The 72,089-nt window shown below is 35.2% G+C and overlaps 1 protein-coding gene and 1 long non-coding RNA gene across 12 annotated transcripts in view; one reads left to right on the top strand and one right to left on the bottom strand.

Moving 5' to 3' along the window:
* Positions 1–12,045: 12,045 nt before the first annotated feature.
* Positions 12,046–54,932, bottom strand: LOC103490460 (uncharacterized). Of its 9 annotated transcripts, none has more exons than XM_051079147.1 (40): positions 54,749–54,932; positions 54,244–54,317; positions 53,916–54,015; positions 53,732–53,839; positions 47,251–47,367; positions 46,798–46,948; positions 44,537–44,784; positions 44,129–44,320; positions 43,602–43,678; positions 43,409–43,526; positions 42,745–42,828; positions 42,001–42,096; positions 41,785–41,886; positions 40,580–40,648; positions 40,336–40,431; positions 40,149–40,256; positions 34,590–34,703; positions 34,351–34,434; positions 32,519–32,647; positions 28,672–28,870; positions 28,412–28,555; positions 28,234–28,277; positions 27,994–28,077; positions 27,705–27,773; positions 27,524–27,600; positions 23,591–23,660; positions 20,105–20,254; positions 19,784–19,852; positions 18,427–18,571; positions 18,227–18,291; positions 18,064–18,129; positions 14,345–14,438; positions 13,988–14,024; positions 13,784–13,841; positions 13,461–13,601; positions 13,127–13,194; positions 12,634–12,700; positions 12,474–12,542; positions 12,269–12,372; positions 12,046–12,167 (listed from the first exon to the last, which is right to left on the bottom strand). In XM_051079147.1, the coding sequence occupies exons 1-39, from the start codon at positions 54,815–54,817 to the stop codon at positions 12,289–12,291; spliced, it is 3,936 nt and encodes a 1,311-aa protein (XP_050935104.1). In that variant the 5' UTR covers positions 54,818–54,932; the 3' UTR covers positions 12,046–12,167; positions 12,269–12,288. The 9 variants fall into 9 exon arrangements, 6 of the variants coding, with proteins under 6 accessions (XP_050935104.1, XP_050935105.1, XP_008448193.2 ...); XM_051079148.1 differs by having other exon boundaries at positions 13,491–13,601; positions 54,749–54,931; XM_008449971.3 differs by having other exon boundaries at positions 12,046–12,372; positions 54,749–54,931.
* A 13,833-nt stretch (positions 54,933–68,765) lies between these two features.
* Positions 68,766–72,089, top strand: part of LOC127143885 (uncharacterized) — a 3,541-nt gene continuing 217 nt past the window's right edge. Inside the window, exons 1-4 of one of the 3 annotated variants that reach the window (XR_007815452.1) lie at positions 68,786–69,070; positions 69,683–69,743; positions 70,548–71,828; positions 71,980–72,089. The exon at positions 71,980–72,089 is cut by the window's right edge and continues 217 nt beyond it. This is a non-coding gene — a long non-coding RNA (uncharacterized LOC127143885). The other 2 variants (XR_007815451.1, XR_007815450.1) reach the window with 2 other exon arrangements.

Raw genomic sequence — 72,089 nt, 5'->3', positions numbered from 1 at the left:
ATACAACGTCAAGTAAAATGTCCTTTATACTTGACGTGAAAAAAATGTCAAGTAAAGGTTAGCGTAAAATTATCTAAAAAACTCCGTGAAAACTCCACTTTTTTTAGACTATACTTGACGTTTTTCCTTTAAAATTGTCAATACTTGACGTTTTTTTAACAAAAGCGTCAAGTATGTAAAAGTGCCTAGTGTCAAGTAAAGTAGATTTTGTAGCAGTGTTCATTCAATATTCAACAACGTACTAACCAAGTTGTCACAAACCTTTTTTTCAATATGCATTACATCAAGTTTGTGACATAATAGTAGTCTCAACCAGTAAAGAAGTTCGAAGAAAATACTTCTCTTAGTCCAATTAAGAGCTCTCTTTCTTTTCTTATCTTTTAATGAAGGATGTTTACTCATAACTGGAAACTCCAACGAATCTAGTTGTTCCAAAATTTCATGCCCATCCATTACCACTAAAGGAGTCCTATGCTCTATCTTTCCATCGTGTAGCTTACTTCTACACCAAACGTGGTTCTCTGGAAGATAGCGTCGATGTCCCATGAAAGATACTTTTCCTCTTATTCCGAATGATGATTTATCTCCCATGCATATGGGACATGCCTGATACCCTTCGTACTCCACTCGAATAAGTCACGATACGACGGAAAGTCATTAATCGTTCACAACAAAACTGCATACAACTGAAAGAACTGACTGGTAAGAAAATCATACGTACGCGCACAAAATTCTATAACTCTTTTAGTTCCTCAATCAATGGTTGGAGGTAAAAATTAGTTTCCCTACCATGAGATCTTAGGAGGGTATGAGCAATGACATGAAGAAGTTTGTCTCATTCATGCATTTTCAAGGTGGCAAATTGTAAGAAGTTAACACTACAAGCCACATAAAGTTCAAGTTTACTCAAAATAGCCTCAGGACCTTAGTTTATTGGATTTAAGATTATAGTATTCGGTTTTTCAATAACGACTTTATTGAATAGAATTTGATTACAAACTACGAGTTTTAGGATATAAATTCCAACACTAATGATGCCAACTGCTGTACGATTACTCCATGATAATTAACTAACTATATCAATTGTTATCTAATATTGATTCGTAATGTTATCGAATACTACTTGTTAATGATTGGTAATTATCTAATTGCTATTTGATATTAATAGCTAATTTGATGTAAGTGATATAGATTACTATCGAATCAGTGTTGAATAATTACGTAGTCGTTAGTTTGAATAAACATTTAAAGAAAAAAAAAGATTTGGAATATGAAACTAAAGAAAGAAAAAGGGAAGAAAAGAAAATCTAGGTTTAGATTATTATTATTTATTATTATATCATGGAGTAATTAAAAAAATTAAAAGAATTCGGCCACCAGAAGTTTTGTCATTATTTTTTTAAAAAAAGGAAGAACAAAAGGAAAAAACAATACAATTTTAATAAAGAGGTGTTATGGAGTTTATATACATATATATTGTTGCTTTTTTTAAGAGAATCTAAAACCACTGCTACTTGGAAAAAAAAAGGGTTTTTTTTAAAAAAAAATAATAACAAACCGGTAAAATTATCACACCCTACCCCACATACACCCTTGCTTAGTATGCGAGACTCGATGCGACTTGAGCATCCTTGAGGCGCCTAAACGCCAACGATACTCAGTCTTGAGTTCCTAAAGCTTTGCTTAATCGCCTCATGACCTTTCTTAACCTTAACTTATACCTTAACAAAAACCTTTAGGCGATATGCAAATATAGCACAGAGAAGTAACCAAACTAAGACTTTATTAAACTTCATTAATCATTTTACAATGACTTTACAACAAATACATACACACAACACTTAAATCTTTAAAGGTTAAAATGTCTTGGCAGCTTCTTGCCCAGCAACCCCTCCAAACTCCTCTTACTTGGCCTTAACGCCTGACTCCTAGAAGATGAGTTTTAAAAACGTAAGTCTAAAAGGCTCAGTGAGGTTTTAAGGAAAATCTTTTCACAATACCTTTGTGAATGTCCTTTCATCAAACATCAAAACATTTTACGTAAACAACTTTTCCATAATAACATATCAAATACATTTTACGCATAAACATATATTTTCATAGTAATAAATCATTTCACATAATCAACTCTCATAAACACAACATCTTGTATAAACACACATTAGTTATCAACATTCGTTTTGCCAAGGATCACGAATCATTCTCTACACTAGGTCATGTAACTTCGCGTTTAGACTGTTGTAACCATAGCATTCGATAATATACAGATCTATCCTTGTTGCTCATGTCGCTAAGCTTAATATGTTCCTTTCAACGTATCAGCCATCTTCTCATCACATGTAGCCCTTTTCACCCCCTGGTTGCCTTGACTCATTATCTGCACATAATAGTTAGCACATTGACATAAAGTAACTAATGGTTTGAACACAATTTATGAACAATTTATGCTTTGAAATACATAAATCATGCTTTAAACATATAAGTTTTTCATGTAAATCTCTTTTAGAAACATTTAGATTGAAATCATTATTTCAAACTATAACAAGTTTATAAGTTGCTTAAAATCATTTAAATACTTTAAAGGAAACACTCTTTCTACTTAGCTACTTAAACTTCAAAGGCTTCTCTTTTTCTCCTTCACGCGTAGTTCTTTCACGTTGGCACTTTACAGCACTTCAACACTTAAACTTTTCTCTTCAAATTCTCAAAATAACCATGACTAATAATTTGGCTGAAGACCCTTATTTATGCTCATCTTTAAACAAGCTTAGCCACCCTTAAGCTCTTGATAAGTCGTCACCTCCTGCTTCTTATCCACATCCTACTTGACTTTAAAGATGCATGTGATTAGCTTAAGACACTTGGATTAACTTTTAACCGATTGCCACACAGCTTGTCCAAAACACCTAACCTTGTTAAAATGTCCAAATAACCTCTATGGTTCTTCTCGCATAACCTTTCTCACAAACTAACCAACCTCTTCTCGCGTAATCATTTTGTGGATTAACCAATCTCTTCTCGCATAAGACCTAAAATGCCTATTTTAGGACACTTAGTCAAAAAAATTTACTTCTTCTTTTCTATGGGTCTTAACTACTTGTCTTAACTACGAGTCTTATCTACGGGTCTTAACTACAGGTCTTAACTACTTGTCTTAGTTATGAATCTTAAATACGAGTCTTACAGAAAAAGCATAAAACAATTTCGAAAACGAAAAAAGCCCACAGGCACAAAACGAGGAATACCAACAATACCTCAGTCAACACGAGATTAATCAGTCACACGTATGCATAAGTAATATTCGTCTAAATGTTCATGTACCATAGTCTAAATGAATGATCTACGATTGTTTAGGTCATGATATACAATCGTGTAGTTCTTTTTAACGATGGAGAAAAATGCTTCAAATTTAAATGATCATGTTGACTATGCTAAATCATTTGATGACCATACAAACTATTATATTGATCATGAAAATCGATCGTGTTGATTATGATAAGCGGTTGTGTAGTCTAATGTAAATTATCATTAAAAACATCAAATCAAACAATTGTGTTGACCATTCTAAACGATCATGTTAACCATGCTAAACGATTGTGTTAACCATGTTAAACAATGTGTTGACTATGGTGCGTAGGCGATCATTTAGATCATGTCAACACGATTGTGTAGTACGTTTTAAACGATGGGAAAAAGACTTCAAATTTAATCAATCATGTTGACCATGGTAAACAATCATGTTGATAATAGTAAGTGATCGTGTTGATCACTTAAAATGATATTTGAATAATCTTGATATACTCGAATATAAGGAAGATGAAGAAGAATATAGAAACAATTGTGAAATAGCTTTAAAGAATCTTGCCAAAAACGATGAAGAAGAAATGGGAGATTTGAAGAGAAGAATAAATCGTTTAAAAATATAAAAAAGAAAATCTCAAAGAGAAAATGAAAAATATGAAAGAGAAGAAATCACAAAGAAGAAAGAAGAAAAAGGAAAAATGATAATCGTCTACAATATTCAAGACCAAATCTGAAAATTATGAAAATATTTGATCGGCTTCATGGGCTTTTATTTTTTGTTAAACAACCGTAAATATTTTTGGGTTTTGTTACATTTATGTAAATTATCCTAAAAAATGGTTAGTTTACATATATAGAAAAAAATTGTACATGATCGTTTAATTTGGTTACACGATCGTTTAAATTTAGTTACACGATCGTTTAGATTTAGTATACGATCATTTAGATTTGGGTGTAAACGATCATTTAGATTTGGGTAGTCAAATCTCTAAACGATTCTTTTTCAAAATTCTTTGGTACACAATCGTTTAGATTTGACTAAACGATTTTTTTCAATATTCTTTTGGTACACAATCGTTTAGATTTGGCTACCCAAATCTAAATGATTTTTTTAAACATTCTTTGGTACATGATCATTTAGATTTGACTATGTTTTTTCAAGTTCTTTTATATTTTGTATATGATCTTGAACAACAAAAAATAACAATTTGAAAAATATAAAAAAATAGATCTTTTATATTTGACACATAATTTTGAACCAAATAACAGTTTGAAAAAAAAAATTAGTTAAAAAAAGAAAAAGAAAAGAAGAAGAGGAAGAGAAGAAAGATGATGAAAAGAAAAAAATCGCAGAAGAGGAAGAGAAAAAGACGATGAAAATGAAGGACAAACCTGGAATATTTAAAAAAAATGGCCACCTTTATAGGCTTGTAAATATTTTACCAGCTTGTTATATTTATTAAAATTTCCCATAAAATATCTCTAAAGCAACTCTTTTGGGCACAGTTTGGTAACTATTTTTTTTTCAATCAAGCCTATTTCCTTCTCATCCCGATTTGCAAATTTGGCGATGGAAATAGTGTCAGTAAACTTAATTTTCAAAAACAAAAGGATTATCAAACAGTACCTCAGTTTTCAAAATTTGGGCTACCTTTTTAAATCAATTGTAAAAAAGTAGATAACAAATAAATAAATTTAGAAGCAAAAAAGTGTGTAAACTTAACTTAGATGGTTGCCAAATACGAACTCAATTTTTTTTTAGTATATCTATAGTATATATAAAAGCTTCTATATGGAGAAATTTTTTTAGTCCATTTTACCCTTTTGATTATAAGTATTCTTAATGTTCATTTGATGACAATTTTGTTATTCAACTTCAAGGATGGATAGTGGGTGAATCTTAACCATTTCTCTCAATTTCTTTAACCATTTCAATATTTAATTGAAAGATATTTATGATCCTAATTAACTTCATGGTAGTGGAAGAATTTGTATAAGCATGATAATAAATTCAAAGAAGCCTTTTAGAATTCTCTAACCCGCACTTTCACCAATTTATTCAATATAAATATATCGTACCCCTTGCTTCCTTATAGCAACAAAAATGGAGAGGGAAGTGCAATGAGATAAGAAATATGAGAAGATAAGATAAATAATGAACCTAGAAAATTACAGCTTCAATTAGGAGGAAAGAAAAATGCAAAAACACAATTTTTATTTCTTTGATATTGGAGATCTATATAAATATTTTCTTTCATTTCTTTGTAAATATTATCTTCTTCTTTCTTTCTTTTTTTTTTTTTTTTGTTATCTTTTAGTTATATAGATGAGTAAATGAAAAAATTTCTTCCACGTTATTTTCTATTTTATTTTTTCTTTTATTTTTCCAGCTAAAATGGGAAAGTAAAATGACATACGTTTTCTAGATCAACATTCTAAAATTTCTCATTTTTTTTGGAGAATGTGTTCTTAAATTTAAAAATTAGTATTATTTGTTATGAATATTCAATATTAAAGTCAAACATTATTAGATGTCCATAACCTCCTTAGGTTAAAAATTCATCCAATAACCTCTCCATCAATATCCATAACTTTCTTCTCCCTATTTATGTTTGGTTTTGTAACCATTATTCTCACAACCCTATAAATAGAGGTTGTAGAGATCATTTGTATACACACCACAATTCTCAATTGTCTTCTCTTCTCCCTGTATTCTTTTTTTGTATTCTTATCTAGTTTTTGGTTCTTTATTTCATAAAATTATTATATTATTTAACTCTCTTTTCTTTTTAAATATATATCTTCTACTTCTTTCAATAATCTTCAATAATATTAATTCAAAATTATTCTATAATTTAGAGATATAATATTAATTTTTTAAAAATGTAAATTAGATATTATCATATTTTAATTCATAACTAAACTTGAAATAAAGGGACTAAAAAAAAAGTTTGCATTCACTATTTAATATAAATTAATTTTGAAACATCTCTATCATTAATTATAATTATCAATAAAATGTTAATTTTAAATAGAAGTAAAAAATGATGAGATGTAACTCAAAATTAGGTAATTTTTTTTATAAAAATATGAAAATATAATTATTAATCAAATACTATTATAACTTATATTATTAATTTTATATTTTAAAAGATACATACATCCATGTGCAATGTACGTGCAAAAAACTAGTATATAATATAAGGGTGATGGCTATCTTGTGTTTTTTTCCTTTTCAATTCTTCCTGTCTGAGATAGTTAAGATTATATTTTGATTGTAATCTGATTACTTTATTTTGTCATAGTAATTTTTAATATGTTTGATTGCCTTTTAATTTCCATTTGATTAGCTTTTATTCTTTGACCTGTCTAATTGTTACTTGACATTGAATCTTTCGTTACTGTTTGATATAGATCATATATATAGTTATTTGTTTCCTTTAACTTCACGTGACTTCAATTTATTTCTTTTTCCAAAGGAAGAATTACATATTAATCAAATGACAATAATACATGAATAAGATAATAATCAAATAGCAATTAAATGTCAATCATATATCAGTAAGATATCAATCACATATCAGTAAGATATCAATCAACGACAATCAAATAAAAATCACAAAGTATACTTAATATGTAACAAAAATCACGTACCAATCATAAACTACTAAATATCTAATAAACAATGCATGACAATTAGATAACAATAAGATATTAATTAGATAAGAATCATGTAATAATCACAAAGTACTTAAGATCTAATGAAAATTTCACATGACAATTACATCATGGTAATATATCAATCAAATAGCGATCACATGACAATCAAATAAAAATTATGAAGTACTTAATATCTAATGAAAATTATATGATTATCAAATATTAATCATATAACAATTACATAAAAAATCGATAAAAATCATGGCGTACTTAAGATCTTATGAAAACTCACATGACGATCACAAACTACGACTTATCTCATAGAAATAAGATAGTTACTAAATGAAAATAAGGAGAAAACTAAACTCTCTTTGATGAATTCCACCTCTCAAAACCATATATATCTTTGAATGTAACTTAATAAATAAGTCCATCAACTATTCCACCTATAACACCCTACCCCACACGCGTCCCTTAAACATGGAATGCGATACGAGATGCGACTAGAATCATTGAACTAAAACAATTATGCGATTCCAAACCTAACATAAGTAGCGGAACCACAACAACTTTAATAACACAAACCACTTCTTAATACTTGAATCAAGTGTTTGATAACACAAACCACTTCTTAATATTATGGTCTTTTAGGTAGAACAATGGAGCCAAAACGCATGATAAATGTGTCAAAACGCGTAACTTCTATTGCAAATTCATAACTATAAGAGAATGCAACTTACGTAAGTCTCTACGCCTGTTTTACTTTGGTTTTAAGTGTTCTATAGCAGGATTTTAGATGAAAGAAGACATAGTGAATCACAGAGGAGCGCGTGCAAAGGCTACATGATAGGAACTTTATCTGGCAAAATATCTCTAGGCGAGGAACGACAACATCATGCGAGGAATGTTCACTTGAAGACAAAATGGTAGTAAGAGTTGATGTGACTTGACAAAGGCTGCAATCAGCATTGACATGATCAGAAGAATAGAAATTTCCCACCGAAAGTTGCGTATAAAAGGACTTTATCTCTACCAAGTAAAGTATGCCTTAATGGACCAAACCCTATAGAGTGGGATAACAGGACTAGCCTTTTCGTCGTCTGTAAAAATATATTCTTCTTCTTCTCCAATCAATCTGTAAGTGAGAGCTTAGAGAAAGAGTAGAGAAGCTTTCACAATTTTTCCTTCCTCTAACTTGTGATGTTCATTATTTTACCTTCCACTTCTATATTTTGTTGTAATGTATATTGCTCATATTGTAAAGTGACCTAAGGCCTACATCCTTTCATACATTGCACATTTATTGATTTTCAATCCAACATTCATTTACTATTTATCTGTCAATGTGTTATGAGTAGGTTAGATTTGTGATAAGTTCTTGATAAGTAGTTTAACTTATAAGATATATCGTGTTAGTTGAACTATAATCATTGAGCTATAATCATCGAATGGCCAATGCTTATCGCCAACTACTCAAGAGAGTAAGTAGCAAGGACATAACTACCATGCGCAAGATGGAGTTTGAACAAACTCCTTCATCATTTGTGTCCCAAAAGGAGAACATGTGTTGGTATTTGGCGCCAAGAGGTTGTCACCCTTAAAAAGTACTATAAATTTTATATGCAACAAGTCCTAGATATATTTCGGTTAATGAAGCTTAGTCATTGGCATCCCTAGAGACAAGCAAGTGTGGCGTTAAAGGCACTGAGAGGTACTCGTCTTAATCAAAAGCTAATTAATTGATCTCTATCGCATCATGGCTTATCGAGTAATTTAATCACTTGCAATGCAAATATTTTCCTTCACTCGTTCTTAATACTAGCTAGTTCACATTCTCATCTCGCCACCATCTTACCACCTTTTACAGAATCTCTAGTGTACATAATAGATTTAGCTTAGATACACATTTACTTTATACTGTATAGTTAATTTATACTGCCTAAATAAAAGAGTAAACCATAGAACTAAGGTTTGATCAATTCCCTATGTTCGACCCGATTACCCAGGAAACCTATTGTTTCGCTTACACTTGGACAAGCAATAGGAAAAATTGTACTCAACGAGGATTTAGTAGTTATGCGAGGAACATAGACAAAGTGAGCATCTCGCATGCAATAACCATAAGTGTTCTACAAAATACACTTTATATACATCCTTAACACAAGAATTATAAGAATTAAACTTAAACGTCTTGCTTAGTTTCCTCGCATCGCAACCTGTCTCACTTTTCTTTACTAAGCCTTAACGCATGATCACTTGGGGAGGGAAAACATAAAACGTAAGTCAAATACTTAGTGAGTAACAATTTTGAAAACCTTTTTTAGCATACAATAAGTAAAACCATTTTCATAAACACATGCTTCAATGCCTCAATTTAAGAAATCATAAACACACATTAGTCTTCCAGTATTCCTTTCACCAAGAACATGAATCATTTCTACGTATAGATTATTGTGATGACCGCATCATCATCAGCATCTCCTAAGATTTCACTAATTCATTTCTTGTTGCTCAGGCCATTAACACAATTACATTGGTTAGCCTTTTACCGGCATGTGGTCCGCTCACCTCATGGTTTCCTTGTCATTATATGCACATAATAGTGAGCTCATTCATAGGAATAAGACTAATGATTTATTCTCAAGCAAGCCATACAATACAATACATTCATCACATAAAACATACTTTGGAGCTCATAACTTCACCTTGATAAAACATGCCTTACAAAATCAATGCTTAATATAAACATGCATAATACTACAACATGCTTTCTACTATAACATGATTCAATTCTAAAGAAAAAGCTTTAGAAAACTTTTCTTTTTCTCTGAAAAAACACTCACAATACTAAATTTCCTCTTTGTCTAGAACGCCTAACAACCCAGAGATCTCTTCTCGCCTAACTTCTTCCTTTTAAAACAAAGTATCACTAATAAACTTTGATTTTTCTTTCTTTTCTCGTCCATTCTCCTTTATTTGTACTAATTTCCAGAATAGAATAGTCATCTCTTAAGTTCCAAAAAATTCGTCAGCTCTTACTTAGCCGCAAAATGATTGAAACCTGCTTAAAACCCCTGGATTCTTGGTCGAGATCGGCTTAAGATCCTCTAAGATCTTCACCCTTCTCGACCAGACACGACCTCGAGATTGTCCGAGAACCTTAAAATTTTCCTTTTCTACTTCTGTCCCGGTCAAACAAGAACCGAGATGGCCCCGAGATCCATCTCTAAAACCTTTTTGTCCTTCATCTCAATCAAGCACCGAGACTACTCGAGATCTCACTTTGCTGCTCGAGATTCCACATGAGTGTCCGAGATCCTTACATAAAAAGCATTCTATCTTTCATCTCGGTCAAGCAAGCATCAAGTTTTGCCCCAAGATCAACCTTCTGCCTCAAATCTCGATCGAGATCACACAAGGATGCCTTGGGATTCCCTTTCCAAGACACTTAGCTTCTTATTTCCCAAAATAACCTTTCTTTTTTAGGCACGAGTCTCACACTATCAAAATGCATTCAATCTGGTTGACATCTTTTTACCATGTAATTGCTATTTGAATGAGTTTTTAAACATTAAAAGCATTTAAATACATCATGATTCACATAATAAGAGAAGGAAATCGGTGCTGTTGCTGCAGAAGAAAAACACACAATTAGAAAAAGGAAATGATTTTTTTTTTTTTTTGCTAACACTAAATGTTATTTTTGACAAATTAGAAATACTACTTCCAATTCCAATTGAAATTGATTTACACACACAAACTACAAAAAAAAAAAAAAAAAAAAAAAAAAAAAAAACCACAAATTGAAACAAGCAACCAAATAGTTAAAAACCACAGATAGATGGCAATAATGCTCTTAAAGGGGCAATAATCTAATTTCTTTGAAAAAAGCAAGCAATGAGCTAAGATTTATCTTCTCTAATCAATAATGACAATGTTTTTCCCACCCACCTCCTTCCTCTCCTACTCCTTCAATCCTTTTTCTTGATAATTATTTCCTCAACTAAACACCATTGGAACCTAGAATTTTAGAAATCACAATCAAAAAATAAAAAAAGGAATGGAAAGATGAAAGCGCGATTCCTTAAAATGAAAAAGATAAATAGAATCAGAATGAAAGGAAGCAAAAATTGAATTGAGATATTTTAACATAAGAAAATGTCAGCAAATTAGAAAAGATAAAGGGTTGAGAGAGATGCGAATGTGAAAAAGAAAGGAGGGTGATTTTGGTATTAATAAAAATAAATTAATGTGCACTTGATTTGGTCAGTTTTTGATACATTTGTAATATATAAAAGAGAGGTAACAAGGACTTAATTTTATTAAAAATATTTGCACCTGATTCAAATCCCCTTCTATTTATAACAAAATCACCGCAACAGTTTCGTATGGATGATCTATTTTGGAAGTCGAATAAAAAATGCTACATCTTCTTGAGACAAGATTTTTGACCTGCTTACATCATCTTCAAACAATTTTACCAACTTACCCTTATTTTATCTCTCTTCCTGCTCTTTTTCTTTTTCTTCTCTCTTGTTCTACTTCTGTGTTTTATTCTTTTTTTTCTTTTTTTTGGTATTCTTTTTTGTTTGTATTTTTTATTCTTACATTTCCTATCTTTTCTATTTGCAGCTTCTTTTGTACTTCGTCTTTTGCTCCTCCACCAGCAAGTTAAATTATGCCCAGACTCGACAATGTTGCAGAACGAGATGGGATAGCGAGAGAGAGGAGAGCGAGACAATGAGAAAGTGAAGAGTAAAACAGCCAGACAACAAGCGAAATAACGAGACAAAGGAGAGCGATATCTATGAGAGAAAGAAAGTGAGTGAGAGGGAGATTAGCCATTTTCCTGCTTTGTGAAGGTTTTGAAGAAGAAAAGAAGATAAATCAATAATTTCACGTATGCATAACGTCAGCATAAGGTCAATTAGAAATGGTTTTTAAAAAGGACATTTTTCATTTTGGGTCTCCAAAATAGGTCAAAGTGTCGTTTTCCTAACAATTTTCTTAGTCAATTACTAAAATACTCTTAATACTCTAATTCTATTCCCAATTCTACACAATATAGAAAACGTCATGAAGTAACATGAAATAATCTGATCACATTCTTGTAAGAAGTGTGAAACACATATATTAATTCTGTAGGTAAACATATACATTCTCCTGTGCATCTGGCAACTTCAGCTATGTTGAAAGACCAACTTCTGAATTTCATTAGAAAAATTAGAGATGATATACCTAACTGTGCTTATGTGCGTCTAAATAAAGTGTAAAAGGTTGTCCAAGAGAGAGGGACCGGACATACTTCATATTTCATCATATGCCTTATGAAACAAGAAGCTCAGTTTCCACAGGAGCATCATCTTTAATCAAATATCTTGATGGTGGTCCAATCATACTCAAAATTACCTGTGAAGGATGAACAGATGTGTAATAAACGGCTCAATCAGTCCTCCATAGCAAACGAAACAACGCCATTTTTTATAAGAATGAATAGTTTTTGAACTTACAGGTAGAAACACGAGGCCATGGAGGAAACCGATGATGACCAATGCAAGGTACATTTGGAAGTAATAAACCTGCAGAATCCACCGCCAATATTTGGTTCTTTAGGTTCTCAAGAGAGCAGCGTGAATTTGTGAAAAGGAATTAGAGCTAGAAATCAAATACCACAAATATCTCTGATTTGGCGAAGCAAAGAACGACCACTCCAACCAGCTTTGTGAGAGTGATCCCACTGCAACCAAGAGTAAATTATTAAATTCTGCAAAACTCCATCATATGGATGCCGAGAATAGAGCAAGATAGAAACTTCACGAACGTTCAAAGAGAACTCATAGATCATATGGAGTATGAGAAATATTCACTTTATTATTCAAAATTAAACTGGAAAATCATTTAACTGATTTTAAGAGTAACTAGAATTGCGAGAAGTGGAACACCTGTTTTAAAAAACGTTGAGTAACCAGCACAAGGAAAACCTGAGTCAAGAGTAACAGTTCCACAAAATAGAGAGCATCATGGGAAATCGTTTCTTCTTACAATCAAATCTTCCAACAACGGAAGTCATCCATCTTTTATTGAATATGATCCCCAAATGCTTATACCGATTATCAGAGATGTTTAAATAACAACATAAAAGAAAAACAAACACAATATCTACCTGAATACAGAGGCTCCGATTGTACTCAAAGCCTCCTGTGCTCGCTGATTTCTGTCGCCACAGCTAACCTACGAGAGAGCATTTGGCCAAATATGTTATTAAATCATAAAATCAATAATAATAAAAAGGCAAGACACAAGATGCATTATCCTATAATAAGCCAGCTATTTGACTAAATCGCACTTCCCATAAAATAGCATGTCAATCAATGGTCAAGTTATAAAAATGACATGTGCCGTTACTCCACCAGAAACCACACCATGGGTTCACGATCAAGTATTGCATGAAATCTTCCAATAAGTCAAATTATAAATTAAACCATGAGTTTACAGACCGTGATGAAGTGTGTAGGGTTGGTACTAACTGAAAATGCATGAACTAAATGGACGCAAAACTCAACAGCAATTCCTATCGACATCAATATGTTAACAACAGAGACTGCATTTAGTTGAATTTTCAGAATTGCCATTACTCCCTGCAAAAAACGGAGAAAGAGAAATCAACCCCTTATGAAAAGAACTGAAACTTCGCAAAGTCCAAACATATATAAAAGGAAACAGAAAGCCAAAAATTACATAAAAGAATAAAATAAAAATGTCGTAGACTTCTCAAAAAGGGAACATTAGTAAAGTAGTAAATGTAGTAAGAGAAAAATACCAAGAGATCAATAACAATCATAGCCAAAACAAGTATAATCATTCCCGAACACCACAAACTGCATTTCAAAACCAATATATCAAAGTACGATCAAATAAAGAAGTGGCATTTCACGCTACAAAAAAAGGTTCTATTTGTTTTTTACTTTTTTTAAATAAATAAGGTCCACTTAAATTTCAGCCAAACACAAAAGGATATTCATACCTAGAGGTGATGACCAGAGAGACAATAAATATGGCACCTGGAATTGAATCATAGAAAATTCTCAGGGAGATACTGAGAAATCTAGTTAAGACATTAATAAAGCCAATAAAATAACACGGGGACCTATATTATCAAGAATATAACCAACAATAGTTAGTTTAAGAAAGATGTACAAAGTATTTAACTAGGTGCCAAGCCCATGAAACGTAACTAAAGTTACCAAACAAAATGGTTTAAAAAAGTCCCCTAGCAAACTTTGCAAAAAATAAATAAATAAATTAATTAAATTAAATTAAAAACAAAAATACAAAAAACAAAAACCTATGTTTTGGTTTCTATGTTCCCTGAAGTACTAACCAAGCGCTATGGCGATGTTCATCAAAGCTGTATTCCATATATCAAGATACTGCTCAAAGAAAATATAGAAGACAGAGTATGGAAAGATATCCATCTGCAATAGAGCAACTGTCAGTCAAATATGGGGACTTAAATCATAAAAATGCAAGTCTACTGCTATTCAACTGAAATAAAGATTAAGTAAAATCCAATGAATTTTAACCATTTTGGGTGCAGGTGTGTTAGGTGCTAGATATTTAGTGTGATGTTAGTTCGGGGTATAAGAGAAAATTAGATAGATAGAAAGTTACGGGTAGTTATTGTATAAAGGTGGTTACTAGTAGTTATTGTTGGAAGTGTGGCTACTAGGGTGGTTAACACTTCTTATAAATAGATGGAGGGTAAAGACAATAAGGAGGGTTGTTTTATGGAGTGATTTAGGACTTGGGTGAAAGTACTCAAGAAGAAGGTTCCAAGTGCCTTATACTTGGTTTATCTTGTATTTTCTTATAGTTACATTATAATAAATTCAGATCTTGTTCTTCATAGGAAGTATCTGTAATGACCTAGACAGGGAAATGGTGGATTATTAGTAGGAAATGAAGATGGTTATTAGTGGAGGCATATTAGTAAATAGTTAGTGAGTTAGTTAGGACTTTTCGTTATAAATAGTAAGAGAGGGATTAGGGAGAGGGGTGAAGAATTTTGTAAAGGGATTTCCTTGTAAGGGAACCTTGGAGAGTCTAGCCCTCTCGAAAGGCTAGAGTTACTTTGTTACTTGTTCTTATTCTAATTTAGAATATATTTCATACATTTTCATATATGATTGCCTTTAATTATTCTTGAGTTCAACCTTTGTCTTGAGATATCCTTGTTAGGTGGGATCCTAACAAATTGGTATCAGAGCAAGTTCAGTCCTGGGCAATAAGAGCTATCACACAGGAACAACTCGAAGAACAGAAGAGGTACGACGAGAAGGAAGTTTCGGAGTTGAAGGAAATGATGTTGGATCTCTGCAAAAGTATTAGAAAATTATGGAGGAAGTGCGAGACAGTACTCCGAGTCATCGGATTGAAGAATCAAGAACTTCAGATGGGACTCAAATGAAACATAAAGAGAAAATGGAAGAAGAAGCAGGTTGGTCATGGGAGCAAGCACGAAAGTAGATTGCAAAGAACAATTGCAAAATGGCGGAAGAAGGAAGTGCAAGAAAATCCAAAATATGAGCAAAAATTGGTTGCAACTGTCAAGTTTGAAACGAAAAAAAAAAATAACTATTAGTGGGTTAAAGATTAATAATGCCCTAGAAATGAAGAAGTTGTTCGTACAATGCATTGAAGGCAACGGTGTCTTGATCGAAGTTGGAAATCGAACAAAAAAGATGAAGAACAATCCGAGGAGAAAAAGAATGAAGAACCACCGGTGAATTCACGATCAACAGAACGAAAAAGAGAGAAGACTCGTAACCGAAAAGACTATCTGTGGAGAAAAAAAGTGAAGAGCAAAGGTCAAGACAGTGGCTCAATCAAAGGGGGATATCAAATAGGAAAGATAAAAAATTAAAAAAAAAAAGTCGAAGAAGCTTAAGTTCACGGACCAACGAATGAAGAAAGGTTTGTGGCTTAAAGCTAAGGAGAACGGTAGGCCTCGATAGAAGGAGGAGATATCACATTGCAGCAGATGGAAGAAGAAATGGCAGAGAAAAGAAAGTACACCAGCATGGTGGAATAATCAAGGAGGAGACGAACAGAATCCGCAACGGAGGAGAGGAACTGAAGCGGTCACCAATAGCCTGAAGACACAAACCTTGATAAACGCTAAGGACAGTAGCTTGCGAGGGAAAAAGAAGCTCTGAATCATGGTTGATTTCGTCGAGAAAAGATGAAGGAAGAACAATGAGGTTGGAAGCACTAAATATGCCGGACGAAGTTTAGCTAAGATGGTCGGAGAAGGAGGTTGGGAGAAGGGACAAATTGCATGAAGAGGTGGAAAAAGAAGTTGTTGCCCACATGAAATGTCAGAGGGCAAGACCCTTGACGCCAGAAACCAAAAGGAATGAAGGTAAGGGCCAAAGAAACAAACCCTAAAATTTTGGGTTTTACCAAGTCGAATGGGCTTAAGCTTATTCTAAGAAAAACAATGGAGACCCAGTGTTTTGCAAATGGAGAGGCTGGAGAATTCCGAAGACGCGAGGGAAATGAAAATGCTAAGCCTATTGTCATCCACGGTTCAATTTTCACTCAACGGTCGAATCATCTATACCTTGGTGGGCCAATTTTAAATATGGAGGATAAGGCCCACTCGCAATCAGGAGAGGAAAAATGGGGATTACGCCATGGACGCTGCAGGATTCTGAATTTTAATGTGATGTTAAAACCCAACCTATGTCATGAGAAGTCAAAGAAATCTGGAGAAGGAAGGCGTCTAGGGCTTATTGGGGTGTCCCTCTATCAGTATACCTTTCTCTTCAACTAGGGCTTGATGTATGAAGTTATGAGTAGCCTCGCTATCTATCAGTACAATCTTTTCTTCTACTCCCTCTATAACTTCTTCTTCTTATGCTCCCTCTTCTTCATTAAGAATGAACAACATTAACCCTCTTTTCTCTTTAGCCTTCCACTGTGCCCATGGGAGTACTTCTCGTTGCATCTAAAACAAAGACCCTTATCAGTCTTGCTCTAAACTCAGCATCGATAATCTCTTCACAGGTGGCTCACCCTTTTGGGAGTTCCCTTTGATAGAAATCATGATTTGTTTCATTTCAAACTGTCTTTCTTGGGTTCCCTTTTTCATTCCCTCCAACACCCTTGATTGATGAAGTCTCCCCCCTTTTGGTTCCGGTATCCCCAGTTTCGCTCTTGCCAATTTTGAGACTAAATTTCTATCATAAACCAAATGTGCCTCCTTCATAGGAATCGTGATTTGTTAGGAATCCTGATTTGTTTCATTTCAAACTCTGTTTTTCTTGGGTTCCCTTTTTCAACACCCTTGATTGATGAAGTCTCCCCCCTTTTGGTTCCAGTATCCCCAGTTCTGCTCTTGCCAATTTTAAGGCTAAATTTCTATCATAAACCAACTGTGCCTCCTTCATACAAGCTTCAAGCGTTTGGGGGTGTCTACTAACTACCTCAGCTTGAAGAGCTGGTTCTAAACCAATCACAAAAGCATCTGTGAGGACACACTTTGCCATGTTCGGTAATGGGGCTGAGTAATTCACAACTTCTTCACGTAGTTGTTGTAGGAGCCATCTTGCTGACTACGGATTAACCTTGCTCCCCAACCTAAGTTCTTTATCTTTTGTCCTCAAATAAATCATATTTTTCTATATCATAATGTATGTATTAGTGAACTGCAGGTAAAATGTCTGAAACTTAATTTTGCATGATACTTTGACATAAATAGCTTCAGATTTTCTATTCAAACTTCTCGAAATCACTTTGACTTTTTTTTTTTTCATTTTCAATCGATATATTTGAGTCCAAGCTTCTTATATTCTTCATCTTCTGGATCTCCCATATTTCTGCATTATGGTTTTAGAGTTTCAATAGCATGCAGCTTTCTTTGACAGAAACCTTTAACTATAGTCTATAACTCATAAAAAAGGGGGTATACTTTTAAAAATCTAGTATTTCTTGTAGTTTGGTATAGATAAAAACTATTTCATATTTTAACCAGCAGCTGTCAGCTCTAATGCAGAAAAGCATTCAGAAAATCGGTTGGCTTTACAAAACAACTCAAACCTTCAAAGAATCAGAAATCTTTGAGCAAAACTCCTTTGCAGCTCGCAGTGCATTTACATAGTCACCCTGCAAAAGACAACGGTTTGCAAAGATCTTTACCAAGTAAATGCAAACAGTAAACACTGAGTTCAAAATCATGAATAATAATATTTTACTGGTATACTTGTTTGTTAAGTGGTGTGTGATAACTCCGAAACTCAGAAGCTTTTATGATACCAATTTCATAACCTGAAATAAAGAAAAAGAATTAAACAGAGTTAACCAGGTTTTAATGCATTCAGTAGCCAAGAAAAAAGTTCACACAAAAAAACTATCAAAGGAAAAAAAGAAGTTCGAAAAAGAATGGAAATGTTAAGTTAATACCCTTCAAATTTACACTATTGGTATAAGCTCCATGACCACCCTTTGCACAGTCGGCAGATGGAAGAGAATTGAGGAACCATGGAAGCTTCTCCTTGAATTGCCCTGTAGTTGGACGGTCACCAACCAAATCTGAGTGGCGAAAGCACTGACAACAAACAGATATTAGCACATGTCCCTTTCTTTGGGCATCAAACTACCCTCATCTCACTATATTAATGCACGGGGTATCTAATAACACTAGTCTAACTTCAACAATAGGCAAGCCATCTTAGGGGAATTTGGTATTTGGTAATGGGGTTTCAGAAACCCACACAATTTGGCATCACTCATCAGCATCCACAATTCCAAATCCACCAAAAATATCATAAAAAGCAGTTACATTAAAGGATAAAATGCACTTTGATCGCTAAGGTTTGAGGTTGGTGTCTATTTAGTCCCTGAAGTTTCGAAACAAATACTTTAGTCTCTAAGGTTTTATAAATGATTCCACTACTTGAGTCGACTAACGATAAAATGATGTGGCGGTTAAATGATAAGCTAGCCCGCTGATTTGACAAATTTTATTTATTTAGAATTATTAATTTTAATTATGTGGCCTCCATCTTCATCATTATTTTTTTTAACCCTCCCAACCTTTCGCCTCCATTGCTGTGCATGTTTTGCTTATAGCCGCCAAGCTTCTCCAGGTTAAAGAACAAGTCGCTGATGTTCTCACCAAAAGGGTTACTTAGGTCAAGTTTTGACTTGTGTTGGCAAGTTGGGTTTGATTGACATTTACGCCCCAATTTGAGGGAAATGTTGAAAATAAGGGGCTTTGTTGATAGTTTCTAAGCTCGAGGGTATTTTAGTGTTTTACTTTACCCTAAGTTTATATCCTTTTTTGTATTAGGACTTGCTAAAACTTATAAAGTTATCTTCTTTTGTAACTTTTAGTGTGTGTGAAAATAATAAAAAGTGACTCTTTATCGTGGTTTTGTTTTAGGGTTTTTCACATAAACCTAGTGTTTTCTTTTTTATCGTTTAACAAGAACCATTTATAAACCTCAGGGGATAAAGTGCATTTTACCTTAATTAAATTACTTGTTATTAACTTAAAATAGTTATTTTAAATTAGTATGAATCAACTTATTAAACTATATATTACCAACAAATCTAAGCAAACTTTTCTTAATAATTATTATATTAAAAAAAAAAGTAGATTACTATAGACCATAAAAAGAAATCTAAACACTTAGAATTGATCCCACGTACCAAACACAGCTGTCTATCCAATTCTCAAGCTTCTTACCCTACCATACCACATACCAAATACTGCCTTAGAGTATTGAAAGCTATGTAATAGAAATTAGAACTTTACAGTTGTACAATCTCTGCACACTCCTTCGCTTGAGTCACAGAAACCTTCATCTGGAAAACAGCAAGGAGGCTGGACAAAGAAATTGCCATACTTCATTAATCATGAAGTGGTGTCAGGTTGGACGATTGTATAAAAGACAACCAATGTTAGAGGGACATAGAATCATGGAGAAGAATTATGGTCATTTAAGAACTATATTCAGTATTAGATGAAAATATACAGTCGGAGCTTGCAGAAAATCTGAAGTTTACGACTAGGTGCGACCATCAGTAGTAAAATAAAGCATAGGCAAGGAAAGAAAATAGACCTATGGAGTCAAACCTGGTCATCAGGAGGACAATAAGAACCATTTGTAAATTTCCGGCAGCAACCAAATGCCTCTGGAGACAACCAGACAAGAAAATCATCGAGCCATGATGCTGCTGGTTTAGCAATGTAGTTCAACTCTGGTGTCAATGATGCTCTTGATATCTAAAAGAACGTAATAAGATGAATACATGTGTAACTTACAAGGGAAAAAGAAGCACGTCATACCATCAAGCAAGGTAATAAACACAAAAGTTTAGTAAGATCTAAATGTAGATAAAGGTATCCAAATAAGTTCTCTCTCCTCTCTCCTCCCCCTCCCCCTCATCTTCAATCCTCCCTCCGCCTCCCACCTTGGCTCTTCCCCTTTTTTCGGTTGTTACTGATATATAATTAAATTTGCCTTCAATCACCAACTTAAGTTTTTGGGTGAATTGTTTGATAGCATGGGGTTTCATCTCAAAACCAATTAGCAATGCGAGGAGTAGTCCATCTCTCTTATAAAGAGTATAAGTCTCCTTGGTTTTTCCAATGTGGGACTCTTAACATCTCAACATGCCCCCTCAAGATGGTGCCTCTTTGGGTTCACCTATCTTAGACCGAATACCGTTTGAGTTTAATGGGCTCTTATACCATGTTTGATAGTATGGGGTTCCATCTTAAAACCAATTGGCAATGAGACGAGTAGTCCATCTATCCTATAAAGAGTGTGAGTCTCCTTGATTTTCCAATGTGGGACTCTTAACATCTCAACACCGGTAGCTACACGATGACTGCAATTTTACCTCAATCAGACTTCACTTTGGACTTTTCTGCATTAGAAACAAAGACAGAGATTGAAGTTAAAAGCTGCAGGATAAACAACTCGCATTTATGCATTTGGCACAATAATGGAGTTTTTCAAGTAGAAGACATTGACCCAAGTGTAATCCTACCCATCTCAAAATCACAGCTTATTTGGTTCATTGAAGCCATCTCAGATTTGAATCGAAAATCAGAGGACTCCTACTTTTACAAGAAAGAGAAACTGGAAAGGTGGAAGTTTCCAAGTTCAGAAATAAAAACGGTTGGGTTATGAGGTGCAACATTTAGCATGGTAAAGGCGGAAGATCATTCATTCATATTCCAATTGGTGAATACAAACAGGTTGGAGAACCTTGGTAAAATGCTTGGCAGTTTGAAAGCAAGTTTTGAGTATAAAATTTGTTAAATCGGTTAATTGGTGGTTAAACATTTATCCTTAGCTTCCCCCATCGGAAAGCATTTCGATTAGTTTATTTGGAAAAGCAAAACTCCAAGAAGAGTTAATATCACAATATGGATAATGCTAAATGGGCTACTAAATTGCGCTTTGATTATGTAGTCAAAACTTCCATCTCATATTTTATCCCCAAACCTTTGTACTTTGCGTTTGCAGGATTCTGAAGATTTACAGCAATTGTTTATAAGTGTCCCTTTGCAGAGAAATGTTGGCTTAAACTACTCAGATCTTTCAACATCAATTGGATCTTTGATTCTGACTTTAAGAAGAATGTTTTCCAGCTCCAAATCAGCCCCAATCTAAAACAGAAACCAAAATTGCTATGGACAAATCGCCCTACTTTCAAAAACTTTTCAGAAAATTTGGTTTGAGCAAAATCAAAGAATATGAAAACAAAAATTCCAATTGAATGACTCTTTTGGACATTGCTAGAATCAATGCCTCCTCATGGTGCTCGTTAGCAAAGGGTTTGAAGCATTTGCCGTTCAAGACATTAGTCTTAATTGGCAGGTGCTCTTATATGATTAGATGTTTTTATCAAGTTAACTGGTCAATCTGTCTAAGATTTTCGGATAGTGTTCGTGAACCTAGAAAGCTCCTTTCTGACTTTGCCCTCAATCGACCAATGGAGCAAGTCAAGACATGTCTTCTTTCTTTGAAGGCAAGACCAAACAAGTTAACCAAGGAACGACCCACAATCTCAGACAGAACACGACTAAATGCCTCTTGAAGAAGCTGGCATCAAGAAGTCAGCAGCATTGTGAGGAAACCGAACCAATGAAAATTGATCTTTTTGCACAAAAAAATGAAGAAACAATTCTCAACGATGAATTTTGGGCTACACTAATCGCAATTTACACAAGAATCAATGAAGAGAAAAGAAGTTACAATACGAAGTGGATGTTTTCACGATTCTTTCACAAATTTTCCCTTTTTTGAATTAACCTTAAATTTCCAAACCCTCCTAAATTGATATTATTGATGTTGGATGTTCCAAGATGCCTCCGTTCAACCGGCTTACTCTTTTATCTCTACCTTCATTTTCGTTTTAAAACTCAAGGACGAGTTTTTTTTTTTTTTTTTGGGAGGGATAGAAATATTGTAGTAGGAATAGGTATTATGTTCAAATCTTTAATTTATTAGGATTAGGATTAATTTCTTTGGTTATTAGGATTAGAAATAGCTTCATTTGTTATTTAGGATTAGGATTAAGTTTCTTTTATTAATTAGGATTACGATTAGTTTACTTTTAGAGTAGTTGTTTTCTTGTATTCACAACTTCTAAACATTAATAAAATTCTCAAATTTGGTATACATCACTGGCCCTCATACTGGGTAGAGGTATTGGGCATACTTCTATGACTCTTTTTCTGGTTTCTATGTTTAATGGGTCGAGAGAGATGGGGGCATTAACTGCTATATGCTAAGACCATGATCGAGGTTCAATCGAAGGACTGACTCTTCATACCAAAGCGGAGTTCTGGTAAGAGGGGGTGGGACCTCACTTCCTCGACTCTTGTCATGATCGTGCACTTGACGAAAGAGCTTTACAAGCAACATTTCCCTTCTTCACTTAGCAATATTGTTGGATGGGGTACCTTTCTGTCAAATAGGAAAGCTAGCCTTCTTACCGCTCCATGGGAAAGGCATCCTTTTCTATTCTCCAATCAGGGAATGCGCTAAAAAAAACGTATCCTAGCCCAGGACCTCGTCCAACTTCACTACCCTTTGCGAGGTTGGTCAGAAGCCAGCCTTGTTACAGACTGTTTTTGTTGTATTTTCAGACTGTTTAGGTTATTCGCTTCCAGATTTATTGCTCGAATTGTATTCGCCTTGGTTCGGTTTTTTCTTTTCAGTCGTAGTTAGGATGTGATGAGAGTGTTAAGTGAGTGCCAACCTAGTTGAAATGTTTGGGTGCACTTACTGATCTTAAAGGCTTGGATCTTGTCTCTTCATTGTACTTAACTCTACTTTGCCTATTCATTTTCTCAATGAAGAGGCTTGTTTCCTTTTTCAAAAAAAAAAATTATTGTTCATAATGTGCTTAGCGCAAGGTATGCACATTGATAAACATGGTGGATATATTTTACCCAACCCCAGCAGTATATTTGACATTTTTGGGCTTAAAAAACAGTGAACCAATTAACTCTCTTATCAACCAATTTAAAGCTGAAAAAAAGGAAGAAGAATTTCATGTGGTTAATATTATAATTGTAATCTACCCCACAGATTTGGCATACCTCATTCAACAGGGAGTTTGAATCACAATGGCTGATGGAGCACAGCTGGTTCGTCTGTCTAGATCTAGAGCTGAGTAGCATTATTAAACATCAGATTGATAAGCACTTCAAATCAAGTCATCGAAACTACTCCATTTGTTGAAAGCAGAGCAATATAACTAAATTTACTGTAATATAAAATCAGAAGTAAATTTTTCTTTACGACTCTTTCAGGGGCTATTAGGTAGTTGTCTTTAACTTTCAAGAACTTTTAAGAACAAACATATATTTTCTCTTTGAAATTCAGTTTTTCTGTCTTTTTATAATTTTCCTTTCACTCATTCGTAGGGATTGTATTTTTTTGAGCATTAATATCTATTCACTATTTCAATGAAAAGGTTCATTTCAAATTTGTACCTTTTGAGCATTAATATTTTTTAATTATTTCAATGAAAATATATTTAAATCGTTTGTCAGATGTTCAATTTGTACTCGAGATTGAGAGAATAGTGTATTTCTTATTCGTATAGAGTCAGGTAAAGTTACATATATATAGAGAACAAATAAACCCGAGAGCATATGTACAATTACGAACATATAATATAAATATATATCATAACACTCCCCCTAAAGCTGGAGCAAATATATCGATCATACACAGGTTGTTGACAAATAGCTTATCCTTGCTCCATTTACAGCTTTAGTCAGAATATCTCCCAAGTGTTCTCCAGTCTTCACATATCTTGTGGACACTAATCCATCTTGGATTTTCTCACAAATGAAGTGACAATCCACCTCAATATGCTTAGTTTGTTCATGAAATACTAGATTAGATGCAATGTGAAGGGTAGCTTGATTATCATACCATAATTTAGCTGGCACTGTAATACTAAAGCCTATCTCAGATAATCGTTGGTGAATCCATACTATTTCCCACAGATTGTGTCATAGCTCTATATTCTAATTTACCACTCGAACGAGAAACAACATTTTGTTTCTTACTCTTCCATGATACCAAATTTTTGCCTACAAAGACAATATCTAGAAGTCGATTTCTATCCTCTCGAGATCCACCCCAATCAGCATCAGAAAAACATTCAACTCTCATATGTCCATGATCTTTGTAAACGCAAGCGTACTTAACCCGTTTCTTCCTTTGTTTCCTCACCGGTTGTCTCCTCTCACATATGCTTTTATTACGTCTCTTGATTCCATATCTATTCGTAACATTGTTCATGAAGCTTTATCTCATCTGGTTGTGAAATGCAATGATTGAGGAGATGACTGTTCTTCAGGAAATCATACCCTTCACTTCCAGATCAGAATAACCACCCCATCTTCCCTTCCTTCTTTCCCTTTTAACCTCCTCCCATGCAACTAACTGTGGTCTCCACCGAGGTTGTTTCCACTTCCTCCACTTCCCTCCTCTTGTGCAACATGAGAAGAAGCCAGGCGAAGAGAGTTAGGACTTTTTGAGGAAATTTCTTAATTGTGCTTAAGTGGGCTACATACCAAGGTTAAGTTTAAGCATGGCTTAGAGGAATATTAAACCTATACGTGTAACACTTCAAGCAGGAACTGGCGAATTAAGGGAGCTTAAAGAGTGACTAATCCAATTTGAGATTAGTATAAATAGGAGCGAGGTCAAGAAAAGGAATATTTTGCTGAAATCTTTTAGTTATTCTACTGAAGAAGCACTAGGCAAGAAGAAGAAGGTCTTGGGAGTTAGGCATTCAGATAAAAAGGGAACTTAGAGTGTACTGAGTGATTTTCTGAAGTTAAATAGAGATTTTAAAGCTTTCCTTCTAAGTTTCATGTTGTCTTGTAATGTTGTATTACACGTTAATGTTTATGAGAAAGCATGATTTCTAAAGAAAGCTTTTAAGTTTAAGTTTCATGTTCGATAGTTGTATAAATTGCTCGTATGCAAGTAAACCATTAGCTATTATTTCTATCAATGAGCTAGCTATTATGCGCACATAATGAATGAAGACAACCATGGGGTGAAAGGACTACATGGCGGTAAGAAGCTGGCTAATGCATTGAAATGAATGTATTGAGTTAGCAACCTGAGTAACGGGAAATGAATCGGAAATTTCTCCAAGGGATGTTGATATGAGAAATCACGGTAGTCTATGGGTGGGAATGGTTCATGTTCTTGGTAAAAGGAATAAGTAGAGGCTAATGTGTGTATGACTTCAAATGAGGCGATGAAACTTGTTTTATGAAAATGAATTTATGTGTTCTATGCCCCAAAAGGATTTCTAAAAACCTCACTCACTAAGTATTCAACTTACGTGTTAAGTTTCCCTTCCCCAAGCTATCAAGGCATTGAGGCCAAGTTGAAAAGGGTAAAGTGAGCTGCTACGCGTTGAGGCAATAGCCAAGCGTTTAGGTTCTGAAGGACTATGCTATGCATTGAAGGCCTAAAATCTATATTTTAAGTATTTGTAGTAAAGAAAGCATGTATATTGTATTTTGAACGCTTGTTGTTTAAGAAATAAAAAGGAGTGGTTTGATATCTTGTGTTGTATGTTTCTTTATTGCTTAGTAGTTAAGGGGCCATTTAGCAGAAGGGCTGGGTTATGGGGGTTAGGGTTATGATAAACCTAAGATTATGATAAGATGTGTTTGGGGAAAGGGTTATGGAGGAAGTGTTATGATAAGATGTTTGGGGGAAGGGTTATGAAGGAAGTGTTATGATAAAATGTGTTTGGGAAAAGAGTCAAGTGGATAGAGTTATGATAGTATTATGATAAGATGTGTTTGGGGGAAGGGTTATGTAGATAGTGTAATGAAATTTTTTTGTATATATATATATATTTAATTCATATTATAGATCCAATACATAAATTTCGTATATTTATTTTATCAAATCGTCTTAGTTTTCATAAAACAATTTGCCTTAATTTTCTTTAAATATGACGTTCATTTTCAACATTTTCCAAATAATCGTTACATACAAATAATTTTTTTGTTTTTAAATTCATATTCTAAATCCAATACACAAATATATTTAATTTACCAAATCGTTCTAGTTTTCGTAAAAAAATTTGCTTTAATTTATTTAACTACAACGTTCATTTTCAACATTTTTTAAGTATACGTTACGTTTTAATAAATTGGTTTTTATGAATGTGACACACACCCAACTAAAGTATCCGACATGCCGGACGCAACAAAAGGTCAAAAAACAAAGAGAACAAATAAAAAATTACCAACTAAACTTGTCAACGGTGGCAAACGATAACTGATCGGCAGACAACACAGAAAGGGGCGACGGGTGAGGACCACAATGAAGACAGAAAAACACCAACTTATTGCAAAAACATGCAAGAAACAAGGCTGCCAGCAGCGTCTAACAACTGGTGGTCAGCAGCAGCGATCGGTCAAAGTTATATGATTGCCAGCGACAACCCGCGAGGTGGTTGAGCATGTGGGCGACAATGACGACAGGGGCTGTAAGAGTTTTAGGGTTTTTTAGGTTTTCAAAAAATTAGGATTGTTTTAGGGGAAGAACCTGCTCTGGTATCATGCCAAATAATGTAATTTACTGTATTTTCACAAAGAGAGAAGGGTTTCCTTAAATAGAAGAACAATCCATTACAAATAAGGAAAATATAATTTTGGAAAATATAATAAAACCAATACAATAAAATATCATACGAAAAAGGAAATAATCAACAAACCGGTGTATAGAAAACCTTGGTGATCTTGATGTAGTACGAATTCAGGTAATATGCTTGAATTCTTAATTTATGAGGATTAGGATTAGTTTCTTTGGTTTATTAGGATTAGGATTAGTTTTTTTGGTTCATTAGGATTAGAATTAGTTTCTTTTATTATTTAGGATTAGGATTAAGTTTCTTTTATTAATTAGGATATTTGTCTTCTTATATTGACAACTTGAAAAACATTAATAAAATTCTCTCATTTGAGTTGCATCAGATCTACCTATAATTGTAATCCTTCACAACAAAATATAATGGTGGCCCGATTCGTAGATATTCCGCAAGATCGTCAAAATAATCCTGATATAAGAAAAGAAAAACAAGATAGCAAGAAACAAGCATGAAATAAAAAGTAAAAGAAAACTACTCATAAGATTCTGAAAAACCAAACATGAAGCTCAAACCTGAAGGTAAGAATCTCGTGGGAGGACAATCTTTTGTTCCAATCCAACCTCAATCTTCGTAGATAATGCCTATAATGACCAAATAAAGTACACAAACTACTTGAGTAAAAGCAGTTAAAACTAATTTTTCCAGGTATAACATTTAATGACAAACACATTGATGAAATAATAAACAAATATGCATTAACTCTCCTTGCATGAGCACGCATGAATTTACAAAAACTGTTCCAATCTAACATTCACTATATGGCCAATCATAAGCAAAGCCAATATGAAACGAGAAACTTACAATGCTTCCTAAAGTTAAGCCAACAAAGATGACAACAACAACAATCTTAACTCCCCAAAATCCAAGGAGGGGTGCATGAACGTCCTACAACAAAATAACAATGTAATGCTTAGACATATCGCAAGTGAAAATATATTTGTATTCCAAATCTATGGCAGAATAGATAACAAATATTTGTTTGCACAAATCTTAAAATGAATATTCTACTGTAACACAATTTCTGCCTCAACCTAACCATACCTTCATGTACCGAGAAAGAAGCCCATGTCTCCCTTGATTGAAGCCTAAAATTTACTTCGATTGTTTAGCCGGTACTAAAAGGACTCACAGATGGTAACGAAAGTAAATCTAACTTACACAAGCAACTAACTGAGAACTTAAATAAAATGATGCAGTTTCGGAAAATTTTCACAAAAACCTTGGTTAGGTTCATCAGAATGTGGATGAACTTTTATGCATGGGAAACAGTCAACTCTGTGATCCTCAGCTCTCAAAATATCTAACACTATAAGAGCCACAAATGCTGACAGTTGAAGAATGAAGTCGAGCAACACTGCCAAAGCTAAAAAAAATAATAAAAAAAAAAAAGAAAAGAGAAAGAAAGGAGGCAGTTAAGTGGGATGACGAAGACAACAAGTATTCTTGGCAATGAAGTAATATGGGGAAAAATCTTCTCACCAGCAAACAAGGAAAAAACACGGCATGCTGGCATTGGAACAAAAGTTCCAACGGCAAAAGCCAAGATCTCTGACAAACTAGCTAATGTTATGGAAGGACCAACTTCAACCAGCGCACTGCTTATGCGATCTTCTAGAGACAACTCATATGGTTGTCGTTTCACAGCGTGTACTAATATACACATGTTGTCAACTCCTACCTGATTAAGGCAACAAAGAGTGTCAGGTAAAGACTTCCGCTAGTAAATAAATATTTTTAAGGGAGGTCGAAATTACTCCATTCATTTCCAATGCGTGAAATGGACATGCATTAGTTATACTACACTTATCTGTTGCCACTAACAAAAAACTTTAAGTTCTAAATAGGCCAATAACTTCCAAGGAATTCAAAATGCCTGGATTGATTTATAAAATTAAATAATTAGGAAAAACTACACTTTTCGTCTCCAATGTTTCGTTTAGATTGAATTCGGGTCACTACGTTTTTTAACTCAAAAAGTTTATTATTGAGGTTTGCTTGTAACCGAATCAAAGATATACGAAGTCTATATAATTTTGAGTTTAGACAAAAATAAATTAAAGCTGGACTTCTGGTCTCCAACGTTTTGTTGAGGTTTGTTGATCTTACAAAGAAAATGGAAACTTACCAGAACCAATCTTTTTCTCTCCTCTCTCCTCTCTCGCTTCCCTTCTCTCTCCCTCCGCCCTCTTCCCCTTCTAGAAATAAGTTTTCCAGCGAGAAAATAAAAAATGGAGAGAAAGATGGTGGGTTCTCGACTCTCCCTACTATATATTCCACGAGAATGATTTATTCCAAGTAGAAGGTGTGGAAGCAAAACAGGTCCTGTCGTTATCAGCTCACAACTATGCTGGTTCCAAGTGCCCATCGAGGATCCATGTCAAAAATCAGAGAAGCAATACTTCTACAAAAGAAGAAGAATCGACAATGGCATAACAGATATCCCAAAATTGAGAGTAGAGAAAGGCTGAGTTTTAAGATGCAACTTTTTGCCCCGAGCAGGACAAGGGTCATTCATACACATTCTATTAGTCAAGGAAAACCGGGGATGGAGAATGTTTCTTAAAATGCTGAAAAGCTTCAAATGAAAGCATGATTACATGACTTGGTATTCAGAACAGGGCAAGCCAAAAACTAATCATAAGGAAAAAGGCAAGGAAAATCAGGGATGAAGAATGTTTCTTGAAATGCTGAAAAGCTTCAAACGAAAGCATGATTACATGACTCGGTATTCAGATCAGGGAAAGCCAAAAATGAGTCAATCATAAGGTATTGCTCAAACACAAGAAGATAAGAAAGATAGTAATGTGGACAAGGTAAGTCAAAACGGAAACTGTTTTGGACCTTAAAAAACAGAGCATTCAATTATTGAGAGGACTTATTTATTTCAATTATTGGGGTGCCTTATTTATCAAAAGAAACTTTTCTTATATGGGTTAATTTGATAAAAGCGTTGCTAGCAGAGATTTGGTTTGAGCGCAACCATCGTATTTTCCACGATAAGAAAAGGGATTGGGTTGATATAGTAGAAACTTCTAAAAAAAATGCAGCTGCTTGGTGTTCTTCGAATGCTGAATTTAAAGATTATTAAATTCAGGACATCTGCGTCAACAGGACTGCCTTCATCTGAAGAAATTCAGGATTGTTCTGTTCCAGATTGCTAGAACAGATTTTGTGTTTGTGTAGTGTTGCTGGGATTTATTTGTATTCATACATTTGTTTTATCTCTTTTCAGCTTCGCATCTGTCTTCTATTAGGAAGTATTTATTGTTGTTTTCGGTCTTAGCATGACCTGAATATCTTTCGTATTATTTTGGATATGATGAAGGTGTTATGGGGGTGTCAACGTAGTTAAGAAGTCCGGGTGCACCTACTGATCCTATCTATCTCTCTCTCCCTCATTTCTAGGCTTCTCTATTATGGACTATGCTTACCTCCCCCTTTGATATACTACTACAGTAATATGGAGACTCCTAATTCCACACTTGATCAACAGTTAAAAGGAAAGGGACGTAGCACTAGGAGCCTTGAAGAAACACCTCAAGACAGCCCAAGACAAGATGAAGAAGTATGCAAATATGAAAAGACGGAAAGTGGAATTCCAAGTTGGGGAGATGGTTTTCTTAAAAATCAGACCCTACCGTCAAACTTCCTTAAGGAAGAGAAGAAATGAGAAGTTATCTCCTAAGTATTTTGGCTCTTACAAAATTCTGGAAAAAATTGGCAGGTTGCATACAAGTTGGAGCTACCCCCACTGCATCAATACACCCTGTATTCCATGTATCGCAATTGAAGAAGGCATTGGGTGATCATGCTAAGTTAAAGGGAAGTTAGGAGAAGAGAGAGGGGAGTTCATTTTTAGAGAAGAAATCTGCAAACTTCCTTGAAAGAAAGGAGAGGCAGAGAGGTAGGGTTCTTTTTTATTGTTCTTGATTTCTGCAAGTTGATTAGTATGATTGTAATCGTTGTCCAAGGATTGGTTCATCAATTACTTTCTGTAATTTTCATATTATATCAATATATACAAACACATCTGTTGGTGTTTTATCATCTTTGCAGTAGGAGAAGAAGTCCAAAGCAATAATTCTATTCTAAGGTGTATCCAGATTTAGGAAGCTTTCTGATAAGTGGTTTCCTATCAAAATATTGGGACATACCCTTTTTGAGGAAAGTTCGCTCATACTTGGCATCTAGTCAGCACTCCTGTCCATCGAGAAGGGCGAGAAGTGCATTCATGTCATGTGCTGGTCGTGCTCATATTTATTGGTTTCCTCAATGAACTAGTCTATCACCCATAAATCGGAAAAATCATGGGCTCCAGAGTAGTCGTTCCTTCTTAGCCCAACGGAATAGACCCATAAGCCCACCCTTCTAAGAAGACTTATAGGAAAGCTTTTCTGTGTATTAAGCTTTCCCCAATAAAGAGCTGCTTTGTTTTTATTTGCCTTTCGAAGAGCAGGGTAGGGTTTGGTGGCCTGAAATTGACTTGCTTCACCAAAAGGCCAAAAAGAGGAGACGATAAAATCAGAAAGATTAAGCCTACCGAAGCAAAGCTAAAGGAGAGGAATTAAAAGGGGTTGGGAGGGGTAAGGAATAGTACAGCGTGGAGTTGGAAGAGGGAGTGAACAGTGATGGGATTAGCGTTATTTTGATAATAACCCTAATCCCCAAATTAAATTCAATCCTTGGGCCAAACATGGAGTGGGCTATAGTAGCCCACTCCAATCCGTGGGCCAAACATCCCCTTAGTTAATCAGCCTGATAATCAACAGGGGACAAGCCTAGATGGAAATGTAGTGTCACCAGCCATAACTCAAAAGGACTCCTATAACTCTCCAAAGCTAAAAAGAACATTGTTCACATCATAAAATTTCAAGCAATCTCCACTAAAAAACTGAAAGTTGAAACCCTACCACATGCTGTACTATCCTTTATAGATATATTTCCGTAGCAGAGTTTCTAAACCTTCCAGTTCCACAATCCTTAGTTTAACCATCCCTTTGACTTGACCACTCAGACCACTAGAGCTCCTTTGGCAAGCATCAGTCCTTGTCCCTTTAAGTAAATGTGTTGCACATTGTTAAATCCAAAAATATATATTTCACAAGAGAATTATCTCACGACCCAATTTTTGTGTACTCCACATTGAATAATATAACCAATGATCGTACTCTCAAATATGGGGCACCAAGATTCCATCTCTTTGACACAATGGGAAAACTAAACAACAAAAATGTAGTTACAATCGTACTTTAATGCCGTTTTATATAACAAAGACTCAAGAGAATTGAAAGAAAAGTAGAAACTTCAAAGCATCACAATTACTTACCGCCAACACCAGGAATGGAATAACCTCCATAATTATTAGTGTTGATTTTATTCCGATGGCACTGAAGAATCCTACAGATCCTAGAACAGACAGCACAACAAGTATAACTCCTGAGAGACCAAGCAACACCTGAGATTTTATTAAAATATAGAGCTTGGTCATGATTGAAGGAAGCACAATCAAAAAAAAAAGCAACATGCAGTTGGTAGTTTAATATCAAATTTGTAAGGAGAGACGATATTATACTTCCCAGCATATAAACTACAAAATCCGTCTGAAAAAACTAAAAAAATTAAAAGCAGACTACAAAAGTATGAATGGGAATTCAAATCACACCAATTAGTCTGAAGTCCAACTTAAATTATGACCATCTATATACCAACACTAAAAGTGATGTAACTCAAATGAGAGAATTTTATTAATGTCTTTTGCAGTTTTGAATACAAGAAGACAACTACTCTACTTATAGCAAAAGTAAACTAATTCTAATCATAATCCTAGTTAATAAAAGAAACTTAATCCTAATCCTAGTTAATAAAAAAAACTTAATCCTAATCCTAAATAATAAAAGAAACTAATTCTAATCCTAATAAAACAAAGAAACTAATCCTAATCATAATCCTAATCCTAATAAATTAAGGATTTGACCATAATAGCTTATTCCTACTACATCATTTCTATCCCTCCCAAAAAATTTGTTCTCAAGTTTTAAAATGAAAATGAAGGTAAAAATCAAAAAAAGTAAGCAGATCGAAAGAAGGCATCTTGGAACATCCAACATCAATAATATACATCTTCATATTGCTACTTCTTTTTTCTTCATTGATTCCTACATAAATTGCAATCCATACGGGATTTGTGTAGCCCAAAATTCATCTTCATCTTCATAGAGAATTGTTTCTTCATTTTTGTGTGCAAAAACATCAATTTTGATTGGTTTGTTTCCTCTACAACACTGCCGACTTCATCTTCTTAGTCCAAAGTAGGTAGTTCGATCACTCCCCTTTTTGTTGTCAACAATTTTCATTTCAACGCTTAGAGTTTCAATCGTATTTTCTTTCGTCTTTGAAAATTTGTGTGTTATTCTCCAATTTTTCCTTAATTGTCAATGTCATTTTCTCTTTCAAATTAGGTTTCACAATCTCTAAATTGAAAATGTTTTCAAAGTTTTAATTTTCACAAGCAATTTCTTCTTCTTTGCAGTTTATACCGTAATATTCCTGCTTCTTTGAATTTATTTCTTCCTCATCTTCTTTACTCGGCTCATTTTCTTCTAACGTTGGCATACTGTTTCCATAGTATCTTCTTTTGTAAACTTGCCTTCTTCCTCATTCTTGGATAATCAGTGGCAAATTTTGGACATGTTTTGGAGGAATTTGTTGTATGTTCAAATTCTATCTTTGTTGGGGTAATTTGTGATTCTTGGTTGATTTTTTCCAATTCGAGGTTAGGGTAAACCTATATTGTTTTCTATTTGATCAAGTGCCAAGGACATGCGTTCAAGTGAACAAACGATACCATCAATAGTTACAGCCAATAAAATCGCAACTGGAGATGACCACGACCGGTGAAGAAAAAAGACCAAGTTACAGCCAATAAAATCGCAAGAAACGTAGCTGCTGGCAGCGTTGGTGAGCGGTAGTCCGCAGCGGCGATCAATCGGAGTATTATGGCCGACGACGACGACTCTCGAGGCGGCGGCGGGCTTACTTGGTGTTTTTGGATTTTATAGCTTTTTAAACTTAGGTTCTTCTTTTTAGGGTTTCAAGAACCTTCTCTAATACCAACTTAAATTTAAGAGAAAAATAATCAAAAATTAGTAGGATACCCACCTTGGATGAAAGGTAAAAAGACGACGAAATATTTGAATCTCCCAAAGCCACCGATATATAGGCAAACATAACGAGGTAGCTTACCTGATAAATGTTAGAGAATAAAGGTTAATAAACATAGTGATTCAATTAAATAAATGCTTAAAATGTACAGGTTAATAAATAAAACAAAACTGTAATATTTAAATAACATTTAACCAAAAATTAAACCGGAAAGATATCACTCTTCACTGACTTACAGCAATTGTAAGGATATCTGCTGTGCTTTCTCTTTTCAGTTCTTCTTCAATTGAGCTCTCAGAAGAAAAAGAAAGAGTAAGATTCCTGGAATGCACTAGTGGCATCAGTTCCTCCTGTCAATGTAAGTTGGAGCAATGTGCATTCAATTATCCCAAAACCCAAAATAGAAACCGGATGCTAGTTCAATGACCAAAATTAAAATTTCAAAAGTGTAAGGACACAAAAAAAAGAAGAAAGAGATTTAGCGACGATAACTGTGTTTTGATCCATCTTATTTTACATGATTTAAGTATAAAATTCCTTATCACTTTCTTTAACAAAAAACCAAGAAACGTGAAAATTTCAAACATATTGTAAAGCTACTAATACTCAAATAGCTCCACTTAGGAAATAAAAGAGCTATGAAATACAAAGGGAATAAGTAACAATCCAAATAATGCTAAAATTTCCACGAAAGAACCAAATAATATAAATCTGTTCTTCATTTGTAAACTCCATCGTCCCCCAATTCTTGCCTTTCTTGGATCTGATTTCCTTTGTTTGGAGTTGATTTAGCATGCTCTGTGTGTTTCAGAATGGATGGTTAGGTTCTGTAAAATTACTCCCATCATAGAACGAATTTCTCTCAACTCTCCTTGAATTTCCCCTACAGATTTCTCTACACTAGTCAGTCTGGTTTCAATAGCTTTTGTTGAAGAGGAAGCTTCCGCATCCATGAAAAAAAAAATGATCCAAGAAAGAACGTGCAATGGAATTTCGCTCTGATACCAATTGATGTAAACAAACTCAAGAATGCTAAGTTTTCTTTATCTTTTATTGATCTGAAAGGAAGGTCGAGAGACCTATTTATACAAGGATAAAGCTGGACAGTTATAACAAACTTCTAACAGAAAATAAAACTAACTAAATAACTAGATGTTGGTTAGAAATCAAGAATTTAAACAGAAGATAAAACTGACCAACTACTAGCTAATTGGTAATCATCAATTAGTTATAAGTCCTAGATCAATTCTCCTTCCTGTGTTTGGACGTCTGTTATTAATGGGTCCTCCAAGTCATTGTGGAGATTCATTTGCAAAACCATTGACCTTGTTGCTCATCAGACTAAACGTTGTCTTGGTACCGCCTCTGACATTTCTTTTTGGAAAGATCATTGGCATGATGACAGTGCTCTCTCGGTGAGCTTCACATTTGTTCCGTATTTCGGACCTTTCGGATATTTCTGTGGCTGAGGAGTGGCACGATTCTATTGAGGTTTGGGATTTACATTTTTGTTGTAACTTAACTGATTTTGAACTTCTGGCATGGACCTCCTTAACTGCTATCTTGGCCTCTGTTCACTTTCGTATGGTTCCTAATTCTTGGAATTGGACCATTGATTCCTCTACTTCTTTTACAGTTAAATCTCTCATTGATGATTTAACTTGTTTGATTGGGTCTTCTACCATATATCTTTATTTTATTATTTGGTCTGGTTACTACCTGAAGAAAATTAAATTACTCTTCTAGGAACTTAGCCATGGTGCCATTAATACTGCCAATCGTCTCCAACGCCAAATGTCATACATGTCTCTTTCTCCTGCTAGGTGTGTTATGTGTAATTCTGCTGCAGAATATGCATCTCATCTTTTTGCACATTGTTCCTTTGCTACACAGTTTTGGAACATCATCTTGGATGCTTTTGGTTGGTCGATCTCTCATTCCAACAATATTAAGGATATCCTTGATTCTTTCTTGGTGGGTCACCCTTTCATGGGGTGCAAAAGGACTTGGTTGGCTATTGTTCGTTTCTTCTTCTAGACTTTATGGACCAAACGCAATAAACAACTATTTCAGGACTTTAGTTGTCATGCCCCCACCCAGAACGCGTCTTTCCCTCGTGTTCTCAGGCGCGAACGCGACATGGGCAGCTCCAACGCTCCAAAATGAAGTGCCAGAATGCCCGAACTTACGCATAAACTTAAACCTTACTTAAGGAGAACATCAGAACACCTACTTCTTAAGATCTAAGCTTCTACTTAAGAACTTTGCTTTGTGATATGAAAACACAACACAATAGACTTAGAGAGAACTTAACCAACTTTATTCCTTCTTAATAAACTTAGTACAATTACAAGGCTTATGCTTAAAGTACTTAAAACTTCTAATCTTAAACTCCAATAACTTGCATAGCTCTTAACCCCTGGCAGAATGCAACGGCTCGCCTTCTCTACGAAGTCTCCTCACTTTGCTTACCTAGAGAAGGGGAACTTAAAACGTAAGTCTAACGCTTAGTGAGTGATATTTTAGGAAAACCTTTGGGGAATACAAGTACATGCATAAATTCATTTTGCAAGATCAACTTCACAACGCCTCATTATGCGCTAAAACAATAAACACCACATTAGCCTCTACTTATCTCATTCACCAGGACATTAAACCTTCTCCACGCATAGACTACTATGACAACTCATTTCATCATTAGCATAGATTACATGTTCAATTCTAGTTGCTCAAGCGGTCAGCTCGAATGCGGACCACTCAGTGCATCCAGCCACCTTCTTGCCATGTGAACCAATCAATGCATGGTTGTCTTGACTTTTATGTGCACATAATAGTTAGCTCATGGTAAGAATAAAGCTAATGGTTTACTCGCATACAAGCACTTCATTCAAACAACATAAAAATGAACTACTTTAACTTGGAAACATACTTTCAAATGGTCATGCTTTTCTTACAAATCATAAACAATAATATAACATGCACTCAACTATACCTCACATGACTTTGAAAGAAAAGCTTTAGAAATCTCTATTCTTTTTCTCGAAAGGGTCACTCACGAAACCCCTATAAGAACAAGAGGGTATTTTTTCAAAGAACCTCACACCCGATTAGATTTCAGGGGAACCAAATACATAGACCAATCAGAAAACACAAACTGAGACGAACCCAACTGACGAAGCAAGAAAATGAAGCACCCACGCACTCTCACGTGCCAGCACGTGGGGCAGGATGCAGCTTCTTTTGGGGCGTGTCCACTTGTGGCTTCTTTTAGCAAGCGACAAACTCAAAGAGGGACGAACAGCGAGGCCAAAGCTCAAAAAAGAATTCAACAAATTCTTTGGAGTAACGCAATGAAAGCAGTCCTGGCGCATTTATGGTTTGAAAGAAACCAAAGGCTCTTCCATGATAAAGAAACTACTTGGTTTTCTAGATTTGAAGGAGCACGACTTGATGCATCCCTTTGGTCCTTTCTTTCCAAGGACCTTGTAGACAGGATGGAGTGCTCAGATTTCCATGAGTAAACTTCTTGCATTCTAAGATTCAAGTTTCTTGGCAGCAGCAGGGGCTACATATGCTTAGCTTTCCTTTGCTTTGTTTTAGTTTTTTGCTTACTAATGGTTCTGTTCAAGTCCTTCATGTTTGTCCTCATATTGTATTGTAATATAGAGTGGACCTTAATGCTTCTTGTAAGTTTCTATTGGATACGATGATATAGCTACGAGGATGTTAACCTACTTGAGATGCTCAAATGCACCTCCCAATCCTCGGCTTTTTACTTTTCGTTTCCTATATTACTTTGAGAATTAGCCACATTTCATTATCTTTTTTTTTTTTTTTGAACGGAAACAAGTCTCTTTATTAATGAAAATAAAAGAGACTAATGCTCAAAGTACAAGAGAAATATACTAGGAGCAAAAAGGAGTGAAGTGACCAATAGATCAATAAAAACAACAGAACAAACAAGCCAAAGTTCTCTAGAACTCAAGCCAAAAAGAAGAGAGAAAACTATAAAGCAAAAGTAGAGGATTTTCGATAAGAAACACAGAATCAGCAGGAGACTACCACACTGGCTGCTTCAGAAAGAAGGGAGAGAGGACAGCAAGAAAGACAAAAAGCAATCTTGAGCCCAATAAGTCTTGCTAACGACTTTCAACCCAACAACAACAAAATAACTTTAATTTCTACTTTAAGAGGGAACCTTACTGATGAGTCATGATGAAACAAAACAGAAAGAAAAACAATGCTCCGAACTGCCAAAAACAACTTCTTGTGATCCACTAAACAATATTTAGAGATAATTGACCGAGGAAGTAGAGAATCTATTTTAGAGAGCTCAACTCAAAATTATTCCACATTTTTCAACAAAAGACTTCAAATGCTCTTGAACTTCTTATTGCTGAACTTGAGAGGAAAATATAGGGCCCGTTTGATAACATTCTCGTTCCCTGTTTCCTGTTTCTGTTTTCATTTTTTTAAGAAACGGAGGTGTTTGGTAACGTTCCTTGTTTCTCGTTCTCAAAAAAGTAGAAACATTTTTCATTTTATAAGGAATTATTGGGAACAAAAAAAAAGAAGTTTCTTCCGTTCCGTTTCTCAATTATTTCTATCGGTTTCCTTTTTCTCAATTTATTCCTATGTATTTTCTTTTCCTTTTTCTCAATTATTTTGTTGGTTTCCTTTTCATTTTTCTCAATTGTTTTTATTGGTTTTCTTTTCCTTTTTCTCAATTATTTTTATTGGTTTCATTTTCCTGTTTCTCAATTATTTTTATTGGTTTTCTTTTCCTTTTTCTCAATTATTTTTATTGGTTCCTTTTCCTTTTTTCAATTATTTTTATTGGTTTCCTTTTCCTTTTTTCAATTATTTTTATTGGTTTCCTTTTCCTTTTTCTTAATTATTTTTATTGGTTTCCTTTTCCTCTTATCTCCATCGTCTTCCCCAAATAATCATCATCTTCCTCTTTCACTCATCGTCTTCCTCTTTGCCTCTCATCGTCTTCCTCTACAACCCAGACTCTTCCTTTTTGTTGCATTATCCCTCTTCGTCGAATCCATAATTTTTTATTGTTCCTCTTCGTCGGATCCATAGTTTTCGTCTGAAAATTGAGGGATTAAGAAGTGAGTCGACATCATCTAAGAGAAATGGCCCGAGTGAGAAATCATATTGCCAATCAAATTTGGCAACATTTGAAGGATAGATACAATTTTATGTTTATGTTATTATTTTTATTCGTGCATTGGTACTTCTTCGTATTAAATGAATAAACTTTTGATAATTTTATTTTTTATGTTTGATGGATGACCTATATTTTTGTTTAATGTTTAATTGAAGTAGATGTGAAAAATAAAAAATAAATATAGAAAAAATCAGGAAACAAGAAACAGTTATCAAATACATTTTTTGTTTCTTTATCAAACACATTCCTATTTCTTGTTCTAAAAAAATAAGAAATAGGAAACAGGGAACAAGGAACAAGAAACAGAGAATAGGAACGTTACCAAACGGACCCATAGGGGCCAGCTTTTCAAAATTTACAACTTCCTCAAAATAATATATTAGTTCATGTTAAAAATTTATTTTCCAGTTCGCTTTTTGCATAAATAGAAAAAAAAATAGAAAATACCTTTAATTAGCATGTGATATCAAGGAAATCTTATAACAGAACAGCCTTGGGATGTAACATGTACATATTTTACGGGAGTAAAAAATGTGAGGTGCTGCGTCAATCTAGAATACTCAACCAGCAATCGTAGCAACTATGAAATTAAGCAAGCAAATTGTTCAAAGTTTCAAACCTTGGCTAACTTGACAAAAGCTTTTTCCCACGCTATTGCTTTCCCATTCTCATTGCCAACAGCATCAATTGCATTATTAACAGGATATGTGATGACAAATGCGGAGGCCTGATATTAAAGAATCAATACAAGATTAGGAAAATGCAGTAAAAACAACTACATTGAAGGGATAGGGAGAAAATACAACCTCGGAATAATTGCTCCCAAAAAATCCACCCAAGGATGTGCTGGGGTCAAGCGGAGCCTTGAAAGCACTGAAACATGTCTCCGAGGAAGTATAATGCTGAAAACAACATTTTAAAGGCTCAAGGTTAAAATTATTACAGTTAAAAAGTAAACAAAGAAACCCAAGTTTAAAATATCAACTAGACACTTTGTAGGAGGTGAAACGAATAAGAAAGATGAGCATTACGATTCCAATAAAAGTCTACCTGAAAGCAATATTCAGCGTGTTCCACTCCTCCATAGTCGTCAAAATTTTCAGGGTTCATTTTAAAGTACTATAAGACAAAGGGAAATGGATGTGTAAATTTATTTTATAAAATATTTAAGATAGAAATAATTTTAATTCTAGCATTTTTTTTAAAAATAATAACCTCAAACATATCATATTTTAGCTTTTGAATCATTGACCAACTTTAATAAGGACAACAAATATGGTTTTACTTTTATATGATAGTGGTTAATTTGCATAAATCAACAACTAACATAGATAAAATTAATTATAACTATTGTAGCAGTCAAAGAAATTAAATGTAATTATAATAATCATTAAGACCTTGTTTGACAACCATTTCTTTTCTAGTTTCCAAAATTTGGCTTGGATTTTGAAAACAGCAAGAAGAAGTACATAAGAAAACAAAAAACCTCATATGTGGACCAATATTTATAAGCATAAATTTCCTTTTTCTTTTTTTCTTTTTTTTTTTTTTTTTTGGAAACGGTGACAAACCTGTATATTAATGATAATAAATAAGACTTAAGCTCAAAGTACAAGAGTATTATATGCAAGAGAACTAGGGGAGAAACTGTAAGCATAATTTTCAAAAACCAAAAACAAAATATTAAATGGTTATCAAATAGGCCTAATTGAGATGTATTCTGATTTTTACAATGTTCGCAAATTTTTCTATTCAGCTCCTAGTTTAATATTTTGTTCAAATTATGCCACATTTGCAGCTACTAAAGCAAATTTAATGCATAAAATGAAATAAGACAAGAAAGATTCTTGAATGAAAAAAACATGTAAAAAACGAATAAACAAACAAAAAAGACTTGAATACACTTATTGGACAGTCTTTTCTTCCAAAATGTAGATGGTACGGAAAAAAAGAAGAAATCTCAAACGTCAATGGACAGTCTTTTCTTTTTCAATGAAACAAATATTGAGAAATGTAGATTGATAAAAGAATAAAGGAGTAAAACTCCAAACACTTATTGGTGAATTACTAGAATGATCCAATTGGAAATGTGCCAAAGAGAGTAAAACTGCAATTGGAAATGGCATCTAGTAGGCGTTAACTAAGATACCCAATTGAGAATGTAAAACGTCAATGGACAGTCCAATTTCATTGCACCATAGCATGAAGAAAAATGATACAAACTTTATCCAATTATAACTGAAATAGCATACAACCTGTAGAATACTTTGTGTGGCACAATCCTCACCGAGTGGCTTCAAGCATATATCATTTAGGGATACAACTGAGCCAGAATAGTTCGCAACAAGTTCATTGACCTATTGAAATTGTAGCAAGAAATCATTTTGTAAAGAACTTAGACGTCAATTTAGACTGAATAAGTGAGAAAACAGGAACAAATAGTTGGAAGAAGCACCAAGGGCTCAAAAGACCTTATTCTGTATATCAAAGAGTAATAGAATATTATCCTCTGTAACTATACGTGGAGCCCTGTCATGCTTTCCTCCAGGCTTGGTTGCTATTATCAACTGAAACACGTGCAAACACCACACATCTTGCCATTAACTATCGATAGAGGAATAACGCAGAAATTTAACTATTATTTGAGAGAGGAAAAGAGATCATAAAGAAAATATGGTCATAATCATAAAAAGCTACAACCAATCTGAAGCAGATAATAAATGAATAATGTGGGAAGATTTCAGAACTTTTTCTTATGGAAACTAATTTAAAAATTTTCCAAGTCAACACTTTCCAGGATATCACAAAAGCCTGTTGATCCTTAAAAATTATCAGTTTCACCCTACCCGATATCACAGCCAAGGCATTGCACTGCAAATCCAGAGGTTTGGACCCTTCCCTTCAACTTCACCCATGGAAAAACCATACACTCACAGGAGCTTAAATTCAAATGATGACACTATACTCGTGCTATGATTACTATCAAAGGAAATCTTTCCTTCACTAGATTGAAATTTTAGTCCGTCTTTGTCACATGTACAACGTCCTCTGAGGCTCTGAGTTCAGTCATATAAAGAATTATATTCAATGTCTCTATACAACATAATTCAGTTTCCTTTTTAATTTTCTTTCTTCTTAGGTTGAGATATCTCAGTGGTATCAAATGGCTGAACATTTGAGAGTTAGAAAAACTATACAATAAACAACCCCGTTACCTGTTCAATTCTGTAGAAAGGTGCAAGATTGCTGTCAAAGAACTGCTTCTCTGCTGCTGCCCTACTCCCATGACCTACCCATAACTGCAGTCTCAAATCAGTTAAGTATACATCAAACTTAGAATACTAATTACTAAGTTACATAGCCACGTGCAAACACATAAAGGAAACAAGGCATTAGCTATCAAATCCTTTTGTGATTAGGTATTCCATAAGGAAGCCTGAGTTTGAGCTTGATCCTCACCAATAAAACCCTCCATAACAATTATATGAGGGCATTGTTCCTCTTTTCAAAAGCAGGCCACCAAGAGGAGGGGAAGAGAAGTCCACTTCCAGTTGACAATGATGGCTACCAAAGTCAAAGAGAAGTTCTCCTCTAGATGAAATCCGTTGTGAGGATTTTCACAACATTGAAAATTATAAATTACAATTTAAATCAGGCTGAATGATAATTTATCAATTTGAGTTTAAGAGCAATTATGTAAGTTCAAGACGAAAAATATAATTGTATAGCAAAAAAGCGTATAGATTGGATTGAATTGGTACTTGCTACCATAACAAGACCATAACGAAATACAGCAAACTGGAAGAAATTGTAATAAATGAATTTACTTAAGCTAGATATTTCAACATCCTCTAACAATAAGCATAAATAATATGATACCTTCTCCGGCCGGGTTTCAACTTTAAAACAAACAAGACCCACGCAAAGAATAAGAACAATTGATAAAGACATACAAAGCACCAGGATAGGGTTCCGAGCAACCCAAGCTCCATAATCCCTAAAAACATAAGATTGGTTATAAAAAAGTGAAAAGTTTTATGCTTCAACATCCAGCTGAGGACAAGAGATTCACCTATAAAAGTTAGAAATGTATCTCTGAATAGTGGAAAGTTGAACACCATTCCTCACTGTAAGATGCACCCCATGCTCCTGAAGATACAAGGACAAAATGAATAAGAGCAAATTAGAACATAAAACATCAGAAACAGACCTTTTCACACATGAAAACACCACACTGAAAACTATGAATGACCATCTTGTGAAGAAACTGCGAGAAGGAGATCACATGCTAGATTCTCTGTTGCCTAGATTAATTAAACTCTGAAATTACACAAGAAGAGCATTGCCAAGGAAACCAAAGCTTTCAACTAAATGTTTTAATGAATATACACTAAAAACAATTGAGTGACCCTAACGAACATAAGATCTTCAAACACTGGAATAAAATCTGACTGGTGTGATAACACCCAAAGTAGGGGGAGGAGAGTTTCTTGAGAAAGATTGAACAACATAGAGATTTAAATGGAAACCACAAATAAAATCTAATGCCCAAGGTGAAATGGAAAATTAAAAATAAATAAATATGACTGCGAAACCTGCCTCTGTTGTAACATTCTCATTCTCTGCCAAGTTTACAGATTTGATTTCACCATCGTCTCCAATGTTTAATAAGGGTTCTTCCCTAGATGAAAATCCCCTATTCTCTTTTGTAGGGTGAAACAAAGCCCATCCAAGAAATGAGGAAATAAATATAACATAAAGTATTGTGATTGAGAAGTCAATGCAACTGATCTGCATGAATCAACGTGGCAATGAAATTCATATCAATATGCTAGAAGTTAGTACACTACGAAGAAATAATTTAAATGGTCTGCTTGCCATTCATACTCTGAAGTTCCAAGAGCTGCAATAGTTTTTAATGCCTAAGTATTTGAGTTTATTGTCCAATGAATTAATGGATATGTGAAAATAAAGTAATAAGGTAGGATATCAAAACTTGAATCCAACCTTAAGAGACCAAATCTTGATGGTGCAGGCATTGCTTTTTGGCGGAGAAGGAGGTTCTAAGCTAGAGCACACAGGTGACGAAGGGCAATCACCACAGGAGCAGCCCAGTGAAGTGTCACCACATGAATAAACAGACACATTCATAAGCTCCATTTGAGATGACTTTGAAGGGTTCACTTTAAAATTTATAGAATAAGGTGATCCAGGAAAACCAGGGGCCACTTTCTGACCAAGAAATGCAAAAAGTTCTGACAAGAAAATGCAAATGAAATATTAAAAAGAGTTGAAGACTCCATTATAAAGCAGAAACAAAGACCAATATTAGACATGAAACTGAAACAGAAAAATACACAGCAGAAATCTATCCAGCCGAAATTGATTACAAGCCTATGGATATTGAACGTGATATTGATCATAGCTAATATTACCCTTTCTTCAAAGCCACTTAAAGACATTATATTAGTAGAAAGCTAAGTACAAAGCAAAACTTAAACTCTCTCAAAATTAGCCCACTCGAAACTAAAATCTTGCACACCCAAATTTTCAAGATGAAAAGAAAAAGAGAGCTAAGAAGATGCAATCAGCCGTGACAAAACTGTCTGGCCAATGCAATCCACTGTTTTTCTCTATCCTCCATAAATCCTTTGCCTCTTTCCCCACGCACGGATGTTGCTCTTCTCCTTCTGAATTTGAATTTTGGCGCTTGTTATGCTCTTTTTTCTCCAGCGAGGAGTAGGTCAAACGGTCGGAAGGTACAGCACCAGCCATATTTTTTTCCTTCGAAAGGGTTTCTATTGATTACCGGAATCTGCTGCATATTTAGACTGTTATCCATTCACCGGAGGTCCACTGGAAATTCCTCATCCAAGGCTACCGCATTCAATCTTCGTAAATCAATAGGATTAGTGAAGTCACTAAGTACTATGTCTTTTTTAATCAACTGTGGAGCTTCAATTGACTCAATATCACCAAAATTAAGAAAGAAACTTCCTCTTAGAGTGTTCTTTATTTCAATGATGGCTGGTATGAACCCACGTAGGTAGATTCTTTCTCACCTGAATTCTGGCCTTAGAACAATAAAAAAGGTTAAGGGTATCCAGAGCTATTTCTTCTAAACCTCCAAAATACTCACCAATTGCTTCGAAGACATCTTTTCTCCATAAGTTAAGGGAAAGGTTCTTAACTGAGAGCCACCCTCCATACCCTGCAATATGTGTTGCTCTGCTATACTTATCATCATCCCACTTTTCAAATAATAGGTGAAATTTTCGGTAGTTAAACCATTTTCTGGATGTGATAATTACATCTTCAAACTTTCCTTTTGTTAGTTTGATAATGGCTTTATCAGCATATAACGGGTTAATGTTGTTGAACAAGTCTTCAAGATGGGCTTTCATGTCCTTCCATTCATCGAAGGCAAATAAACGTGATAATATCTAGAGGTTAGAGAAGTCTTCCTTAATGCAATCGTCTAATTTGGGAACCCAATGCCTTTCGCCCAAAATTTGATTTTTTTTTCCCTCTATGCTTCATTGAGGATTCCTCAAGGCTTAAACCCAGGGAGTTTGCTGGAGGAGGTCGTGCTTCCGTCTTCAGCGATTCATGTTGTAAGGAGGAATGCCACAGTTCGTATTTATGAATCAACAAAAAGTCCTTGATCATATTAAGAAATGAAGACCATCCCTTCTTAGAATCACCAGAAAAGATGTGAATAAAGGAGAAGTCCATGTACCCCTCTCGTGCTACACTCCTCATGAACCACCCTGAAGGAGTTCGAAATTTAGTTAGCCTTGTTGATTCACGTCCTTCATTTCTGTTTTCCGAAAAGAACTTCCACTATGGTTCTTTCGCTAGATTCATAATAGCTTCCACGAACCATTCAAGTTGGAGCTTAGACACTTTGAGAATTTTTCTGAAATCTACATCCTCAATATGAAATATCCTCTTTCAAACCATATGCAGTAAAACTAATCTTGTATTTTGCAGCTTTTCACCTCCATGTCTGAAACTACTTATCTTGCCAGAACTGGAGGATGTCGAAGCAGGGGAGAAGCCGTGGAGGAGGAGAGAGGAGAGAGGAGAGGGGACTTACCTTTTCGCCTTTCCTTATTATTCATGAAATTGTTTCCCTTTCAAAAGGAGAAAATAATATCAAACAAAGTAAAAGAAATATAGTTAAGCAATTTGTCAAATAGATAACAGACACATCAATATATAAAGCACATATTTTATGATGATAATCTCAATACAAGAAATATTACCTTCAAAACTTTTAGCACCACCACCAACAAAATCTATGGCCCGCGTATTCATTGTACCAAATTTAACATCCTTGCAGGAATCGTAAAGACCTTTCCCAAACTTCTCAGTTACATAGTAGTCAATGCCATCCACAGTCATACTTCCACCAACCTATGCATAAACATCATTTGTGAAGCTCGTTTCCTAGTTACTATTGCATCATAATTCAGAGGAAGACAGCTAGCAATATCTCAATTCATGATGTTTAATCCTGAAGAGAAAGTTGTATGGTTTATGACTGACTTGAGTTTCCATAATGAAAATACACTGGAATAAAAGTGAAACCCCATCTAACCATGGAAACCATTCGTTCATCAATGCTCTTTTTTCAGAATTATATTGTCCCATCAGTGATGATACTATTGAATAATTACTGGCAAATACTAAAGTAAAAGCTAACCAGCATGCTTTACCTCCGCAATGGACGTCACATTAATAAATAGACTCTGCCTTGGAGAGCAGGAAAGCTCACAAAAAAGATTTAGGAAATTCCTCATGCATGCTGGACAGCCCACAAAAAGTGGAATAGCCTGCAATTCATGAAAACAATTTTGTTTATGAAACATAGAAATACATAAAAAGAAGAAACCACGCACTTAGCAAACCATTTTTTGTTAGAATTAGTGGGCTTGACCTATTCATGGAAAGATTTTGTAACGCTCCGAAAATTTAAGGTAAAATTTTTCTCGTTTTATGTAAAGTGCAAGTTGATATAATAATAATATAATATTAATTATATTATTATTATTAGTATTTATTTTATTTGTTATAATATTAATATTATAATTATTATTATTAATTAATATTATAGAAATATTATTATTCTAAAACAATAAACATTATTATTACATAATAATAAATTATTATTTATTTAATATTAATATTATTAATATATTATTATTATTACTTTATTATTATTATTATTATTTATATTTAATATATATATTATTATTTAATTTAAATTATTAATATTATATAATTATTAAGAATTATATATATATATATATATATATAATAAATTTTTTTTTTTTAAAACAAACCCTAAATTTTGCGCGCCGCCTCTCTCTTTTTCCCTCCCCCGATTTTCTTCTTCTTTTCTTCTCCCTTCCACGCCGCGCCACCGCCCCCGAGCCCCATCCATCTCCTCTTCTCCTCCATCCCTTCCTTCCTCGTCTCTGCATCGCCACCATCACCATCATCTCTCCTTCTTTTTCTTCTCCTTCTTCTTCTTCTTTACAGCCCCTCACCGACGACAGCAGAAGCACGTTCGCCGCGGCCTCCATCCCTTTTCCGTTTCGCTTCCATCGGCCGGCGCTTCTCCACCTCTCTCTCTTCGTTTCTACCACCGCCGGCCGTCTCTGTCTCTACCACCAGCAACACCTCCTCCTCCGTGCCGTCCGGTGCAACTCATAAAGTCCGGGGTAAGCCGAAGACCGTCGCCGCCATCGCCGGGTTGTTGTGTCTGTCGTCGCGCGCCGCCGAGGTGACCGCGAGCCGTACCCGAGCCGCCATCCTTGTCCGAGCCGAGCCCCAAGCCGAGCGAGCCGCGAGCCGAGTGAGCCGAGCCGTGAGCCGAGCCGCGAGCCGAGCAAGCCGAGCCGAGCCGAGAACCAAGCCGAGCCGAGCCGAGCCGAGCCGAGCCGAGTCCAAGCCGAGCCGAGCCGAGCCACCTAAGCCTTCCTTCCTCCACTTCGGTTCACGGTGAGTCTTCGGTAAGGATTGTTTTGATGAATTCCCTAATGTTACCTCGTCCGATTCGAGTTTGAATGTTGGATTAAGATATGGCCCTACTTTTCTCCCTTGAAGGTAGTACAGAGTTGACGCTTAAGTTCTCGGGTTCCGCGGCAGACCTGGTTGGAGATAGCTTCCTTTCCTTGGGTAAGTCAACGGATAACCTTTTAAAACAACTGCTACTAAAGTCACCAACTAAAACTTTCGTGTTTCGTTAGGTAGATCTGTCGAGCGTGGATTTCGATCGAGGGGCATAATCGAGTTTCAGGTAAGGGTTTTCCTACTACTGGACCTCGGGTCGAGGCCGGAAACGTAGTAATCCACAGGGGATTACACGTTAGTGATTATACTGGATAAGTGTATCTATGTTGACTGTTAAGCACTGTTATTATGTTTCTGTCTGATGTAACTGAACCGAAATCGCTAATTGTAGATTGAAATTTTAGATTGATGGATGTTGATCATGGGATTAGACGGGGAAGGACAGTGAGTTCAGTTGGTTATTTAGCTGTTTGAGACTTGGGGGCTTTTCCATAATGGTATACGAATAGTTGACGCGTATAGCAACTGAGGGTGTAATGGTTTAAGCTTATACTACCTGGCCAGTAAAGCCCTTAGGGGAAATGTAAATGATTGATGATTGTGGTATGACTGTGGTAGACGATTGAGTATAGACCGAGGGGTAACGGTTAGCTTCATCTATGGGGTAGTGTGCCTTACTTATATGTGCATCCTTCGGGAGCACTAGACTGATGTGTGCATCCTTCGGGAGCACTAGACTGATATGTGCGTCCTTCGGGAGCACTAGACTGATGTGTGCATCCTTCGGGAGCACTAGACTGATATGTGCATCCTTCGGGAGCACTAGACTGATATGTGCGTCCTTCGGGAGCACTAGACTGATGTGTGCATCCTTCGGGAGCACTAGACTGAGATGTGCATCCTTCGGGAGCACTAGACTGATATGTGCGTCCTACGGGACCACTAGACTGTTATGTAGGGTACCCCCGAATAGGAAGTTAACTGTTGTCCCCTAACGGGCCCAGTAGTGGGTCCCTTACTGGGTATGTTTATACTCACCCTTTTCTCTTTTAAACTTTTCAGGTAAGGGCACAGCGAGGGGCAGACCGACGAGAGGCAGGAAGGACGCGTGAAGGCCATATGGACGCGTCTGGTTTTCTTATCGCTTCCGCTATGTATTTTGTCAGAATATTTGACTTGTGTTTTTGTTTGAGACTTTTTATGATTTAATTTTTAATAGGGCCCGAAACTGTCTTTTTGTAATGTTTCTAATGCTTTTAATGAATCGTAACTGGTCCGTTTCAAATTTTATGTGAATGGTCGAGTTTTGGTATTTGGTAGTGACCTCAGCTTAGTCCGGAAAGTTGGGTCGTTACAGATTTACCTAATCCCTAAATCTTTTCCATTTTTATCTCATTGTATTTTCTTTTTATTCTCCCTCATTGTACCTATTGTAAATTCATCAGAAAATAATAAAAACAAAAATATCGTAGTTTTCACCCCGTGCTTGGGTTTCTACGTAAGTCGGTTTTTCATGTTTTATTGCGTATTAGAGAAAAGGAAAACAATGAAACCCTAGAAAACAGTTTAGGAGAAACCCAGACTGAACCAGAAGCTGCCACTGCCGCCATAGAAAAGTTGCTCCAACGGTTTCAAAAACCACCGGTGGTCACAATGGGCCCACCCTCGTGTGTCGTCCGCGCAGCCCTCCGGCCAAAATCAACCTCACGCGCCTCTTTCAGGCATGTGGGCCCACGCACCGCCCATGCCCTCCAGACATCAACCCTTTACAGCAAATCTATTAAATCTATCGATTCATGCGCCGTTGTCCATTAACCCTTTACAACAACCTTTTTTCTATGGTAACAAGACTAACCAACTCCATGGGGTTGAAACGGGTGAGTCTTCGACACATTCCAAACCAACCGAGTTGTCAATGCATTCCAAGAATCTGGTAACTTTGTTCCCTAATTTGCCTTCGAATTATATAACTGGCTCTTTGGGATCGTCTATAGGGAATTTTCCAGGAGAAAAATTAAATGGGCAAAATTATTTTTCATGGTCCCAATCAATAAAGATGTTCCTCGAAGGTCCCCACCAGTTCGGGTTCTTGATAGGAGAGACTGTTCGTCCTCCACCGAGTAATGCCTTGCAGGGCTTAATCCCAAATTTGTTATTGTTTGTGGTCGTGTACTTGGACAAAGACCGATTCCCTCCCCAATGGAAGTGTGTTTTGAAGTCCGTTTTGAAGAAGACCGTACTAATGTCATGGGTGTACTAACCACCGCTGCCTTTAATCCCCAATCCTCGACCCATGATAATGAAAAGAATAATAGAAAACCAATCTCTGTTTGTGAGCATTGCAAAAAACAGTGGCACACCAAGGATCAATGTTGGAAACTCCACGGTTGTCACCGGAAGGTAAGAAACGATCCTCCAACGAGAAACAGAACTCAAGGCGTGCCCACATTAGTGAGACTACCATTGTCGGCACCTCTCAGTCAACTGGCGCTACTGCAAGCTAAACCAAGACTCCTACTTTAGGTGCCATTGCTCAATCAGGTCGTCCCCCAAAACTGTGTTTTGAAGTCCGTCTTGAAGAAGACCGTATTAATGTCATGGGTATGCTGACTACCGCTACTGCTGCCTTTAATGTTCGATCCTCGACCCATGATAATGACAAGAATAATGGAAAACCAATCTCTGTTTCTGAGCATTTCAAGAAACAATGGGACTTCCAAGGATCAGTGTTAGAAACTCCACGGTCGTCCCCCAGGTGTAAGAAACGATCCTCCAACGAGAAAAAGAACCCAGGACGAGCCCACTTTAGTGAGACTACCACCGTCAGCACCTCTCAGGTTATCACGGATAAACCTAAGGTTTCCGCTATTTTCCAAAACTTCTACCACAACATTGAAATGCAATTCAATATAAAATTGCAATTCTTCATAATGATAATGGGAGGGAATTCCAAAACCATAACCTTATGTTAATGGGGTGGCCGAGCAAAAAAACCATTATCTTTGGAAGTAGCTCGTTCTCTTATGTTATCCACTTCCCTTCCTTCGTACCTGTGGGGAGATGTCATTTTTACAGCAACTTATTTAATCAATGGAACACTTCCCGTGTCCTCCACCTTCAAACTCCCTTAGATTGTCTTAAGGAGTCCTACCCTTCTACCTGTTTAATTTCTAAGGTTCCCCACGTGTGTTGGGTGTACCACATATGTCCACAATTCCAATCCTAATCAGACCAAATTTACCCTTAGGCTCAAACATGTGTGTTTGTTGGTTATCCCCTTCATCAATGCAATTATAAAAGTTTTCATGCACCTTCCAGAAAATACTTTATCACTGTGGATGTTACTTTCTGTCAGGACCGACCCTTCTTTTCTATTAGCCATCTTCAAGGGGAGAGTGTGAGTGAAGAGCCTAATTGTACCTTAGAGTTTTTCAAACCTACTCCTAGTACCGTGTCTAACTCCGATCCTCATCCCATAGTCCTACCCACAAACCAAGTTCCCTAATCCGGTTACGAAAGCATCCATGAGCACATTCTCTACCATGTCAGGTAGTGGAGATGAATAATTCACAAATTTCTTCGCATAATCATTATAAGTACCCTCTTGCTGAATGTGGATCAATCTAGCTCCCAAACTTCTCTGCCTGGTGTTGCAAAAATTCTCAAACATCCTCTCCTTCAGGTCTTCCCAATATTCTACTTTCTTTCGGTTGTTACTCCACCTATACTAATCAACTTCATCCTGCCCAAAACTCATAATTACTACCATAACCTTCTCGGATTCTGGTAGTCCAGTAATTTCGAAAAATGCTCAGCCCTGTACACCCAAAATTTTGGGTTTTCTCCAAAAAGCATAGGCATCTCTAACTTCTTATACTTGCTTCGGTCCACTATTGTTGTGACATTGTCCGTCACGGTCCAAATCACCCATCTTTCCTTTCATTTCCAAGACTAACCCATCAGAGGTACATGATTCATCCTTGTGTCTATGGTTGTTGCTGCCATTTTGTCGACAACTTTCTTAAGTTCAAGCATCATCTCTTTTAGCCCCAAAACTTCTTTTTCTGTACCCTCTAATCTCTCTTCCATTTGTTTGTGAGCCATTAAGCGTGTAACCACCCCCATATTTTCTTTGGCTCGGATATCAATTTGTTAGGAATCTACCTTAAATAGCATAAACAATCCTAACAAAGGGCTAAAAACGTAGGCAGCACTCTGATATTTATATCACTTTGACCAAAATAAGATCCACAAGATGATTCAACAAGTAAAAGACAAAGAAAATAGTAATAATATACCCAGCACCTTTAAGGATGGCTGGAAAACCTCTCCCCTAGCTCTTGCAGCTTTTACACAAATAAACCCTACCTACAGCATTCCCCATAATGTTCTATTTATATATATATCTCTCTCCCCTACCCGTGGGCCTCACCCATCACGATCTTTTCCTCAATCATTTCCTCATCATTTATTTGTTGGTTAATGATGTTTCTGCCCTTTCTTTTATATGTGTGGATGATCGGTGGCCTAAAAGCCTCATTGATATTTACATCCCAACTTGAGGGGAGTGTTAGAATTAGTGGACTTGGCCCATAGGGAGTTTATGGAAAGATTTACCCTAATCCCTAAATCTTTTCCTTTTTTATCTCATTGTGTTTTCTATTTATTATCTCTCATTGTACCTCTTGTAAATTCATCATAAAATAATAAGAACAAAAGTTTCATGGTTTTTCACCCGGTACTCAGGTTTCAACGTAAGCCGGTTCTTTGTGTTTTATTGGTTTCAATAATTTTAAATCAGGTGGCAAGCATCTACAGGCTATAAATCAGCTAGCATTTTCAACATAACCTCATACAACATGACAAGAAACAGTTCATTCCAAGAGACAGATAGTCAATTAAGAAAAGTATGAAGATAGTACATTATTCTATATGCCTCATGCTCCTAAACTATCAAGAAACAGTAGATGATCATGCCAAAAAGTTAATATGCAAAAAATAATCAATTCCACCAAACCTTTTATGATCCGTCCATGCAGTTCTGTATCTCAATTTCATTAAGAATGATCATTAAAGACAGTAATGTATCATCAAATTTCAAACATGGGAGATGAGCCTCACTTGTTGAACCTGTGACCGTAATGTCTCAAATTGAGCCTCGGTACAACAAACATTGCCACTTATTGTAGGACACAGACTTTGAATTTTTGCTGAGAACAGCTCGTCAGGCTGCAAAGCATAGTAAACAGGGGTCATTTAAGAACAGTTGTGCACAGACATCCTGAATAAGCTAAAAGATAAAGACCTTCACGGACGGCGAACCATAAGGGCAATTCAGAACCTTCCCATCACTGCGTGTTCCACATATATCATACATAGCACAGTACTCTGCTGCATGTCTCTCCCTGATAGAAACAATTGCCAATACATAAAGTCAAATTCATCCCATACGGCCATACCAACTCTGTCATTTGGAAATTAATATCAACGATAAACGTGGCACCATGGATCTCAACTCTCAAAACTAAAAAGAGCATAAAGGGAAATTTACAAAATAAAACGGAAATCCCCATTGTACGTGGGTACCCAATTGACTTGTAATATAGTCGGTGGCCTGATTATGATGACCTTACCCGAAAGTAAAACCGGAACGCACAGGGACGGATAAAGCCTCCCCTCCCATCAGCATAGATACAAGGAAGATCATCTACACCAAAAAGAAAAATACTATATCCACTTTAACGACTTCAAAAAAAAACTCGCATACACGCACCAACCAGGTGAAGTATCACCGAATAATATGCACCATAACCAAGAGAAAGAACGTAACCAATTTTTCAAACATCATGAAGCACATATGGCCTCTGATTCCCCCATAAAATCCATTTTGACTGCCAAGTCAAATTTACTTTCTTCATTAATAATCAAGGTGAAATGATCAGATAACAAGTAAGGTAAGAGATCAATTAAGTACAATTTGGGAATAAGCATACGGATATTCACTGGAACCCACTAGAATCTAGAGGGAGATAGAACTAGAAATATTTAGTCACTTTAAACGTAACCAACATATATGAAATCTAATTCAACAGCCAAAAAAAAACATCTAAGAAGCAAGCGAAGGAAAAACAAGCTCGCCTGTAACAGAAAAATGGAAATTGGGAAACGCAAACGGAAGGCCATCCATCCTCCTCGAGTGAGAAACATGGTCGATGCTTGCTGCCGAGTCTTCTGCTTCTAGGAGAGAGTGATGAGAAGAAGAAAGATAAAGCGAAGAAAACGAGGGACGGAGGTGACTTTTCTGTTTGTTACGAAATATGAGAAACCAATTCTTTTACTTTTTTGAATTTTTATGGAAAATTTTCGATAATATAAGAAACTGCTAAATAATATTTAGGATGGGATAAAAAACAACATCAATTTATTCATTTTTTAAATGTTCTAGATTTAACATTTCATCTTTCTTCTCTTTTTCTTCCTTTCTCTTTTTTTCTGTTGTAATTTCTTGTCAGATTTCTTTTTACCCTCTTTCTTTTTTCTATATGTTGAAAAAATTTGTTTAGAATGAAGTATCTAAATCTAAATGATCGTATAAAAAAAAATCATGTGCCAAAAGAATTAAAAAATAATTGTTTAACCAAATTTAAACGATCGTGTACTAAAGAATTTTGGAAAAATAAACGATCGTGTACCGAATTTTGAAAAAAATAGTCGTATAGTTAAATCTAAACAACCAAATCTAAACGATAGCGTACCAAACAATAACAAAATCTAAACGATCATGTACCAAATATATTACGGCTATTGTTTTGACGGCGAGGTTGATAGGGCATTTTTGGTATTTTCCATAGTAGGCCTGTGGGCTTTTTCTGATTTTGGAATTGTTCTATACATTGTAAATATTTGACCGCTTTGTTATATTTTTTAAAAGACCCTTAAAAATTATTATTTTTTTTGTATAAAATTCGTACTCTTGTATTTTAAAAAAAAAAATTGTATCGTAAATCCAAAACACAAATATTTTTATTTTTAGTTTAACCAAAATTGGTCATTTATATTGAAAAATATGTTCCATTATTTTTCGTAAATACGATGTCAATTTTCAACGTGTTTTATCCAAGTCTTTTGTGCCAATAAATTAATTGATGTATTACGTGCGAAAAAAATTATAGCTCTTTTTTTAAATTGATGTTGTACATGCAATATTGGAAAAGTGTGAAATGTTAATAATCGATTTAAACAAACGACAAACAACATAATTGCATTGAAACGAAATGAAATACGAAAAAAATATTATTCATAATGCATTTAAACAGTGTCGTCAATTACATCAAATTGCATGGAAAGGAGAACAAAGCAACGAAAACCAAAAGCATAAAGTGGTCATGCGGTTCTAGCGAGCAGATAATCACGAGTTATCGCGCAGAATAATTCAGCAATAGACGAGCTTCATCTCATCGGGCAGATCCAAGAAGGTTTTCATGAGCGACAGCTTCTATGTCACTACCATCGTACATTTCGCAAAGTCCTCTACACTGAGCTGAGGAATAGACTACACCTGCGTAATGACTTCCTGTCGCAAAGCATCTTCCTTTTAGATACCTCTATCTGGCCAATTCGCAAAATTGTCTCGTTTTTTGTTTTAAGTGAAAAAAAGAATTCCGAAAGTGAGATATTTTGCCAATATTTTTAATGAATGAAATTCAGCTTGTAGATTGTAATCCTTCATCTACCAAAGCCTAAGTAGGCGTTGTATTTGTGCATTTGCTAAGAAAAACATACCATGGGAACGCCTAAAAAAAGCTCAATACAAATGAAAACATGGAAAAAGAATCATATATTAAATAAAAATTCCACCTGCGTTAAGTATAACTTGAAATGAAAGTCCAAATACAAGCGGTGTCGATTAAATGTTCATACATGGTACAAACTAAAAAAAAAACACATATACATGCGAAAGAAAATAACCTATGCTAGTGAAATATGTAGAAACCCTAGTACCTTAAAACTTCGATCTACGTACTTGGTCACACTGTAGAAGACAATGACGAAACATATATCAGGACCACAAACTCTTGGTTTTGATGGCGGACAAGAAAAAAATATAAAAAATGATATGAGAGCATACCTTTTAATATGGACCTAACCACACGTACGAATGACATGGGAACAAACGGTTAACAGTTACATAGAAATGAAAACTTGAACAATGGGAAAATTTTATTTTCTAAGAAAGGAAGTCCAATCAATATTTTGAAATCAAATTTCATATGTAGAAACAGATGTCATCACATATGCAATGCATCGAATGTGGAGATATGAAAGACATGGCATGAACACAGTAAATGGAGAAAAGTAATGAATACATAGAAACCTTCTCAAATGTGGTGTTATGAAACGCATGGAAAACACGTAATGCAAAATATGACAATATAACATGGATGCCAAATACAAAACATACATTTCGCGCGTGACAATCAACAACATTCCATGGAGAAAATGAATACCGAAAGTAAACATACTACCAATATGAAAACAGAAAGCGGAAAGAAGCACAACAATGAAGAACAACACTGAATCACAACAAGTAAGAGGGATGATGTATATATAGGAAGGGAAGACAAAAGTTAATGATGCATTGAAGACCACAACCAAAACTCTATTCATTGTGCAATGTGATGTGTGAAGTAGACAAAACAACCCAGAAAAGATGGTTAAACAAGTATGCACGGGCAAATAACACAGATCAGAGAGAGACAACATAGGGCAAAAGCAAAGCATGACTCTATACATTATTCAATATCATTTCCATAAAAAATATAGAAAGAAAACATGGCAATGGTATATTGTACATACAAAAAAGGGAAAAAATATACCGCAACGACCACATTTCACACACAAAAAGGAATGCAAAATACATATGTAAAGCCTAAACTTGAACACCTCAGCATCACAAGAAGCTACGAAACAGAACACATTCATTTGGCAAAACATAAGACAATCATTTGGCAAAACATAAGAAGAACGTCACCATCGGCAAAAAAAAAAATCATGAACGCAGTCATTCGGCAAATGAAGCTACGAAACAGAACATGAAACCAAACAAAATGGAATCGATATATATGTAAATCGAAAGAAAAACCTCATCATCAACAGTGGAAGAGAAAGAAAAAACATTACCCCAATCCCTACCTTGCTCAGAATCATCCCTACCTTGCTCAGAACCACCACTACCACTCCGGAGGTAATATCTGTTACTCATCAATAGAGAGAAGTCAAGGTGGCAAGGGGGTTATCCGAGCGACAAGTGTAGACAAGCCATGTAAAGAACCGTGAACACAATCAACAAAACCCCAAACGACGGGAAGGAATTGGAGGCCCCATTTTTTTTTATGTAAATGAGGCCAGTCAATGAAACCCAAAATGATGAGGGATGAAGGAGATCGAAGGAGAATAGGGAAAATACAAAATCGGTAGAGCAAAAAATGGTAGAAGACGAAATCGATGGAGAAATGTAACGTGAAGAAGAAGAGGGTAAATGATGAGATCAGTGGAGGAAAACCCAGTAAAGATGAAGTGGGTGAACGGGGGTTTTGGTGGAGAAGACGTGTGAACGCGTTTCGGTGGTGATATTGGTGAATGCGTTTTGGTGGAGAAGACGTGTTTGTGAGAAAGGGTTGGGAAGAAGTTGGTGAGGGAAAATATGAGAGTGAGGAAGGGTTATGGGGGTTTAAAGGGAGATTGAGAAGAAGGAAGGAGATGAGCACAAGGATTAAGAGGAAGGAAGGAGATGAGCGGACAGATTGAGAGGAAGAAAGAGATGGATTGAGGTAGAATAAGAAGGAATAAGGGGGGATTAAACTTATTCCTCCCCTCCTCCCTCCCCCTTATTCCTTCCCCCAAACGAAGAAATAAGTCCTTTCTTTTCCTTACCTTTCCCCCCTCAAACAACCCCCTAAAAATGAGATTTAAAGGAAAATAAAGTAAAATTCCTTGAAAAGATTAAGTATCGAAGCTTCAATTGATACTTAAACCACCACTAGGATTGACCTACTGTCCTTCAGACTCAAAATCGGGTTGTGGGACCCGTTGGATGAAGGAAACCGGGAGAGAAAAAAGAAAGATGGAAAATATATGGAAAAGGGTTGGGTTTTTAATTTTTGATTTTAGAAAAACAAATAGAAAAAATAGCAGCCCCATTTTGTTTTTGGGAAAAAATGCCAAGCCTTTTCCTTAAGGCTCCCAGAGCCTAGTTTATAGATAATTTACATGCAAGGTTGCATATGCACAAACACATGAGCCAACAACACATAATCCACTAACTATTAGTAGGCTTAATGTCTTCATAGTTTTCTAACACCTAGCCTACTATAGTTAGTGGGTTTATCCAACAAAATGTTGGATTTTTCCATTAACTTTGGTCAAAGGGTAAAATTGTCATTTGGTCAAAGTCAAACTTTGACTTTTCACACAAAAAAGTCAACATTTTGACTTTTTACAATTTTATTCGTCTTGACTAATTTTGACCTTCTGAGCATGAATCCACATTTATTTCTCAAGATTCAGATCACATTTGAATATATTGCCGGTCAAAGTTTGACTTTTCAAAGTCAAAATTCAACATTTTAACTTTTTACAACTCTGACTATTTCCATCTTTTTCGAGCTTTCGAGCATGAATCCACATTCATATCTTTAATATTTAAATCTCATTTGAGGATTAAATATGGATTTTTCAGATCAAGGAGGTTATAAAGGAATTTTCCAACGAAGGATCCGTTCAAGTATAGTGAGTGAAAAATGATTTCTAAATGATGATTCTAAATACGATTTATTATCAAATGTTTTAAGCATGCTTTGATGTTTGAGTTTACTGATTTATAAAGTGTTTCCGAAGCATGCGTTTAAAAATATTTAACAAGCATGTTTTCTTTATGAAATTACTCATGAAATTTACAAAGTAAGTATGTTTATGATAAGTATTTAAGTTAAAGAATGATTTAAAAAATATTTTAAGCTATACCATTCGATATATATAGCAATCCTTCGGGAGATATTGTTTGTGCACAGAGGTTTCTTTGATGAAGGTATTCAGTAGATACCTAGTTTTCTATCACTGGTACAAATTCATGAGATGAGGGTTGTATAGATATGATATCTAGTTTTTGCCATCTCTTGAGATGAAGATCTGTAGATTGCCCACCTCATTGTAGCTATAATGAGATAGAAAACTACTGATGCCTTGATTTTGTCTCGTAAATATCATATCATAGAATGAGGACCCACAAGAGTGTCTCAGATGCCATCCTTATGATTCATATGGTATAGAAATTGAAAAATAAAAAGAGTTTGCCAAGAAAGAGGTTTAATACTGTCTATGGCTATGGAAAATTATCTTACAAAAGCTATGCAAATGTTCAATGTTTCAAGTATCATGTTATGCAATTACTGTTTACTAATAAATGTATTTAAGCTTCAGTTTTATGTAAACTATTTATGAAAACTTGTTTTATAAAACAGTTGCTCACTAAGTCTTTCGACTTACCCCTTTGAAAATGCTTTCCCTCTCTCCATGCATAGATTGTGAGCCTCCACGTGTTGAACATACTACTACCAGGCTAATTTAGTTTTCAATCATGAAAGGAATAGATTTGTTAAAAGTTTTTCAAATATGTTTTATCCTAGCCCGAATATTCCATGGGACCTATTGTATATATGTGGTTAACTTCTTACTGATGGTAGGGTTGACAAGCCTATTTTTAACTATGGGCCATCGAGAAGAGTACATTTTATTATGCCTTAAAGGAGGAGGATTACAGTGAAAGTTATTTCCTATTCACTGTTCCATCTTATGACGAAGAGGTTTAATACTGCCTGTCGCTATGGATCATGTCTTCCAAAAGCTATGCAAATATTCTCAAAATTTCAAAGTTTTCAAGTATCATGTTCTGAATTAAATGTTTACTGACAAATGTTATTTAAGCTACGGTTTTATTTATGAAAACTTGTTTTATAAAACCGTCGCTCACTAAGCTTTTTGACTTACTCTTTAAAAATATTTTTCCTCTTTTCAGGTACATGAATCTCTAAGTGCTAGACTTACTATTGCCAGACCAATTAGTTTTTATTCACAAAAGGAAATAATTTTATTATAACTATTATCATGTTTGTGAAAATTATGCTTCTTCTACTTGCAAATTGTTTTAAGTTTTAAAGGTAAGAGTCAACTGGTATTCTTCCCTCTTCTTCGTTTATTTCTCTTTTTCTTCCTTCTCCATCTTTTCCTTTCTCGCCTTCTCCTTCTCTTCTTCTTTCTTCTTCTTTTCTTCCTCTTTCCTTAATCCGCCTCTTCTTGGCTTTTCTTCCCAGAGCATTCTGAGCATGTCTTCTATTTTTTCTTCTGTTATTTGCACTTCTATGCCATTGATGATGATTGGCTTTAATACCTCTAATTCCACACTCTAGCTTGAACTGGTTCCTTCAGAATTGGGGGTCATGGTGTTTGGCTGTGCTTGTTCCGACATAAGGTCGTTGGAATGAACTCTTATAGTATCATCTCGAGGGTTGCTAACTTTGTACTTTTCAAGAGATTCGATTAAAGCTTTGTGTTCACACGAGATTTTTGAAAGAAATTTGATTCGTAGAGTTCACGATCATATCCTGTAGCTGCTGAACTAAAAGAGAAGCAACAGAGACTGATTGTTGTTGTGGTTGGTTTTCCTGCACCGCATTCTTCCCTTTATCGGTAGCTTTGACAACAGGAGTTTGACTTGACTCAGCAGTTTCACGAGTCCGCATCATCTCTCTCAAAGCTGTGATTTCATGATCTCGTTCCTCCACAACCTTCATCAGAAAGTTTAATTTAATTACATTTGATTTAATTAAATTAAAAATATATGTTATGTGAGAGATACTCATTTAGGGGTCTTTTCAAAAATATAAAAATTGACAAAGTATTTACACTGTATAGAACAATTCTGGAAATGGAAAAAGCCTAGAGGCGTAATATATTTGGTAACGTGATTTAGTACACGATCGTTTAGATTTGAATATTCTTTGGTACACGATCGTTTAGATTTGTTTTTTCAATTCTATCGTTTAATTTGGTTACACAATCATTTAATTAATTGGGTTGCACAATCGTTTAGATTTGGCTACACGATCGCCAAATCTAAACCATTTTTTTCAAAATTTGGTATACGATCATTTAGATTTGGTTACATGATCATGTAGATTTGGCTACACGATCATTTAGATTTGGGGTTCCAAATCTAAACGATTTTTTTCAAAATTTGGTATATGATTGTTTAGATTTGGCTACCCCAAATCTAAACGATTTTTTTTTAAATTTGGTATAAATAATTTTTTTCAATATTCTTTATACACAATCTTTTAGTTTTGGTTACCCTAATTTAAATGCCTAACCAATTTTTTCAAGATTCTTTATACACCATCCTTTAGATTTGGTTACCTAATCTAAACATAAAAAAGAAAAGAAGAAAGACGATACGATGCATGTAGTGAATGAAAAAAAAAGGAAAAAGAAGAAAGAGGAAGAAAGACCGCACCTAAAAAAAGAGAGAAAAACAAGAAAGACGATAGAAAGAAATAGATTCGGTTACCAAAATCTAAAAAGAAAAAAATGGAAGAAATCGCATCTAAAAAAGAAGAGTACATAGGAAGACGATAAAAAAAATTGCAGAGAGGAGAAAAAGATGGAAAGGCAAATCTGAAATATTTAAAAAATGGCTAACTTTATGGGCTTTGTTACACGGGCTGTAAATATATCAGTAGTTTGTTATATTTAGGAAAGTTTCCCACTCATTTAAGTATGATTTAAATGAATTATTAATTAAATATGATTTAATTAATTATTAATTAATTAATTAATTAATAATTAAATATGATTTATTTAATTATTAATTAATTAATTTTAATATTAATTTAATTTAATTTAAATTAATAACTGTTGAGTTATTTGGGAGGGCGTGAGATGTTTTTCCACGTATCTCAAATATATCTCCACCTTCCTCTTCTTCAGAAAGAAGAAAGGGGAGGAGCGTATGTAAAAAGGTACAATGCCTCTTTTGAAAAACCTGAAGGTTCTCTGCAAAAACTTACCTCATTTTTTGCCATTCGTAAATATAGGGTCGAGAAGAAGAGTGTCTTTTTCTTTGTATTTCTATTTTTTTAAAAGTATACTTAGCTTTTAGGTTACAATAATTTAGATTCTGTAATCTTTCCAATGTACTGGTTTTTCTAAATCTCAATTGAATTTAGGTCTAAAGGTTCTGTTTAATTACTTTCGCTGGAAAGGCTCAAATGGTTCTATTTAATTACTTCTCCAACAAAGGCTTAAATGACTCTATTTAATTACTTCCACTGCAAAGGACTTTTATTCATTCAGATACAACATCCAAAGTTTAGAAGTATAAATTGATAATACATTTAAATAGGAAGATCCACATCAATAAAATTATAAAATTAATTTGACTTCATAAAATGTATGAGATCACTAACATATTTGTACTCAACTTTCACCGACATATTTGTACTCAACTTTCACCTTTCTAATTTTATTATATCTTATTGCCTTGCATTTAAATATAAAAACTCACATAAAATTCATTTGATTTTATATGATACATAATCTTGACCGATTTCTTTTTTCAAATTTGTTGTTTTAAATTTATTTTATAGCATTTATTGTATTTAAATATAAAAACTAACTTTCCATAAATGTTGGTAACTAAAATTTTGAAATTTTAGGTAGTATGAAATAGATGAAAGTGATAACTTGCGAAATACAAGTTATTATGACCTTTTATGAAAAATAATGAAGTCTTATTACATAAGAGTAGAAGAAAATAAAGGAAAACGTAAGTGATTTGATTAACTTGTGGATTGCGTCTTGCAAAAGAACTCAATCCCTGTTTTATTGCGTTTTTAGTGTTTTTATCGCAAGATAATAGGCAAAAAGTAGAGCTTCGTGAAAGAATGTTTGTACGAGGAGATGCATCCAGCCAATGCGATAACAAGCAATCACGCTAGGCAATTTGATGCACTAGCAGACAAATTTAGTTGGTGTGAATGTCAGAAAAAGGATAAAGTACATCTGCATAGTGTCGATGCAGCTTTTCAGAGTCATTAATGTCACATGGAATGTTCTGTCAACATCAATCCTCGCCTATAAATACAAGCCTCTACTACAAACTTAGGTGTGCATTCTTGTCCAGAGAGCAAGCTCATATTGTCTATACGTTTTTCCCTCGAGTTTTAGGTGAGAGCTTAGAACAAAAGAGAGACAGAGAGGGAGTTCTTCCTTACCATCTTCTCCTTACAAATAGGCAAAATTCAAAGCCAAGAAGTATGAGAAATCATACTCTGAGGCTTGACACATTTCTCTATATTCCATTTTATCTTTTTATTGTATTACTTTGCAAGTAATGGAATGTGTTTTTAATATTAGAGAATTCTAGTGTATGCGTTGTGAGTTTTGTTAAGTTGAACGCGGATGTCAAAACATTGTGTATTCAAGAGAAAGACAATGGTATTGATCGCAATCACCTAACAAGTGAGAACGCGCATTTAACTAAGCAAGTGGCGATAAGAATGTAGTGGTACAATCTTATTACCAAATTTGCCCTTCGCATAAGTTGTAGGAATGCTAACAAATGCGCAAAAGCATCGAGAGGTTATCCATCTTAATCAAGGATAAATTACTAATAATGCAAACAAGATGATTAGATATAAGTTATAGCTTAACTTTGAGTATTTGAATCTTGAAAGTGAGCAAGTATGACAAAGGCGCCTAGAGGTCGCTCACCTTAATTCGAAGTTAATATATGTTTTGTATCGCTTTGAACTATTAAAACAAAATTCATTAAGATTAGACAATTGTACATTTCCTACCTCACCATACCTAGAACTGATTTCGCAATCCATCTCACTTCATAGTCATGCTCACCTTGCACCGCGAAAGCACCGTAGTGTAAAGAACTAGGATAAATTATATTGTTCATATTAATCTTGTATAGACTATACCACATGGTTTTAGATGCACAATAAGGTCTTTAAGAGTATTAGCTCTCTGTGTTTGAACCTGGACTTACCAGGAAACCTCTCTTCGCTTGCACTTGGACGATAGAGAGGAAAACTTGTACTATGTATGTCTTTAGAAGTTTTACAACAAATGAGTAGGTTTGAACCTTTAATTATCACATAACCTATTTAAGTTGCCTGATAGTCACTTAAGGAGAGCCTAATCATGACATAACCAGGAGACATTGCATATGCATATAAATTAACAAGCAAGTTTTTGGCATCGTTGCCGGGGAGTTTAATGATTTTTCTTTTTGAACTTAATCTGTGTGCTAATATGATGCATAAGTTCTATTTCAATTGAATTCGCACACTTTAGCTGAAGAGTGTGTGAACAAGTTTATGAGTGAGGGTGAACAACCTAAATTTGTACTCGACCTTGAGATTGAATGAACTTTTCGAAAGAATAGAAGAAGATGAAGTGGAAAGAAAGAGTGAATCCAATAGAGAATCAAAACAACAAAGGAGTTGCTACCAATCAGAATGCCCAGGAACAAAACCCCACCTACCTAGCCCATTACATGGACAAACCCATAAGGTCATATGCTTCACAAAATCTTTATGATTTCAATCCTTGTATCACCTACCCTACATTTGGCGAGAATTCAAGGTTTGAGATTATGCTAGTCATGCTTAAAAATGATACAGAAAGCCAGGCAATTTGGTGGACATCCACGCGAAGACCCACATGATCACATAAGAAATTTCTCCTCTATCTGCGCATCTTTCCACATGCCTAGAATTTCACGGAATGAGCTGCGATTTGTTATTTTCCCATTAACATAATGCGATGAGTCTAAGGAATGGACAAACTCTCTACACTAAGGAGAGGTAACGACATGAGATGATTTGATAGAAAAATTCATGAAGAAATTCTTCCCACCCATCGAGGATGCTAGAAGAAGGTAGGACCTGATGCTCTTCCAACAAAGAGATAGAGATAATTTGAATGACTTGTGGCGCAAATTTAAACGTCTGATAAAGTCATGTTCCTATCATGGCATACCTGAATGTGTATTGATAGAGCAATTTTATTTTGGGTTAAGTGAGGATATACAGTCCCCTTTCATTCTGGGGTGACGGAGGGATCGTACCATTCGAGCATTTTTTTAATGCTTTTCCCGGAGGTCTGGAGAAAGCTGCAATCAATAGGATTTTCTTAATCCTCCCTTCCCGAAAGCGAAAGGAAGAACGTGAAATTCTTTTTCCTTTCTTCCGCAGGGACCAGGAGATTTGAAAAAGGATCTTAGAGTGTCTAGCGTCTGATAAAGTCATGTTCCTATCATGGCATACCTGAATGTGTATTGATAGAGCAATTTTATTTTGGGTTAAGTGAGGATATACAGTAGACTGTTGACACTATGTTTGTAGAAGGGGGAATGTTATGAAGTTCCTACAACTAGATCAAAGCAACGCTAGACACTATGGCCAACAATAGTTAAAAATGGAAGGATGATGTTCTTGGTTCGTGACAGGAAGACAAAAGAAAGAGAGGAAACATATATAGGGATAATGAAGGAGTGGATAGAAATACTATGGTGGCATTGCAAGGACAAGTCACTAAAATGAACAAGTTGCTTCAATCCATATCCTTACGCAAGTAACGTCGCAGACAGCTCGGTTTACGCAACACAACAGGTAGCTGAGATTGACTTTGTAGGATGCGGTCATCCTCATAGTACTGATGCATGCCCACTCAACACAAAGACGATCGCATACGTTAAGATGATCCTCACTCCAACACTTACAATGCAAGTTGGAGAAACCATCCTAACTTCGGTTGGAAAGGATTGGGTCAGGGTAACCAAGGGCGACAAAGTGGTTAAGAACATTATCATGGTGAGGTTCTCGGTCATCGCCAAAGACATTATGAAAAACCATACCACTCAGTGCCCTAACGTCAATAAGCCACCACCATTACTCCATCCTTATCACTTATGGAATCTCTTCTTTGTGAGTATATCCAGAGGAATGATGTACTTCTGTAGGGTCAAGCCATTTTAATCAAGAATCTAGAATTACAATTAGGGCAATTAGCTAGTGATTTATCTGGTATACCAAGGGAATCTCTCCCAATTAATACTGAAATGCCAAGCCAGGTGGGAGTTTCGATAAAGAGAAGTGTCAAGCTATGACACTGAGAAGCAGAAGGAATTTGACCATTCACAACCTTGAAACCGAACGTAGAAATTTCACTTCTATTTCTACTACAAAGATTGGCAGCTCAAGTAACAATTTTGATCCCTTAAATTTCCCTTTAATTAATAATGCTTCTTTCTTGCAGAATAATGAATTCCCAAACAAGGGGATGGACAACATCATGTGAGATGAGCAACACGGCGAAGTGTCCAACAAGGCAACGAGCTTGAATCCTTTATTTCCTTCTCCATTTCTTGGTCGCCTCAAGAAGAAAAGCAACAAACAACAATTTCATAAGTTTTTGGATGTTTTGAAGCAGCTTCACATCAACATCCCGTGTGTTCATGTGTTAGAGAAAATGTCTTCTTATGTGAAATTCTTAAAGGATATATTGGCAAATAAAAGAAGGTTGAATGATTTTAAAAAGTGGCTCTAACGTAGGCAATAAGCGACATCTTCAAAAATGGGGTACCCGAGAAGATGAAAAACCCTAGAATCTTCACATTGCCTTGCTCAATAGGCAGGATGGATTTTAGTGATGCCTTATGCAACTTAAGAGCGAATATCAACTTGATGCATCGTTCTATCTTCAAGAAATTAGAGATAGGGAGGTTCAGCCTATATAAATGAGACTTCAATTTGCTGGTAGATCCATCACCAAGCCTTAAGGCAAAATTGAAGACATTTTGGTCAAGGTGGACAAATTTCTATTCTTAGCAGACTTCGTCATTTCCGATTACGAAACTGATAAGAGGTGTCTATCATTTTGGGGTGGCCATTTCTGTCAACTGGTCGTGCCTTCATAGATGTCCACTAGGGGGAGTTGACAATACAATTTAACAATGAATAAATAAGATTTAATGGTTTCAACTCGATGAGATTCTCCGTCGATGATAAAAACTACAACATGATAAATTCCCTTGGATGGGATTACTGTGAAGAAGAAATGTTTGCTAAACTGTTTAGCTCTAAAGAAATTTTTAAGAAGAAGACCCCGATTACATAATGGAAGAAGTAAACGTTGTGTCTAGCGTGAGGAAGTTTGAACCTTTAGATCTGCAAACCAAAGGAGAGAAGAAAATTAAGCCATCAATTGAGGAACCACCTGAATTAGAGCTCAAGCCGCTATCCAACCACCTGAAGTATGCATACTTGGGGGAGAATGACACTCTGCTCGTCATTATCTCCACGAACTTGAATGCTGTAGAAGAAAAAACATTATTGAAAGTACTAAATACCATAAGAAGGCGATGAGATAGACCTTGGTAGACATTCAAAGAATAAGCCTATCCTATTGCATGTATAAGATTAGGTTGGAAGAGAGTCATATAAGGGGACCATTCAATTTCAAAGGCGATTGAATCCCACGATGAAAGAAGTCATCAAGAAAGAGATCATTAAGTGGCTTGATGTGGGGATCATCTATCCAATCATAAATAGTTAGTGGGTTAACCTTGTGCAATATGTTCCAAAGAAAGGCGGGATGACTTTCATGAATAATGAAAATAATGAACTAATTCCAATGCGAACAATCACAAGGTGGAGGGTTTGTATGGATTATCGCAAGCTAATTGCGGCAACAAAGAAAGACCATGCGGGAGCCTTGATGCGACACGTCTTAAACAACTAGCTTATGATTAAAGAAAGCACCTCTTGATGTCTTAAATGCACACTTTCTCACCTCTCGGGATGTAAATGACTAAACTTGGTTAAGTGAGACATATCTAGACCATTTCACTTATATGACTTATAGAACTTCTCTTTTAAGAGTGACTATAAACCCGAAATTCTTTTTGGATTTTTTTTATATGAAAGGAATAAAAGAAAATTGGAAATTAAGTATATAAATATATATATATATATATATATATATATATATATATAATTAAAGGTTTTAAAAAAGATAAGAAAAGATAAGATAAGATAAAAGGAAAGAAAGAGGAAAGTGGGAGAGAAGAGAAAAGTTAATTGGTTTTCTTTCTCATTTTTCTTTTCCACCGCCAAACACATCTTCCCCATTTCTTATTTCCTTTGGATCCTTAAACTTGAGAAAGATGTTGAGGTAGAATTGGAGGAAGAAGAAGAAGAGGAAAGGGCTGAGAATTAAGGTGAAGAGATAAAGAAAATCATGAAGGAATAGATAGCCATGACAGAAGCTTCGTGTTTACAGACATCTTTTGGTTGTTTGCGTCGATTTGAACACCACAAAAAGAATTAAGAGGTGAGAGTTACATTTACTGAAAGCTACTTCATTTGAAAACAAATTTTAAGAAGAAAGTTTGAGCAAATTCAGATGTTCATTGGATGCTTTTTTATGAAGAAAATAGAGTAGCTGGTTTTCACGCGAATTCAGAAGGTCTCTGGTTTTTCTTGTATTTTCGTGAGTACCGGTGGAGTTAGGATCTCTATTTGGTATGGTTGGAAAGCTTATTCCATTTACTACTATTGTTATAAAGAAATTCTGAGCTAAATATGATTGGAAGTAAGCTTAATTTCAGAAACAAATCAGGGGATAGCAGAAAACTTCATTTTTGAACTCTCTCTATATTCGGTCATTTCTGTAGCAATTTGTTGGGAACCGTATTTTCGTTCCTTCTAATAAATTATAGAGGACATCAAAATGAAGATTTTGACATAAAGAACACTTATTTTGGTTAAGTATTGAGGGAGTTATAGTTATTTGAAATTTATATTAGAAATCTGGAAAATGCAGAGAGTTGTTCAAATAGGATTTTATTTCTTAAGCTTTGTTTTCGTGAGCTTCATCTTTAGTGCGACATGTTATGTATATCTTTAGAAAACCAGAATGTTTAGAGTTCTAATACTCAGTTAGGTTGTTGGCAGGCCGAGAAGAATTAAACCGAGCTTACAGACTAAGGATCTAGCCCAAGACTGTGAGTGACAAAACCAATTTTGAAATATTTTCCATAACTGTTATTTATGATTGAATGCGATAAATGTTTATTTATGAAGCATTGAAAGATATTTGAATTTCATGACTATTTTCAAGTATACGTTTGGAGACTAGATTTTTTAATGAAATTTATGCTAGCACGTGGATATTAAATGTTTGGAAAGTATTTAAACCACAATGTTTTAAGCAAAGCATGAATTAGTAAGAAGTTTTGTTTTAAGAATTACAGTTTTCCACGAAAGAGCTGAGTAAAGTTTGAGCTTTGTGTAAGATTTATAAGCAGGCATGTTTTAATATTTTTAGATAATTTATGAAATTTTCATTAACTACATGACTGAGATCTTGAGCCTAAGGCTAGAGAATACAGTGTGCACACTGCTTAGATTCCATTGTTGACGTTTAGTGTACTCCGTGACAACGATGTTGTCGTGAGTGTTGGACGGGCCCCACTACGACAAAGGCGATGGAAGTGTTGGGCGGGCCCCACTACATCATAGAGCTTGTAAACGTTGGTTGTACTAGGTGTGCCTTACACAACGTAGATTTATCATGTTAGTTAGAATGTTTCGATATACTTGATATGCCTTGCTAGATTTCAATAACGTATATACTGAATATTTAAGGAAGCTATTCTTACTATTATACGTCTATGTTTACGACTTGTATAAACAGATTTATAAGTGTAAGCTTTCATGTGCTCTTACTTTTAAATTTCTAGTTTTAAACTGAGTCACTCACTGAGCTTTATAGTTTACCATTCCAAAATGTTTTACACACTTTCCAGGTAGAGATCGAGTTCCCGGTGCTTGATAGACTGCTTAGTCTGCTGAAGCTCCGTTATCGATTGCCAGTACGTATTTAGAGTTGGGCATAAAGTCTGTTGTGTTATGATGTATATACATCCTTGTATGTTATAGATACTCCACAGTTTGTATAAGCTTTAGGAAGTGCGGTTGTGTAAACCTTTGTTGGTTATGTTTTGGTTAAGGTGTCTCTAGGTTTACTTGTGAAATTAGTTATTTCCGAGATACATTTTGTGATGTATATAATTAGTCTAGGATTCGCTGCGTTGTGTACATGTATAATAGTTTATATACTAGACTGACAAGTTCATCACATTAAAGTTTTAAGCAGAGTCGACAGATACAGGTAAAGAAAAGCATTGTCCTTCGGCTTCACGCCATCTTTCGGTCTAAGCTAGCAGGTAATCCAGGAGGGAGTGTGATAGTGACAACTTCTTGACGCCCAAGACCTAGACTTGTTCTTCTTTCGAGATACAAATGATGAAAGTTATCTTGCCAAGGTGGAGTTGGTCTCCAAACTCCTCTTTGCGCGTCTTAGCCATATCCTTGCTACTTGCCCTCTCGGGTAGTTGGTGATAAGCACTGGCCAAGTGATGACTATAGCTCAACTAACGCGATGAGGGTTATAAGCTCAGCTTCTTATCAAGAACCTATCACAAGATCAAACTACAGAGAACACATTGATAGATGAACCGTAAAGAAATGGTAAATTGAGAAGGTATAAACATGAAATAGATTTAAAAATATAGACATTAGGCTACTGTACAATATGAATAAATACATTGCAAGGAAATACAAAAATGGAAAGTATAGAAATGAACATTACAAGTTAGGAGAAATGGAAAGTGGCATCTTCTCTACTCATACTCTAAGCTCTCACTTATAGACTAACTGGAGAAGAAGAATACTTTTACAAAGGGCGGAAAGGCTCATTTCTGCCCTTCTATAGGGTTTTTGCCCATTCAGGTACACTTTTGCTTGGTGTAGAAGAAGACTTTATGTAGGCAACTTTCGGGGGGAAACTTCTATTCTTCTGATCATGTCATCACTAATTGTAGCTTTTGTCGAGTCATATCAACTCCAACTACCATTCTTGTCCTCTAGTGAACCTTCTTTGCATAATGACGTAGCTCCTCGCCTAGAAGTTGTATTTGCCAGGTGGGCTCTTTTCGCGTAGCCTTTGCGCAAGGTCCTCTGCGATTCACTAGTTTCTTCTTTTGTTCCTTTTCCTGCGTCAAGATACTTAAAAGGCGGTAAAATAGGTATGAAGGCTTATGTACAATGCATTTCCAAATACTTGTGAATTTACAAGATAAACTACGCATTTGGATATTTTTTCTTTGGGTTTTGGCTTCATTATTCTATCTAAAAGGGTATAATAACTTGTATTTCTACATGTTATCATGGCAGTAGAAGCTATGTTAGGTCAAGGACAAGGTGATCCACCCTATATACTACACGAGCAAAATTCTTAATGAGGCCCAAGAGAATTATACTGCCACGGAGAAGGAGTCTTTCACAAT

This window comes from Cucumis melo, chromosome 11 (assembly GCF_025177605.1).
Source record: "Cucumis melo cultivar AY chromosome 11, USDA_Cmelo_AY_1.0, whole genome shotgun sequence".
Taxonomy (NCBI): domain Eukaryota; kingdom Viridiplantae; phylum Streptophyta; class Magnoliopsida; order Cucurbitales; family Cucurbitaceae; genus Cucumis; species Cucumis melo.
The sequence above is the reverse complement of the archived record's forward strand: the minus strand, read 5'-3'. Positions and strand labels throughout refer to the sequence as shown.

Bases quoted from the DNA above. Each gene is read 5' to 3' on its own strand.
- LOC103490460 (XM_051079147.1), bottom strand. From the start codon at position 54,817: ATGTTTCTCACTCGAGGAGGATGGATGGCCTTCCGTTTGCGTTTCCCA. The intron at 42,097-42,744 runs GTAACGGGGTTG...CACGTGTTTCAG, and splicing joins CTTTCTACAGAATTGAACAG to TTGATAATAGCAACCAAGCC. The intron at 27,774-27,993 runs GTAAGTTTCTCG...TGGTCATTATAG, and splicing joins GCTTAACTTTAGGAAGCATT to GCATTATCTACGAAGATTGA.